At 44.2% G+C, this 65988-nt stretch overlaps 1 protein-coding gene across 1 annotated transcript; it reads left to right on the top strand.

Annotated features, from left to right (window-relative positions):
- Window positions 1-29002: 29002 nt before the first annotated feature.
- On the top strand, window positions 29003-49958 carry Lrrc52 (leucine rich repeat containing 52). Its single transcript, XM_028757494.1, has 2 exons — window positions 29003-29967; window positions 49503-49958. Exons 1-2 carry the CDS (start codon window positions 29346-29348, stop codon window positions 49820-49822), a joined length of 942 nt encoding a protein of 313 aa, XP_028613327.1. The 5' UTR covers window positions 29003-29345; the 3' UTR covers window positions 49823-49958.
- Window positions 49959-65988: the final 16030 nt, after the last annotated feature.

Below are 65988 nucleotides of genomic sequence, written 5' to 3'. Positions count from 1 at the left end.
AGAGAGAGAGAGAGAGAGAGAGAGAGAGAGAGAGAGAGAGAGAGAGAGATTAGATAATATGTAATTTATCTTTTTATGAATCCAGAGAACTAACTAAGACTGACAGAAAATCAGTGAACTCAGAATTTAAGAAAACACAAATACCTGCAAAAAGAAACAAATGATGAGCACTTGATTACAGAGAACAAATGTCATTTGTCCCAGGTAAGAAAAATTAAGCTCAATCTTTTATCAAATTGACAGGATTGGGTTTAGGTTAGTGAGAGATTGCCAGATCCATGTTAGAACTGACCTAATAGAGGGCTTTTTCTACAGCCCCTCACTGGTACACTGAGAAGAGATAGGAGAGGAATAATTCTTCAGGAATATCCATGTGGAGTAGCCAAGAGGAAGGCAGCAAGAAAGTGCCAGAAGCAGGGCTGGGTCTCCTGAGGAGGAAAAACCTAAAGAAGTGAGTTGGAAGGTAACAGACATTGTCAGTCTTGGTACTAGTGAAAAACCAAAAGAAAACCAACACTGCAGCTTGCAGGAGGGGTGAGATGAGAGAGCAGACTTGTTAGCTTATATGAAGGAAGAGAAATACAGATGGAGCTGGCCGCTGAGAGAGCCCTCAGTCCCATGCCCTGCCTGTGGTTAGGACTCAGTGAAAAACAAGAATATGTAATCCATCCTGACCATGCCCTGTTACCACAAGATGTTTGGCCTTTGTCAAGAAAGGTATAGGGGAAGGAAGGAAGGGAGGGAGGGAGGGAGGGAGGGAAGGGAGGGAGGGAGGGAGGGAGGGAAGGAAGGAAGGAAGGAAGGAAGGAAGGAAGGAAGGAAGGAAGGAAGGAAGGAAGGAAGGAAGGAGGAAAACACTGTCGGGGTAAAGGAAATCAGCAGAACTGGGATTTTTGTTTACACAGGTGTGAGGGGATCACGCTGGAGTCCTTAGCACGCTGGGATTACTACATCAGAGTGCTTCATCGAAAAAGCCTGCAACCTGTATGATGAGATCATAGTGTTTTCCAAAGATAAATAGAAACTACAGACAGAATCAGCTGAAAACACCAGAAACGGACAAGTCAAGCCCAAGAAGGAACAGTGCTCTCAACAGGCACAGTGACGGACTTGAAACCGACAGAGAAAGAAGAGCTGGTTTTGAGGATAGCCCAACAAATACTATCCAATGGAAGTTCTAACAAAAAAAGAGTAGGCAATACTGAAAATAAATAAAGCACAGCAGAGCAGTCAAGAGCTGTAGAGTAATAATAATATAACACGCACGTGCATATTATAAGTGGCCTCTCAAGAGAAGAGATTAGAGGAAAGAAATTGAAGAAATAATGTATTTAGTTTTATCTTCTTTTACTCTGTTTTCAGTGCCCTTCATTTCTTTTGCAGATTAGAGATTCTGCCTGATACCATTTTTTGTCTGCTTGAAGAATATCCTTTAATAATCCTTTCCTTGAAAGTCTGCTGGCAATAAATTCAGTTTTTGTTAGGCTAGTTCACTAGCAGACCCCTGGGATCCAGCCCCTAATGCTGAGGTTGCAGGCATGCACAGCCATACATAGCTTTTATCTGAGTGTAAAGATTCAAACTCAGGTCCTTATGTCTGCACAGAGTGCTCATACCCAGTGAGTCATCTCCTTAGCCCCTGTCCCATCTTTAGAAGATGTTTTTGCTAAGTATAAAGTTCTGAGCTGACAGGGTGTTTTTGGATCATTCATCCTGCAATGAACACAGCATTGAGAAGATAGGGCTACAGGTTTCCTAGGATAATCTCATACTCTAGGCTCTTCTTCCTCTTCCTAATTCTACACCATGTACCACCTAGTACAGACCTCAGCTGTCTGCAAAACTTTCTGCTAGGTCCTGCTAAATGTCTAGCGGCATTCTTCACACAGCTCCACTATCTTTTCCTGGCTCCTGTTCAGTGGGGCCACATGCCTGACTTTGGGCTAATATGAACAAGACACTTTGTCTTCCATCACTAAGGTTAGGCCGCTCAGTCAGAGCAGCTGTCTCACCTGTCAAATATACTAAATGTCCAGGTAAACGTCACACTAGTGAACTCAGACTGATAAGATGTGACTTCGTTAGAGCTTCTAGGACTGCAGGGAGTTTTATGCACAGGGTCAGAGCAAGTACATAAAGGCTTCTCTATTTCCTAGTTCATAGGACTTTGAGTGCATCTCTCTACTATTCTCAGAATCCCCGGGCAAGCTTCTTGAGACTTGTGCTCTTAATTAAGAGCCATATGGCACAATGGAAAGTCCCTTGCATTTGTAACAGAGAGGTCAGCAGTCAGTCTTCTTTCTGACCTTCTGAAGGGCTACCGACACATTAGGAAGGCTTCCCATGCATTGATGTGTTTTAAGATCCTACTATGAGGATTGAATGAGCAGCGAGTGTGGTAGAATCCTGTGGTTGTGCCAGTTATTTCTTCTTCCCCTCTTCTCCATCCCCAGCTGCAATTCCTTTAGCAAAAGGCATGGGGTGCATTTCCCCACACCTCAATGCTGACTTTGGTTGTGGGGCTTATTTTTGCTAGAATGGGAGTCTTGGGTATTTCTAGTTGATCTCTCCTGACGCGTCATCACCATGAGGTCCTGTCTGTCTTCAGTTTGTGGAAGACAAAAAGGCACGTGGATGAGCTGTGTCACCCAGGCCATCTCAGCCAATGCTACCCTAGATTAACTGATGGCCAGTCCACCCCCAGATATGTGATCAGCCCTCACCAAGATCAGCAAAGCTACCTAAGCAGATCTCTGAACATATGAGCAATAAACACACACGACTGTGTGCCACTGAGATTCTGTGGTTGCTGTGTAGCACTAGTTTTACAGCAGATAACTCTAGACTTTGAGGCTGTGCTCTCACAAACTGAGCAGTGCTGTACTAGTAACACTTGGGAAGGTCCAGCTACATAATTCTGATTATGTGCTATCCCTTAGCCTGTGATACATGATACTCTGTGAAATGTTTCGGAGGGTTAGAGAATCAAAGTTTAATTCAGGCAGGACCTTGGATATAATGTATCATTCTTCCCAGGCACGGAGCTTTTTTGGCTCCCATTGTCTTTTGTCTGTACGAGCAGCTTGTTCATTCAAGCACCTCTTCACCCAAACAGTCACATGCCGTCGTCCATAAATCCTGTCCCCTTCCTGGTGCAGACAGCACAGGAGGCTGGGTCCTGTTCCGGCCACCATCCACCACTTCTCTGTGTTAGCATCTGTTAGCAATGCTCTTGTGTTGTGATTAGCAATTTTTTCGCAGATGCATCCAGCATGCAGCCACTTTGACAAGCTAAAAGCTGTTAATGCAGGATCGTTTATTATGTTTTCCTGCACACTGCATTAATCTTAAAGACCTGGCTTAATGCACACAATGACATCGTCTCTGAATACAGAAGGGCTGGTCTACAAAGGCTTATGAAGTAAGCATCTTCCGAAATTTCCCAAGGATTGGAAAGGCAAAGGAATAAATTGGAAGAGAAACCAGGCAAGCTGTTTTCTATTTTCTAAAGGAAGGAAGGAATTATTTAGCCAGACATGGGGCTCCTTTGGGCACCTCACACATTGTTACTGCTGAACAAATGGTTATTATTATTCTTAGCAACAAAGTGACTCAGGGTGGACCTTTTCTTCCCTAAAAGGACTAGAAGTGTTTTCCAGGTCCCATGTCTGCATTCTGAACGGTATGTTCACCTTAACAGCTGAAGGATCTTCCCCCCTCCTCTAACCTAGAAGGAAGCAGGAGGCAGAATGCCTGTCTAGAAAAATGACAAATCAGACATGACACACATACAGACCCATTACCTCTGTCATATTCCTCCTCTTAACTTTTCTCAGCAATGAAGGTTTCCATGAGCCTCCCACTCCTTTGAGCATCCCGCTCATACGGGAGTTGTAATTAAATCTTGATTTCCCAATGCTTCTGCCACGTAAAATAACGTTTTCTAAGAAAAGTTCCCTTCTGTATTTCTCCCCACACTTTCCTGACTCCGGCTGGGTGGTCATCGGAATCCATCCCTCCTGATCTAAACTGTAATCAGGACAAGCACCACCTCCTCCAGGAAGTCCTCTCTGCGTACTTAAGCCCACTCTCCTCTTGGTGCCCTCTCCCTCCTCCTCCTTCCGGGCTCCAACCTTTCCTCTTCTCTCTTTTACTGTAAACCACTCCATCAAGGTCCCTACCATCTCCCACGCCTAGGCTCTGAGGAGGAGATAGGACCATCCTTGGCTGACTCTGCACGCACCGGAGCCATTGGTACCCTGCGCTGTACCAGTGGAGGGGTACAGCAGACGCTCCCCACTCTCACTCAGCATTGTGTTCCCCCAGAGTGCTGTCAAGAAGCCGAGCCTTAATGAGCGTCGCCTTTGTTCTTAGCTTGTTAGCATCACAATGAGAGTAAGTTGCTTGATTTACCTGGAGACAGGACCTGGATTCTTCTTAAAAAAAAAAAAAAAAAATCCTTGAACAATCTTTGCGAGAATCCTGGGGCCCCTGATTTCGGTCCAGATTTGTCCTAAGAACCTCAGAGTCGGGTCATAAGGAAATACAAAGTCAAGTCTCAGGCTATAAGAGAATATGTTATTTTGGTGAATACTTAAATACAGCGTACGTGTATAAAATGTGACCTAACTCCTTATCACATGTAAATGTTAAACAAATTAGAAAGACAATGCTAGGTGGCGAAAGGGCTTGGGTTGGGAGAGGAGTGGAGAGGGGTGGAGCTGGAAGGTCTGGGGGGCAGCTCTACCTGAGAAGACAGTCAGGTTGGAGTCTCCAAAGGATGCAGAGCTGGGGAGGGAGAACGGAATGGCAGAAGCTGTGCTTTCCTCCTAAACAAAGAGCTGAGCAGGCAGCTTACAGGCGACTTACAGGATGGGAAGTAGGCTTGCCTGGCCGAGGCAAAACTCTGTGATGAACAAAACGGAAATCAGGTTCCAATGCCAAGACAAGTAATCTTCATTTTTTTTTCCCCAATAAAAAGAACCGGCCTAGGTTACCAGTTTTTAAGAGGCTCCATTAAATCTGTGTCCTGAACAGGAAATGTGCACTTATGTTGAAAATGTGCAGTGTCACAATAACTTGGCCACCACTGATTATTCTTTAAGAGCCCCGTGTTAACTCCTAATGTGGTCTGTCCCTCCAGTCTGTGGGTTGCCCACTTCCCCCATCAGATGGAGTGTGCACTCACTGTGTCATCTCTGTGCTAATCTCCCTGCTTCCCTCAAAGGTGAAGTAGAAGTAGTTTCCAACTTCAAAGAAAGTATTCTTAGTTCATCTCTCATCCACAACTGCCTACTCGACTCTGCTTCCATTGCTCAGCGGCTGTACTTCTTGCCTGGGGCTTCCAGCAAGCTCTAGACCTCTGTGGTCCTTATTAAATATGTTTCCTGTGTGAATGAGAGAGGGGGGGGAGGGAGGGAGGGAGGGAGGGAGGGAGGGAGGGAGGGAGAGGGAGAGGGAGAGGGAGAGAGACAGAGAGAGAGACAGAGAGAGAGACAGAGAGAGATATGGTGGTGCACACATGTGTGCAGTACATGTGTGTGTATACACATGTATGTGCATGAACATGTTGAGGCCAGAGAAGGACATCAGATATCTCCCCCCCACACCTCCCTTTCCTCCTACCCCATCTCTCTGTCACTCCATTATTCCCTTGAGGCAAGGTCTTTCTCTGAACATGGAGCTTGTAGTTTTTATGCTAACCTGGTGATCAGCAAGCCCAAGCAATCCTCATGTTCCTTTCATGCTCCAGTGTTGGGGTTACTGCAGGACGGTGAAGATCTGAACCCGGGTCCTCATGCTTGCACTGAAAGTGCTCTTTACCCACAAAGCTATCCTCCCCGCTTGCTTGCTCCTGTGGGATAAACAAGGGGGAGTGCCAAGCTAATAACTAATTTGCCTTTGGAGGGAAAATGGCTAAGGCTTATTACAAGGTTAGCTGTTCTCCCCCAGTGACTAAGAGTTGGCTCTATCTGCCACAAAGTTCTTTTGCACCTCCCTCCAGCATGTCACTTATTGTCTGAGAGAAGAATTAAAATGACAGCCACAGCAAGATGGAGCAGTCCAACTCACCCCTCCAAGCCTCTCTTGGTCCAGCTCCTGAACAGTCTCCAAAGAGCCCAGCATGCCTGGAAAGCCCTCCCACTCCCCATGCCAAGCCATGTGTCTCCTATCATTTAAATAATCCCCAAATCCCACCCTCTCTGTGATCCCTCAAGACTTCAGAGACGAACAAACCCTTCCTCTCATCAGATCCTGTCTCCTCTTGAAAGGCATCTGGCCCCCTTCTCTGATACCACCCAAACCCCATCTCAGGCTCTGCATTCCCTCCTCACCCCTAAATATGTGTGTCCTTGAACTGTACTGACTATAAATAGGCTTCACTTTAACTAATCTGTGGTGCTGTAAACACTTCTTGTCAGCCCAAACAATCTTAGGCTTGTTAGGATCAAGGAAGTAACCTTGGTTGAGGCTGTTTTCTTCAGTGTATTGAGACAGTTGTTCATAGACTACTCCCCAGCACACTCCAAACACACGAAACCACTCAAGCCCTTTGTATGACCTGGCATGGCTTTTGCACACAGGCTGTGCACACCTCTGAACTACTTAGACCCAAACAATAGAAATCCTATGTAAATACTGTGCTGTGGCGGCTGGAGAGTTATGGTAAGAAAAACCCTGCATGCGTTAGGTGCAGATGCAGGGTTTTTCTTGGTAGAGAAAACACAGTTATCTAGTTCCCATGGTTTGCACTGCAGACTGTTTAATCTGTGGAGTAGAACCTTAAGAAGCCTACTGTGTTTCGTTGCTTAGGTGACGTGAATGGCGGTGTGGAAACACTACCTGTAAGAACCAGCGTTTCCACAGCATCCATGCAATGCTTTTGTGTTCATGACCTTATTTTTTTTCCCTTAACATGACCTTGTGTCATCATATTTATTGACATCTCTTGAGAAGGAAATGCAAGTTGAACAGCATCGAATAACTTGCTTTTGGTTAAGCAATTATTGGTGTCTGAGATTAGTTTATATATTAAAAAAAAAACTCCATTTAGGTTTCTTACCTGATACGATGAAACAAAATAAAAATAAATCTCAGATGAATTAAAAGGGTAAACATAAAATATTAAAAAGAAAGGAGAGAGAAAAAGAGAGAGAGGAGAGAATGTATAGCCGAGGCTTGGCTCAGCTTCCTCTCTGGATGCCGAAAGACATTTTAGCCACAAAAGTACTGAGGAACATCGCAAAAAATCCCAGAAGAAAAAATTTAGATCCATCAACATAGAGATGTAAAATGTGCTATACATCACCGAGCACAGGGAAGCCGTCAGCAGCTGTAGAGGAAACTGCCTGAGAAATGATTGCCTTCCTTGCTACAGACTTCACGAAAGGCCGTTCCTCAATATCCACAGAATGAGTAGACTCGAAGAAAATGAAATGAATAGAGAACTTGCAGTAGAGTAAATATATTTATCTGGTTAATGGGTTTATGTAAAAGTGATACATATGCCGAATAAAACAAGAGGCTGCTTGTTGATTTCAACTCAACTGTGATGGACATTCACAGTGCAGGTGACAGGACAGCGGACACCCAGCACAGTGACAGATCAGGGAGCTGTGAGAATCTTCTAGATTAGCTGAGAACTACCTACCAAGAACTTAAAAATACTCACACCAGTGGAGTAACCCTGCTCTGGATCCGTCCTGTGGGAACAATCAGATAGTCTCGAGATGCCGGTGTTCTTCTGTAGGATTTAATAGTAATAGTTTGCATAGTTTGACATTCTAAGACACCCATACCAAATAAAAATGCTTAGAAACGTTACTCGTTTTTGGGTTTGGGGTGGTGTGTGTGTGTGTGTGTGTGTGATTGTGTATGTGTGATTGTGTATGTGTGTGTACATGTGTGTAGATGTGCATGCACATGTAAATACGTGTATGTGGAAGCCTTGAAGTTGATCAGGTGTATTCTTTAGTTGTTCTCCATCATATGCATTGAGGTGGAAATTCTCTCTGAACTGGGAACTTGTCCTTTTGGCTCGTCTGGCGAGCCAGCTTGTTATAAGACTCCCCTGTCTGTGCCTCCCATATGCTAGGATCACGCACAGGCCACCATGTCCACCCAGCCGTTTATGTAGGCTCTGGAGACATGAACTCTGGTCCTCATACGTGGCGTCCCTTGGTTCACTGTGAGGCCATTGCTTCTTTGGCCTCGACAAGGAAGTTCCTAGCTTCTCTCCCATTCTGAGAGAACACAGGAAGGTAGGGGACTGGGTCAGGTAGAGAGGGAGTTAACAACACACTTTGCTCGTGCTGGGCAAGAGGAGGGGCTATGCAGGATCAACTCCTCTGTGATTTTTGATGTGACCAATCAGCAGTCTATGAAACACAAAGCTGAGAGTCAAATATACTGTCACACATCTAGTGAGAACTGGGCAGAACCCACACATCTGCTCTCTGCCTTCAGTCAAAAGATAGCCAAATTCTGCAGCAGAATCCCTCTTTATAAAATGTAGAGTGTGCCAAAAGTGTGCTGTGTTACAACAGTGTCAGTCAAAGTATATTTATTATTATTAATTACCCATAAAGCCAGTAGTCAGGACTAGTGGTTTTAAAGGGGCTTCTCTGCCCTTTCAGACTCCGTTTACGTACGTGTAAACTCTTCTCGTTCGTTCTCTTTCTCTGCAAGACTATTGTCACATGGTATCTAAATAACTCACTAACTCATGTGCTCGTTCTGATTCCTCGTAAAACAGAGGTCTTTGAAGAATCCCCCCCCACCCACACACACAAACAAACCTAATCCACTTTCTCAGAACTACTGATGAGGAGAGAGGCGTTCACCCACAGCATTGATCACCAGCACAGGACTAGTGACAACCCAAACACTGATATACAGAGGCTTAATAAAATCAGTGTGGCAGTATGCAACAGCAAGCAAACACAAAGAGAATTCTGGGACTTGTTCCACATACTGTGGTGAGCTCCCAGAATCAATTCCTCCTCCCTCATGGGTTGTTCTATCTCAGTTCCCTCTGATGGCTCTTCCTCCATGCCCAACCTCTAAATGTTGAAAGGAACCAGGAATCAGTCCCTGGCTAGAGCTCTTTACATTCCTGCACTTCATTCATACCCTGGTGGTCCTCCAGGACCACAGTTAAGCCACCATCTGCTGATACCCAAGCCTTTACCTCCAGTCCAGACTCAAGCCATGTGCTCCAACCTAGACACTGTTGTGCTTCTGAAAGTAAGCGCTGAGATCTGACACAGGTGACCCAGATCAGAAAGAGCACTCACTGTCATATTGCCTACTCCTTGCTAATTACTGCCCTGTTTTAGAAAAAGCAAATCATCTGCCCAGTCTCTTGGGCTAAAATTCATGGCATCATCTAAACTCCTGTCTTACAATTCTTACTTTTTATGGGTTGTACTCCCCAAACTGAAGCCTACATTACCACCCTGGATGAAGCCTGTAACCTGCTTGATTCCAGCAATTCCACTCTTGATCCTTCACCTGTTTCCCACACAGTGGCCAGGAGGAGCTTTTAAAAACACGCATTAGCTATTATCTCTTCTCCCAAACTTTCAGTGGCTTCGTATCTCACTAATACAAACCAAACTTCTTACCATGGCTACTAGGCCTCATGAGTTCCCCATCTGCCTGTCTAAATCCTGTTCCCTGTTTCACTCTGCTCCAGCTATACTGTCTGCTTTCCTGCCGCATGAACATCCAACCCCCAGAAGCCCATCCTAGGGAACTTTAAGTGGCAACCTAACAAAGCCTATAGTCACCAGAGACAGAGATCTCAGTTATGAACTACCTAGGTTAGATTAGCATGTGGGCCTGTTTCTGGGAGACAGTCTTGATGGTTCATTGAGATGTAGGTGGTCCTCAGCTGCATAAGAAAGCTATCTGATCGTGAAGCTGTGAGCAAGCTAGCAAGGAGCGTGACTCTTGTGATTTCTGTTTCAAATTCCAGCTCTGACTTCCCTCCATCTACTGTAACGAGGTAGTGTCAACCAAATAAGTCCTTTTATCCCCTAGGTTGCTTTTGCCTAGTGTTTCATCATAGCAACAGAAAAAAAAAACAACCAAAAAAAAAAACAGAGCCCTTGTCCATGGATGGCTTCCACCTGCAAAGTTTATCTGCCCTGCCTTCTGTTTTGGGACACCTCCTCAGCAGTCTTCCCTTGCAGCCTTGTCTACACACAATCCTCCCGGCCACACCCTCTCTGCCCTGGAGCTGCTGCTTGCCCTCAGCAGCTCTTATCATCACCAGTCATTACATTATGTAAGGATCATTTACTTGTTTGTTTTCTGCTTCTGTAGCTAGAATGTTCAGGGGAGGGAGGGTTGAATCTTATTCCCAGTGCCTGGGACACTCAGTGCTGGGCTCTCAAGAGGCACTCAGATATTTTCAGAAATGATTAATGGATATACACGTTGCTTTAGAACAATTTCTAAGATGGAATGCCACATCTTGAGAAGTCAGGGTCCAGAGAAGGGCTAGAATGCTCCGGGACGCATACGTGGGAACTATCAAAAGGTGGCGCGTCTTCTGGGCGTGGGGGACCAGTGGGCACATGGGAAATTTAATTTTCCATGATAATTTTTATAATGTTTGAATCATTTCCATGAGCACGGATGGATTGCCTTTTCAATTTAATAAAAAAAGAAAAAGAAAAAAAGAAAAGCAAAGAAAACCCTTCTGTCTGGTCCTTGTGTTCTAATTGGTCCAGCTGGTTAGCCTCCTTTGTGTTGGTAATATAACTCTTCCATCTTCCCACTGCCTCCCCAGCATCCTTAAGCTATCCCAGTTCTCCGAATGGGACCACCACATGTTGACGGATTTGGGGTTTGTTTCATTTGATTCTTCTCTCTTGTTCCCAAGGCCATGGCACTACACTATTCTAATGGGCTCTTATGACAGTGGCTCTAATGAAGGGCACCTTTCTGCTCCCTTCCCAGTGAAGCTGAAAGCATGACGGTCCCTGGCTAGTGTTCCCTGATTTCTTAGTGACCTCCTTGAAGGCCAGTTGCAGATTGTGCCAGCCTCATCCGCATGGATCATTAGCTGGAACAAAGTCCTTTGTAAAGGACAGCTGGAATGCACCTTTCAACAGGAGGTGGAGGTGTTGTGCCCTGCCCCACTGCTTGCCCTGCCTGGCTCCACACAACTGAAATCTATAGATGTCTTGTTCCAAGACAGGAAGCAGAAAGCAAAGCACGTTCCTAAGACTGCTCAGTGAGGTTTCGACTAAAACTCAGCTCTTAGTTTCATGTCTCCATGCTCTTTCTCTCAACATCTCCCATGCACACTTTCAGTCCAACCCAATTATCTTTCACCTTGTGCTGTCTGGTTAGCTTTTTGTCAGTGAGACACAAGCTAGGGTCATCTGGGAAGAAGAAATCTTAATTGAAAAAAATGCTGCCACCAAACTGCTCTATAGGCAAATCTGTGGGGTGTTTTCTTACTAATGTAAGAGGGCCCAGCCCACTGTGGGTGGTATTGGATTGTATAAGAAAAAAACAAACAAGCAAGCAAGCCATGTGAGAGCAGGCAGCATTCCTCAATGGTCTCTGAACTGGGTCCTGTCTTGAGCTCCTGACCTGGCTTCTCTCAATGAGTCACCATGGACATGGAAGTGCAAACTGAAGTAAACTCTTGCCTTTCCTACGTTGCTTTTGGTCACAGTGTTTATCACAGCAAAAAAAAAAAAAAAAGCAAACTAAGGCACTCCTTAGCTTCAGGTTTCTGAGGGAGGTAGAAGAAAGCCAGAGAAGAGGCAGCAAGTGATAGACCAGAGTACACCATGTGCTTCTCTGGTCTCTAAATGTGAACATGGGAGGGCAACACACACACATATATAATTACCCATATAAACCACATATATATTCATACATATACACACATAAACAATAAGTCCTTTTGACATAATGTGTATTGTCATATGTTAATATAATTTCCTACAACAAGAGTGATATAAGAACTGTATGTGTTAGCATTTTGTCTAGGCTCCGCCCCACAGTTACCTAGCAACAGCCAGGTGTGCCCGACTTGCCCCCTCCACTCTCTCTTGCCTTTTTGCTCTTGCTCTGTCCTCTTGTCTCCTTCCCCTCTCCCCTCACTCCCCTCCCCCCCTCCATGTGCTCATGCCCAGTCTCTACTCCTCCTCCCTCTCCCTCTCCCTGTCTCTCTCTGTCTCTCTCTCTCTCTGTCTCTCTGTCTCTCTGTCTCTCTCTCTCTCTCTCTCTGCCTTTCTCTATCTCTACTACACTCTCAACTCCTCTCCACATGCCCTGAATAAACTCTATTCTATACTATACTATACTGTAGTGTTGTAGTGTGGCTGGTCCCTCAGGGAGAAGGGATGCCTCAGCATGGGCCCACAGAGGCACCCCCTTCCCCCACACCTTACAGCACATCCACCAAACATATTCTCTCTCTATTTTTATAAAGCACAACAGTATGAGTGCAGACTGAGAGATGGTTTTATGGCTAAGAGCACAGACTCCTCTTCCAGAGGACCAAGGTTTGATCCCCAGGACCCACATGGTGACCAACAGCTGTCTGTAACTCCGGTTCCAGGGGATTCAGCGTCCCTGTCAGGCACGCATGTACACAGACATAAATACAGGCAAAACACTCACATACTTAAAGTAAATAAATCTCAAAAGAATTTAAAGAGAGTAATATTAGCCCAACTTAGTGCGTGAATATTTAAGTTTTAAAAGGTACCTGAACCTCAAGAAGATCATGCTCTAATGGGAGAGATTTGTGACAACAACACACTGTGGTGAGAATGTTTGTGAAAATAAAAGGTTTGAGAGAGCTTAAGGTAAGTCTGTCTAGAAGATTCCAAGAAGACCCAGAATTTGAGCTAGATACGGAGTCTGAAGTGGGCCTTTTAATTAGGAACATGTGGAGCCAACAGCGTGCACAGAAAGAGAACTGAGAAGGATAATTAACAAGGTCAGAGCAGCAATCCTTTCTAGCTAACCAATGAGACTGAGAAGGAAGGCCCAAATCCAAAAGGGCCTGAAGTAGTGCCGCGTAGGTGGGCTAGCATCAGCAACCGTGATCCTCTGATGCCTGAGCAGAGGTGTGGCGCACCCAGAAGGTTGCCTGAGGAAGCCTTTCCTCTCCTTGCAGCCGACAGATGAATAGGTATCTGGGTCTAGGTAGATCTGGTGGCTCTGAATATTTAATTAAATGAATTTCCTAAACACAGAGAGTATGATACATTTTAACGTGTTGCTCTCCCTTGCTATGGCAACTAAACCTTTGTATTTCAGAATGCTGAGCTCAAGCACATAGCTCACCTGTTTATCTTCAGAGAGAACAAAGATTTTCTGAGCATTAAACATACATTTTACAGGTAAAGCTTAGTAAAATGGCATTGAAATCCATATGCAGGGTATTCAGAGTGTAAGTACATACAGTGACAGGCAAGAAAAAAAGCACTTGGAAAGTTGTTATCTTGGAGCACTGTTATTAAAAGAACAGAATAGGCAGCTAAAGACTATCCTCCATTCCCTGGGTTCTTGACTATCAGTTGATGTCTGTGCTCTCCACTCACAAAGAAGAGGTAATACTGGCTGCTTCCTGACCCCTTATGGCTTCACCTTTCACCCCCAATATTCCTACCACCTACCACCAACATCCTAACCCAGATCTACTCCCAAGGCATCCATAACTGCCAAAGTATTTTTAAAAGCTATCCCTAAGTGGGACACAATAATAGCACACACTGATAGTCCCAGCACTTAGAAGCTTGAGGCAGGAGTATCACAGGTTTGGGATTAGTCTAGACTGTATAGAGAGGCCCTTTCTTAAAAAAAAAAAAAAAAGGAACATAAAATGTTTCCTTAAAGTGTGTGTGTGTGTGAGCACGTGGACACGCTCGCATGCACACACACACATACACACACACACACTGCCAAGAAAACTCTAGAATCAAGAGAAGGCTGCCAAATTTACAACAGCATGTACAGTCAGTCATCTACTCAGCCAACATCACAGTGTAGCCAACTTAAGCTGTGCCCCAGACCAACACTTGTAGGTGCTAAGAGAAGTGGCAAATGGCCTTACCCTCAGTGAACTCCACTTCTTGCTGCTTACAGTTCTGTAACTGCATAAATTGTTCAGAGAAAAGAATAACTGAGATTTGCAGAAGTTTATTCATTTCCAGACTAAAAAGTCTTATCCAGGGGAAATGTGAGGTAAGGCAAGAAAACAAAGGGAGGGGGGAGCCCAGGTGGAGGGGACATGTGTCACAAAAGTCCCTTTGTCTGATGGGTTATTGACAAAAGGAGAGGACATGTATTGGAGGGGAGAGGAGGGGAGAGGAGGGGAGAGGAGGGGAGGGGAGGGGAGGGGAGGGGAGAGAGGAGTACCTGGGGGGAGTGGGAAGGAGGAGTCAGAGATGCATAGGATCCAGTTGTATTATTTACATGTATGAAATTACCAAAGGATAAATAAAAGATACTTGTTTAAGATACCAAAGGGGTCCCCACCTTCACAGAGCAGGCAGCAGAAGCTACTGCAATGAACACATATGTGATGGAGACATAGGAAAAAAAAATTAAAACTGAGTTGTATGTGCTGTGGAGAGAGGCTGAACTGAGACACAACAGGTCACAAAGGAGGTGAGGTCCCGGCTGATGTAAGTGGCCTGTACTGCCACCTAAGGCCACAGTAATGTCTGAGGTCCAGGCTACCCCACCTGGAGGCCTGGGCCCTTGTCTGGGTCTGTTGGCCAACTGAGGCCTGGAGCCATGTTCATGGGTTCATGATCTGTGCTGTTGCCAGAAACCATGTGGAAGCCCATGGTCTTTGTCCCTAATAACTGTAAAAAAAAACAAACAAAGAAACAAACAAACAAAAACAAAAAACAAAAACAAGGAAGTTACTTTTGCAGTGAGAGCAATAATTACAGACACAAAATTGACTAAAAGGGGCATTGAAGGCTGTTGGTATCAGGCTCTGAACCCAGTGACATCACATCTAGGCAACCTTCACATCGCTGCCAAGGCAACCGCCATACATTCCCAGAACCCATCTGGCTACCTCACCTTTACCTGGGAAAGGCTACATCACCGCCCATATAAAACAGGCAGAACCTCCTGACCTCTCTCTCTCTTCTTCCTTCTCTTCTTCCTCTCTCTTCTTCCTTCTTTCTTCTTCCTATCTCTTCTTCCTTCTCTTCTTCCATCTTCTTCTTCTCCCCTCCCCATCTTTGCCCTGTCTCCTGAATAAACCCCACTTGGAACCGTTTGGTCTGGTGTGGTCTGTTCTAAGCTGTGCGTGGATGTCTATCAAAGGCTTCTGTGACAACCTCTACTCCCCCCATCATCCCTCAAGCACTGCCCCTCAAAGAGTAGCAGCTTTAACAGGAAGCCACTGAAGGGAACTCTTAGAAAGTATGATAAGAGTGTGGAAGTTAGCTCTCCACAGTTGATGGCTTCTCAGCAGGTAGGGAGGGTAGAGGAGAAAGACTCAGTCCTTGAGTGGCAGGCCACTGAGAGTTTGACCGTGTTCTAGTGGATATACAGATAAAGTAAATTGGACTTTTGGGGTTGTTCATTATTATTCGGTTTGGTTTGGGGGTTTTTTAATTTTTACCTTTTATTGGTTTTTGGGGGTCAGGAGGTAGGAGGTTATGAGGGTGGGGAGCAAACACGTGGAAGGACTAGGAAGTGGGGTGACTGGGGTGCATGATGCAAAATTCCCAAAGAGCCAATAAAATATGATGTTGAAAGAAGAAGAATCTATACGGAGGAAGCCACGTGTACAGTGGGAAAGTGTGCTACCACTCAGGACTCCCAGCGCTGAGACTCAGTAACTGAAGGCGAGTTACTCAACCTTAACAGGGGTTAATAACCTTACCTGCGAGAAGCTAGCGGAGAGTTATGTAAGGGTAACATATGTAAAGTGCTTCACGCTGTACGTGGCACTCAGTGAGTCGGTGACAGTCAGCTATGACGTGTCAAATGCAGCAAGCCCCCAAACGGAGCCACTGTCTGCTCTTAAGGCCATTTCTTCTGCACCTGTGTTCTCCATCCACGCAGTTTCCTCAGTCTCGGTGCCGTTCCCTCTCCTCCTCCCTCCTCTGTATCCACTATCACCATCACAGCTAGCATCCCTTGCTCAAAGATGCTAAGACGAGATTTATGCGAGCACTGATTTACCTTTCCTTGTGAGGCCTATGGTACTGGTGTCTGTGTTCACGTGGGTGTGTGCATGTATAGGTGGGTGCTTATACTGTGTGTGTGCTTGTGGGGCCAGAGGTTCACGTCAGGTACCTTCCTCAATTCTGCTCCAGCTGACTTTTAATGTAGTATTTATATTTGAGAATCTCACACATATATACATTTAATTATTGATCCACACCTCACCCCCCACCCCGTCCAACACACCCCTTCCAACCTCATGTTCCCTCCCATGTTGTTAATAACCCACAGAGTCGAGTTAGTACTGCCCATGTCTATGCAGGTCTGGGGCCATCCACTGGCAACATACCAGTGGCTACAACCCCAAGGAAAAATGGTTCTCCCTCCTGTAGCAGTCATCAACTGTCAAATAGCTCCTCAGATAAGAAGGGGGATTTCTGAGAGCCCTACACACACATGAGAGCTCATACACATCCGTGCTGGAATACTGACTCGTGTGATTTGTGTGCAGTTCTTGAGCAGATATTCACAACTGTTCTGATTTCCTGAGTGCTTCATTAAATCCATCTTCTGTAGCTATCTCCCTTACAGACTCAAAAGTCACTTATTCTCAGCAATCATGAGTCTTTGTATTAACTGCTGCACAAAGCAAGAAGAAATTCCTCTGGCCAAGGTTGAGCATGGGACAAATATATAGTGGAAGCATAAATATTTAGAGGGCAGTTTGGCACACGACCAAAGGTAGACTTTGACCAGATTTGTACTACTACACATGAATTCCTTACTGTGCACCAGGCCTCAAAGCGGGTAGTTACCTGTAACAGTAGTATGACTATTGCACTAATGGACACTGGCAGAGCAGTGGCATTCAGCATCCAGCAAGGGTGAGGCCATTGATGTCTCTCCTTCTGTCAGAGTACTGAGTAGCACCTCTGACACTATGAACGCTCAACGGGAGAGTCTGAGACAGTTTGAGACAAACTTCCCTTTGTCCTTCAACCAAATTATGTGGTGTATTCAGCAATACGACCTTATCATCCAGTCGTGATGCACGACCAAGAGCAGCGGCAACTGCCTGTGTTGTGTTGGAGGCCTTTGGCGCCTCCTTGACGATAACTTGTAGGGAGGTATCTCATCCAGAACTGAGGCTTTTGTTTAATACCTGTGTCTTCTGGGAGCAGCATTGTCAACTCATGCTGGGTACCCCCATCAGCCTTTTTAAAAAATAACTTTCGTTTTTACTTAGCTTACACCACAGTGGTTTTCCATAAGGCTTTCCCCCATCTCCTTAGTTAACTCTCCCCATCCGCTTCTCTCCCCCACCCCCGCCTTCACACTCCTTAAAACTTTTAGCCCCTATCTCATATCCCCCCTTATGTCATATCACAAGCATTATACTATCCCCTCTCTGCATTAAGTCCATTTCCTCTTCCTCCTTTTATGGGCTCTTTCTGGCTTCCTGATTTTTTATAGACACGCCAAGTTAAACACAAAGATCTAAAAATTCATAGCTGCAAGCGCCATATGAGAGAACACATAGCCTTTGTCTCTGTTACCTCACTTAGTATTTTCCAGCTCTACTCATTTTCCTGTGAACTCTATAATTTTATTTTCTTTACAACTGAATAAAATTCCATTGTGCGTATATGCCATATTTTCATTATCCACTCATCAGTTGAAAGATACCCAGACTGGTTTTATGTTTACCTCCTGCAAATAGAACAGCAACAAACATGGGTGTACACGTATCTCTGTAGTAGGATATGAAACTCTTAGTTAGGGTTTTACTCCTGTGGACAGACACCATGACCAAAACAATTAAATTTATAAAGGACAACATTTAACTGTGGTTGGCTTACTGGTTCTGAGTTTCAGTCCATTATCATCATGGCAGCTTCCAGGTAGCCATGGTGCTGGAAGAGCTGATAGTTCTGAAGACAAACAGGAGAAGACTGTTTCCCACATGGCTAGGAGAAGGTCTCAAAGCCCACTCCCACAGTGACACACTTCCACCAACAAGGCCACACCTCCCAACAGTGCCACTCCCAATGGGACAAGCATATTCAAACCACCACAGGAATCCTGTGAGTGCGTGCCCAGCAGTGATAGAGCTGAGTCATACAGGAGCTTTAAAGCTAGCTCTTTGAGGAACCTCCACACTGATTTCCACAGAGGCTACACCAATTTACACTCCTACTAGTAACTAATAAGGGTTCCCACTTCTCCACCTCTTCACCTATGCTGTAGTCTGGGCTCACACTCAGAGATCTGCCTGGCTCTGCCTCCAAGTGCTGTTATTAAAGGTGTGAAGTATTACTCGTAACCAGTCATTGATTCTCAGTTTATTAATATCTGCCCTGGTTTTAAACTTTTCTCTGACTATTAGTCTGGGATTGTCTTTCTCTTCTCCAAGAATTTAAATCAATAAATTACTTGAGATCTCTCTCTGTCTCTCTGTCTCTGTCTCTGTCACACACACACACACAAACCAGGCTAGCCTCAAACTCAAGATACCCACCTGCTTCCACCACTGCAATCCTGGGATTAAAGGTGTGCTACCTCTCTCCGTGATCTCCGCTTTCTTCATGTAAGGTCTTATAACAGCCCCCTTTGAACTGCTTCCATTGTATCTCATAAGTTGGGTATGCTTTGGTTTCATTTTCCTTTGATGCTAGGACAATGTTTTTATTCCCTTCTCAAGTTCTTTAGGAATTCATTCACCATTCATCTCTATATTGTTTAAGGTACACGACTGTGTATGCTCTGGATTTCACTTGCCATTGATTTGTAGTCTTATCCCATGATGGTCAGATAGAATACAAGAACTTACTTCTATTTTCCTGTATCTGGTAAGTCTTGCTTTATGTCTTAATATTTGATCTATTTTAGAGAAAGTTCATGTGCTGCTAGGGAGAAAAACTGTATTCTACAGTGTTTATATAGCACATTCTGTAGATGTCTGCTAAGCCTGTTTGATCTATAATTTAATTCAGACATTTCCATTTAATTTTTGTTGGGATGATCTGTCCAATGGTAGGAGTACTGAGGCCATCACTGTTATTTTTCTGGGATTATTCTGTAACTTTAGATCTAGTAGTATTTGAGTTTGGGGCATATATGCCTAATAATGTCCTCTTGGTGGATTTTTTTCCCTTAGTCAACATGAAGTGACCTTCTCTCATTAGTTTTGAAGTCTGTCTGTCAGATGTTAGAACAGTGACACCTGCTTGTTGCTTAGGTCCATTGTTTGTCACTGTCCGTTCTATCACTCTAAGATGGTGTCTGTCTTTAGTGGTGAGTCACATTGCTTGGGGGCAGCAAGTAAATGGTTCCTGATTTCTTCACACAGTCTTCTAACCTGAGCCTTTTAATGGGAGAACTGAGACTATTAAGAGTTATTACTGAAAGTTTTGTACTGACTCCTGACATTTTGCTCATTTTATTGTGTGTGGGTCCTGCCTGCTTCTTCTGTCATTCTAGCATGACTTATTCTTTCCTGTGCCTTCATGGATGAGTTTGTTTTTCTCTTCGGTCTGCAGGATTCCTTCGAGTATCTTCTGTAGAACTGGCTTAGTACTCATAAATTTCTTTAGTCTATTTTTACCATGGGAAGTTTCCTTCCATTAAGACATACAGTTTTACTGAGTACAGTATTCTAGACTGGCAGTTATTATCTTTCAGAACTTGGACTACATCAGTCCAAGTCCTTACAGCATTTAATGTTCCAGTTAAATAATCCAGTGTTATACTGATGATACCACTTTTACATATGGCCTCATGTTTCCCCATTGTCAGCTTCAATATACTTCATTCTGTATATTTAGTGTCTAGCTAGAATATGATATAAAATTCTTTTATGGTTTTTCTGTATAGTGTCCTAAATGTCTTCTATATGGACTGGCACCTCTTTTCCTAACTCTTGAGAAATCTTTTGTTATGATACCTTTAAAATGTTCGCTGTGCCTCTCTACTACATCTTTTCAGGGTGTGTTGAATTTATCTCAAGGTTCCCACTGACTTAATTATCTGATCTGTGTCCTTATGAGGCTGTCCAGTTCCTCCTCTTCATCGTCAAGCCCAGATGTGCTCTCCTCTCCTTAACTCTGTAGCTGAGACTTGCCATGGGTTTTTATCTGGTGTACTGTGCTTTTTATTTCCAGCATTTCAGAGTGGTTTTTCTCCAGTGTTTCTCTTTTTGTCGGTCTTCTTTCCTATAACCCATCAACTTCTTTATTTTGTTCAGCTGTCTGTGTCTTTGCACATACTTAAAATCTCTATTGTGAGTTTTCTGAGATTTCATCTAGCTGACTCTCAGTAGATGCCATTCTTTTAAGGTTAATAATTTTTGGAAGAGTTGTGCTGTCTTGTTTTTTCATGTTTCTTATGTTACTGTGTTGGTATTTATGCATCTGGTGTTATTTTGTTGGTTGGTTTATTTTTTTTTAATCAGCTATATTCCTTCAGTTGAAGTATTTGCAATGTCCACATGGGACTTGGATGAGTGTATAACTGGGAGATAATTCCTCAGTCTCGGAGCTCAGCGTGCCTGGAATAAGCTCTGTATTATTCTCCAAGTGGCCTATTACCTGAGAGAGCAACCACAGCTGCTTGCTATCCCCTCTCTGCAAATGTTAGAGTAGTTGATAGATTGCTGCCTATGTTAACTTCAGTAACCGCTGGAAGACAGACAGCCAAATGTGGAATACCCCCATCTCAGTGAACAAGATTAGAGAGGAGGGAAGCGGGGCGGGTTAGGATAAGGATTAAGTATTAGATGGGTTCTGAAAAGAAATATGGTGGGTAAGACAGCTGGGAGGGGAGAGCTGGGATTCTGTTAGGGTCCACAGATTTTTAGAGTGTGTTATATTCATGGAAGATTACAATCAAAAGAAAAGGAGGCATGGTGAGGATGAAAGAAGGAAAGACATAAGAATAAGAGAGGGAGTATAGAAGATGTGGCTGAGGAGGAGAGTGAAGACTGAGCTACAGGGAACTAGGTGGAGAAACAACAACCTGAAACCTAAGTGAGCAATATACGAACAAAACAAATGGAAAAGCAAATCCACCATGAAGCGTGTGTGCACGCATGAAAATTAAACAATAGGAAATAAAAAACCAACAAAAGGTGCTCGTGGAGCGGGTGCTGGCCTGGCTATACTGAGTTGAAAGGTGACATTCTCAGATCTCCCTGACTACAAGGTTCCGTATACTGCTGTGTGAGGAGGAGAGAGGAGAAACCACTGGTCTTCCTAGCTTGTGTTCCTGGGGTTCTGGGTATATGGGGGATTGGAGGGTCTAAATCCCTCCTGATAGGACCCCTGAACCTCCCTGTTTCCACTTGACTTTTTGAGGCAAGATCTCTCACTAAATCTGGAACTCACTATCTCACCTACACTGGATAGCCAGAAAGACTCCAGGATCTGCCTGTTCTGGCCCAATCCACTTTCTCTCAGGCTGAGGTCACAGATGTGTGCCACTGCACCCAGCTTTTCCCATGGATCCTAAGGATCTGAACTCAGATCGTCATGCTTGAGCATCAGGCACTTTACTGTGAGTCATCTCTACGACCCTAAGCCAACACTAGAAGATGAACTGCTTTAGCTGAGGGGGAATACCTCAGGTGATGTCACTAACATTAGCTCACTTTTGTATTTGAGGAAAGTGAATTTTAAGTTAAGAAACTTTAAGGCTATCCAGCTAAAGGAATGCTGAACATTGAGAAACACTATGTGGATAAAATTTATATGCTTCAACTTAATACTGTATTACCTCATTAGGCCTGAGGATTCTCCTTTACCATTTTGATCGACCCTATACCCTAACCATCCCCTTCAGCAATGACTTGCTCTGCTTAAAACAGTGCTGCACAATGGGTTACAGTTTAGGGCAATTTTGAGGAGCTTTGGAAGTCAGTTTGATGGGGAAGAATTCCTAAGCCTGAGAAAGCTCCCTCAAAGAGGGTGGGCACTTAGGCCAGGGATGGGACAGGACAGCAGGCTGAGTGTGAGGGACAGACGGACTGAAGTGAGGGAGTGGGAGTGAGAAGGGAAGAAAGGCTGGATGCGACAGACATTACCTCACCAGGAACACATACTCCAGGGCTGGAACTCGTCTTAATAATCCTGTTACTAGGGCAACAGTAAAAGAACCTATCTTAGAGAGAACCCAGCATAGCCTGTTTGTGCACGGAAGTAAAGAGGCTTCGAGTTCGGAAAATAGGTGGAAGCAAGCGACTAAATAATGTAACAGAAGAGGCTGGGCCTTTGGAGGGCAGGAGGAGGGGCTGGGCCTTCAGAGGGCATCTCCTTGGCCTTTGCCCTCTATAACAGATAGTAAAAACACATGGAGCTGGCTTGGTGGGAAGGCAGCCAGTAAGATTCCTGGCATGGAAACTGTTAACCTCACGACAGATCACCAGTTATATCCCTACTCCCTAGGCCAATCAAAGGACACCCACAAGTGGAGGTACCTTCCCCATCTGCCATCATGAGAACTCTATAGGAAAGTTCCTTTATTAAGGTAATGTCTGGCAGCAAAAGCACAACGCTTCAAAGCTGACTCATCACTCAGTTTGCCTCCAATATGGTATCACTGGGTAATGTGATAAAGGTCTGAATGTCTCAAAGGTCATTTCAGCCACTCCGAAGAGGGAAATATAGGAAAATCTATCCACGCAAGAGAAGCCTGAGGCCACTTAAGCTGAAGATCATGCTCTGCTCTGTGTAAGGCCCCTGGTGGAGTAAGCCTTCATTTTATGGCCAGGCTAACCAGAGTGTTCTCTTCCTTCATCAAGGCTATCAGGACGAGACAGTCTTGTTATTTGACTTATCTCTTTCATAGCTAGCCCAGTGGGGAAAAAATAGCCCTTAACTTTGAGACATTATGACTCTCAACAGACTTGGGCAAAGCTGATGTTGTCCTTTCTAGTCTTCTGAGATGCACACCTTGTGTCTGCACACAGGACCAGGTAGAGGAAGCCCCATCTAACATCTGCCAGTCACACCTACTCCAAGTTCTCTTCTTTTCAAACATCTTTCTTGAGGGCCAATGGAAATATGCAGGACTGGATTTTTTTTCTCAGTCCTCTCTTGAGCTATGGCTTCGCAAGCATACATGGGTTCTAGATCTCAGTCAAGGACCACACAGAGGTTTCTATTACCTTAGGGTTCCAGTTTCAAGTATTACTCTGAAGAAGGGTTGTTGAGGGCAGCACCCCTGGTTACAGAGAGAGTCCTACCAGGGCAGTCATGCACAGTACAGACACCAATTTTCCCAATGCACACAGCATGTTCTAGATGATCCTGGAAGGGATTCTGCCCTATGGGGAGGGTGAGTGCGCTATGAGGAAAGTGAGTCACCCCAGACAGCCACTGACAAGCTTATCACCATCTCTGCTCACTCTCTGTCTCTCTCTCCTCTCTCCTTCCTCCCTCCCTCCCTCCCTCCCTCCCTCTTTCCCTCCCTTCCTTCTTTCCTCCCTCCCTCCCTCCCTCCCTCCCTTCCTTCCCCTCTCTCTCTCCCTCTCTCTCTCCCTCTTTTCCTCCCTCCCTCCTTCCCTTCTTCCCTCCCTCCCTCCCTTCCTTCCATACATTTTTTGGGGAATAAAAGGTTAAGATAGTCTCTCACACTGCAGCCGGGCTGGTTTTAAACTAGCCATGATCCTCCTACCCCAGCCTCCTGAGTGATGGGCTGCACACATGAGTTACCATGTCTAGCTTACCACTCCTCCTCTGAGTAAACAAACTGCTTTTTCCTTTTAGATTCTTCCCCTGCACATGGAAGATCATTTACTGAATAGTCTCCAAGCTTACTACAAGAATGTAACTGGAGCTGGGTGGAGCTGAGGACATGGCACAGTTGGTAGGATGCTCACATAATATTCATGAAGCCCTAGGTTCTATCCCCAGCACCACATTAAACCCAACACTTAGGAAATGGAGGATCAGAAGTTCAAGGTTATCTTCTGCTAGTTCAGGCCAGCCTGACCTACAGAGACCTTGTCTCCTAAAATAAACAGAAAATAACAACAACAACAACAGAAGGCTAGGAATGTACCTCAGTGGGAGAGTACTTGCCAAGCACAAGGCTCTAGGTTTAAACCCCAGCACCACAACAAAATCAAATGAATGGCAACCAAAAAGAATACCAAGGCTAAACAATACCATAGGCCTTCTGAAAGACGAAGAGCCTCGGTGTATAAATTAGTTACAATTACAACCAGTGGCCCGAGCTGCTAGGTCAATTTATTCCACAGAATTAATGAAAACCATAGTGAGTGTTCAAGGCACTTGTGGGTGATGAGATTCGTAGTTAAGGCTTGTGCCTGGACCTCTCTGGCTCTTGTAACTTGTCTGTTCTGTAACCCTGGGCACTGGCACTCCTTAGAGTCTATCCCTTCATGTGTAAGGTGGGATCTCACTACAGGACTCATTGGGTGGCTAGGAGATCACATACCTGACAGTGGTAGATGGTGAAAAGCCATTATTGTCCCTTTAACAACTCTAGAAAGTCGATGCCCATCACTTCCACCAGAGGGGAACCTTATGCCCACAGAAGGAAGCAATCCTGCACATCCAAGCACTAAATAAAATCTACTGTCTGTCTGTTTTATTTTTTCAAGACAGGGTTTTTCTGTGTAGCCCTGGATGATCTGAAACTTGTTCTGTGGACCAGGCTGGCCACAGTTAGAGATGTGCCTGCCTCTGGCTCCCAGGTTCTGGGGTTAAAGGTGTGCCACCATCACCATACAGATCAATAAAATCTTACCCCCAAGTTACACTACACAGGCATCTCCCACACTAAATCTACAAGGCATCTGGAAAACCAAGCCATGATCTCTCCTTGACAGCTGCAGGTCACAGCCTTACTTCTCATCCTGAGGACATGGAATAGTCCTAGCCATGGTACATAGACCCATCTGTTCTGAGCTAGAAGTGGGATCCAATTCCTCTGCTAAACCTTGTGTACAGTTCTGAGGCTTCCCCCTGGACACTCCTGGATAATGAGTGCTGCACAAATGCACAATATGGAGGAGTCCTAAAAACAAAGGCATTCCTGGGGAGTGTAAGGAATTGGAGAGAGTTCCTCCAGCCTTTGTTCTGACAGGTGAGGCATCTTTGAGGGAAAAGATAATGGTAGTATATACCAGCTGATACTAAAGATAGACCCAAGGTATATATAGACGACTGTATTCATTCATATTTAGCCCGTGGGCCCCAATCCTCCCAGCATGCTTCAGAACTTCTTTATCTTTTCCACACTAACCTTATTTGTTTTTACCCCTTCCCTTAGCCCTTGGCCCACAACCACACTCATGGAGAAGACTCTGTTTAAGAAGAGCTGGACTAGATTAAAATCTGGGGCGAACTGGATACCCTACATGGCTCTTATACCAAAGACATCAAAATGTTACCTTATTTAATTATGAACTCATGTTTAAATGCTAGGAAAGTAAAAAAAGTATTGGCCTGTGTACCACAGATTGCTAACTCCACTTAAGGACTCGGTTGACCCCATTCGCACTTTTAAAACACTGGCATATGGATTTCTCATTGCTTTCTTCTTAGGCAAATAAAAGTTGCCCAAATCCACTTCCCTCAGCACCTGAAGCAAGACAGCTATGCAGCATTCTCAGCAGCAAGCGCACAGGAGCGGCTAACCCTCCGTAAGTGCTTGACTTGGCCTTAAGCGTCAAGCATCTGTCCTCCACTTTGACAACTGCTTCTCGTTGCAGTTTTCAAGCTTCGAGAGCCCTCCATGGCCTGTTCTATCTATAGGACAGAGGGCGGGGCACAGGGAAGTCACATCAGATCACCCTGGGAGAACTTCAGTGTCTCAGATACAGCACTTTGCCATGTATTACTTTCTCTGTCTTCGTGTTAGAAGCCGTCGTATAGTCCACCAGAGAGCCATCTGGAGGTATTCTAGAGGCAAGAAGGGACCTACGGTAAGGTGGGACTGTTCCATCAGATATAGGTAAAAGCAGGACGCTGCCTATGACCACTCAGCTGCCAAGACTGTACTGATAGGAGGGCCTAGGAGCTCACCTGACCGTCACTGGCCTCCTGGAAGAATGACCCATGGCTGCCTAATGGGCAGAGGTAGGCTGGTAAAAGAGCTTCATATCCTGAGAGGGCAGCCCAGCTGTAACTGGAGGGGTCTCTCTCTCTCTCTCTCTCTCTCTCTCTCTCTCTCTCTCTGTGTGTGTGTGTGTGTGTGTGTGTGTGTGTGTGTGTGTAAGGTCAGCCTTGGGTGTCTTTCCTCAGGTGTAACCTACCCTGTTCTTTGATACAGAGTCTCTTAATGGCCTGAGACTTTCTGAATAAGTATGCCAGGCTGGCCAGCCAGCAAGCCAAAATCCACTTCTGTCCCTTCCCAGTGCTGTGACTACAGGCTCTTTAACATGGGTTCTGAAGACTCAACTCAGGTCTATGTGGCAAGCACTTTACTGACTGAGGCATCATCTCTCCAGCCCTCTAACATTTACTCAGCTATCAAAATCAACACAATTTTAGAAAGCAGGTCTAACCTCTCCAAGAGCAATGCACCCATGAGTCTTGAGGCTTCAGGATTAGAAACTGTATGGCTACCTCAAACAAAAGGAATGACTGAGGTGGATCATTCCAGGGAGTTAGATGTGGCTGGTTAGTACCACTCCGTAACCTTTAGCATGGTTTATCTGAGGCTTTTAAAAGAGAGAGTGCTCGCCAGACAGTGGTGGTGCACACCTTTAATCCCAGCACTTGGGAGGCAGAGGGAGGTGGATCTCTGAGTTCAAGGCCAGCCTGGTCTACAGAGTGAGTTTCAGGACAGCCAGGGCTACACAGAGAAACCCTGTCTGGGGAAAAAAAAAAAAGGAGGGTGGGGTGGGGGAGAGTGCTCATCATAGTCAGTCAAACAAGTAAGGCCAGGTCTGATGCTACTGTCCTGGGGTCAAGAGTGCTGGAAAATGAAACAAGGGAACCTAGAGTCATGGTCCTCAGAGGAAAAGACTCTAGGAGAGAGAATGGTGTAAAAGGAAGGTGGAAGAGCTGGTGGTGTGGCTTACTGAGTAAAGCCACTCATTACCAAGCCTGATGACCTGAGTTCAGTTCCTGGGACCCACATGATGGAAGAGAGCTCCTGCAAGCTACCCTCTGACTTCCATGTGTACTTATGCCCACGCACACACTCCCCATAAATTCACACACAAACCACAAACACACACACATACACACACACACACACACTCACACACAAACAAACACTGTGAGTAAAACGTTCACCAAACAAAGAAAGAGTAGAGAGTCACAAGCAGGAGCTTTCTGTAAGCTTTGGAGGTCAGTCCGTGACCATCACTCCTGGGAACATCTCATGAAGCGTCCCTAGGACGCCTGACCTGAGCAGCATAGTCTGCAGCACTCCCAGAGAATACGGCCACTGTGAAGATTAATCTCATTCTATTATAGGTTCTAAATTTATCTCATATGCAATGTTCTAAGATTGAAGGAGGGGCTTGTTTATGTTATGTTTTTTAGACCAATTTTTTTTAATTATCAAGAAAGGCTGGCTTCCCTATCAATTAAACCTTGCTTCAATTAGGACAACTATCATTTAAGTCATTACATTAAGTGTTTGAAATTTCTGCTTGAAGAAGGTCACTTTCAATTTAGTAAACATCCCTAAGTCATCATGTTAATTCCCAGCCAGTCACCCTAGAAATGCTGAGTCAGGAAACATAACCAAGCATTAGCTAACTAGCCATGAATCCACTTGACTTTATTAATTTCTCTCTTGGCAGAGAAGCAAGAAAAGGAAGCAAACCCATCAGAGACATTCACGCATCATTCATTCAATAAATATTTATTAAATGTCTAGTGTCAGGCACTATGCTAAGCTAAATGTAGGTTTCATTGAGTTATTAATATTCCCACCTATATTATTTGTGAAGTTTTCTAAAGAATAAGGTACCACGTCCCATAAATAAACCATTTTAACTCCCAAGATGCTCTACCTTCATCCCTTATCTCGTGCCTTCCCCCACAGAGAGAGCTACACACCCCAGAGGGAGCTTCCAGACCCCATGCCCCTAGAGACTCTCTCATCTGTCAAGCACTTAATGAGCAGAAACTCACATAGAAACACTAGACCCGTACTCACCATGTTTAAAGTCCTAGGAAAATACAAGTAATAAGAAATTATTCATATAATCACACTCACAGGGGTTTTTTTTTGCTGTGCATTTGGGCTTTGTTTTAAGGGGAGTAGCTTATAATTGTTCAAAAAAGTTTTTTTAAATACTAATGTGTACAGGCATGTGTACATACGTGTGCACGCATGTGTGTGCGCGCGCACACAGACACACACTTACTTCCAATATAGACAAGGATGTATACAACCTAGAAATAAAACCTTAGAGTCTCACCTTATCAGAGGATTTATTACAAAAGAGGCAAACCCCTTTCCTATCTTCTAAAAACAACTGGTGTCCCTCAAAATTTAGAACCCAAGAAAAGATCTGTTCTGAGAGTTGATCATCAGAAAGAGTGATAGGACTGGAGACACCTCAGGTTCCCACTATGAATGAATTAAGGGCTCGGATCTAGCCAAATCTTCTCTGACACCTCCATGTAGAGCTGATATGAACACTCCAAGCATGCACTGACACATACACGCACACAGTGCCCTCATGTGTGTCCCCCTACAGCCACATGCCCCATCCTCTAGAGAGCAAGCTTACCTATACACACAAAACACCCCTGCCCCCCCACACACACAAAAGGAGAGGTGAGAATCCTCTCTCCCTCTGCCTCAGAGTCTCCCGAGGCTGCTGACATCACAAAAGTGTCAACTGGCAACCTCATTGTCAGGCGGTTCTCCCCTGGCTCCCCTTCACTTACAAAGGCAGGGAAAGGGTGAGACCTTTCAGAGCTGCCAAGTGGGCAAGCTTCCAACGGCACTCCGGACTGAGCGAGCAGCAGAGCCACCAAGCCGGCAGCAGGGCACTGGGCCTCGTGTTTCAACTTCTGTTCAGTTCTCCTGTAATGGAAAATTGCTTTGCACAAAGCTAGAGTGTTAGTTTTTTCCAGCACCCATCCCTTGCCCTGCCCCACCCCTCGGCAGCCTTCAGATCAGAAGGACAGCTTGTACCCGCCCTCAGGAAGGTAGAAGGAGGGGAACCGTGGCTTCTTACTATGTCCCTTGCTTCAGGCCCTAGCTCCAAGTTGTTACTCTTTTCTCTTGGAATGGGGCTGGTATCAGGGTCCAAGTGTCCAAACAACTGTGCGTGTCAAGACCAAGAAGTAACCTGCGCAGATATGCAGCTAACAGAATACCCAACTGACATTCCTCTGAACACCCGGAGGCTATACCTGAACAATAACAAAATCTCTAGTTTACCAGCTTTGCAGCTAGGATTCCTCAGTGACCTCGTTTACTTGGACTGTCAGAACAACCGGATTCGAGAGGTGATGGATTATACCTTCATCGGGGTCTTCAAACTCATCTACCTTGACCTCAGCTCCAACAACCTAACTTCCATCTCCCCGTTTAGCTTCTCAGTGCTTACCAACCTGGTGAGGCTGAACATTTCACACAACCCTCACCTGTTGTATCTTGACAAATACGTCTTTGCCAACACCACCTCTTTGAGGTACCTGGACCTCAGAAACACCGGATTGCAGATCATCGACCATAATGGCTTCCACCACCTGGTGGTGCTCCAGACCCTGTACCTAAGTGGGAACCCCTGGGTATGCAACTGCTCCTTCCTGGACTTCACCATCCACTTATTAGTGTCCCGTATGGACCACCCAGGTAAGGGGTTGATTGGCTGTGGGTGTGATGCCATGGGAGGGATTGGTTTCTGAGACGGGTATTCAAAAAATGGTGGGGATGGGAGGGAAAGCTGGGTGAGATGATTAAAAAGTACTGTTACTGTTTGGCCCGGCCCCTCCTTGGGTTGACTGGTGAGGCAATAATGCTTAATAGCAAAAGTTCTAGAATGAGAATTCAGAGTTCAAACATGTCACCTACCGCTCGTGTGCCTTTAGAAAAATCTCATTTCTCTGCACCTGTTTCCCATTCCATAAAACTGGTACATATTACATAATTTGCAGAATTGTAGCCAACAAAATGTGTAGGTAAATGACACAAAGTGTGTGCTGTAATTGTAAAGTAACAAAGTAATTCAAAGGTGCTGGGCTCCGTGGATAAACTGTGTTAATCTGATTAACGCTGTGACTGAATTTTTCCAGAATCTAAAAATAAATTCGGCCCTCCATAGGTGAGGAAGAATCCAACAGGACCCAAGGAAAGTTCTACAGGGGGAGAGAGGCATAGGAGCTCCAGGGACAGCAAAAGACAGAGGAGAGAAGGAAAGCCTTTGATAGATTTGTTTGAAAATCGGGACCTCACAGAGAAGTGTCAAGCTAGGAGAGTCCAGTGTTATTGCCTTACCTGGGAGAGTTCCAAGCTAGGTGCTGCCATTGAGCCAACCCTCTCTGCCATGGCTCTTTTAGTACCCCAGTGTCTCACATCCTTATCCCAGGGACTCTGCTGTATCCTTCAACCCCAGGTAAGTCAGAACTTCAGAAAAATGAGGCCCCTTTCAGAAAGCCTGGGGCCACTGGTACTGTCCCTCTGACATGGCAATTCCTAGCCAAGAATGGCACTGCAGAACTGGTGGAGACAGAGTCATCAGCCCTCCAGAGCTCCCGGTGGCCATGTCATAAAAAGACCTTCCAAGCAGGAAGTACACTAGAGTGAAGCAAGCCAGGATTTCCAGACCAGATTTAAGGAGGCACTGAGAATAAGCACTCGGAGTAAGTGCCTCCTTAACTTTTGTGCCCTGGGCATCTGCCAAAAATCTCATCCTAAGTTATTAGAATAACAAAAAAGGAACTGTAACTTTGTCAGAAATCTTCTCAGTAGCACTAAGACTGAAGATGGGGCGGTGGTCTAAGTAGCTTCCCTGCCATCTTCTCTAAGAGCCAGAGAATGTGGTTTCTGCAGTGCTCTCTACCAGAGGGTCAACTGCCCTGCATTAAATGTAGTTCCTAAATGTGATTATTCCTGTCAGCTCACATCATATCGGGTGCAAAGACATCACCTTTTCCTACTCATCCCCACATACATACACACACATTGTCAGTGCTCAGATGTATTTTAACTAGCATTTGTCACTTATCTATAATATGTTATATTCACTCCCCCGTTATGTCTCCTATCACACTCCCACTCTTTCCCACTAGTTTCTCTTCTTTCATGTAGTGTGTGTGTGTGTGTGTGTGTGTGTGAGAGAGAGAGAGAGAGAGAGAGAGAGAGAGAGAGAGAGAAGAGAGAGAAAGAGAGAGAGAGAGAGAGCGCAATGAGTTTAATTGAACATAGGCAAGGTGTTATTTATAGAAACATGAACAGCTTAGCATTGGCTCCATCTTTGAAGAAAATGTCTTCTCTTCCTCAGTAACCACTAACTGCCAAAAGCTTCTCAGGAAGGGGTGGGACCTTATGAGTCCCTCCCCCACAGAATGTGGACAGGCCCAACTTTGTGCTGGTCTTGTATGCTCCAGCAATACACACACATCTTCCTTGAGCAGTGGCCACCAGGTTGCCAGGGCAACCTCCTAGCCTACCTGACTACGCCATGGCGATTTACCTTCTGTTCTGGCTCCTAAGCCTACCATGCAGTTCACCACGCTTTCATGCAATTTTCCTCAATCAAATTTCTGCTTTTACAGTTGTGTCTTCTCAGAATTTTCAGGCTGACGACTCCTTTGGACTCCTTGACTCTTTCAATTCAACCGTAATTGAACAAGATTATAAAGCAGGTCTTTTTCACTGCATGTTTCCAAAGACAGCAGAAGGCATAACTATCCTGTCAAGTTCAGAAACCCCTCATAGATAAAAGGAGACATAGTTTCCCTCCACTGTGGGACCCACAACTGCTGTCCCGAGGCCCAGAGGAGCCTTTATAGGCCACTTCTGGGGGAAGTATGACCCCACTGCTCCTGTTCACAGCTGGTATCCCAGAAAACATGAATAGGCCATGGCCAGAAAAAAATCTCTACAAATTTATTCTTGTATGTCTTGGCCAAAACCACACCAACTAATAAATGTAAAGAAAAATCAATTTCAAATCGAGGTCTGAGCTACCCAGTTTAGGGCCAGTTGGCAAAATCCCTGAGAAAATCCAGCCATTTGGGCTCGGAGTTTTGAAGGTTCCATGATCTGCTTTTAGACCTGAAGCAAAGCAAGAGAACCTATGGCAGAGGACGCTGCTGAAGGGACTGTGGTCCCAACATCCCCTTCAAGGGCATGTAGCCAGCTGCACAAGTTCCTAGGCTCTTCCTCTTAAAGGTTCATGGAATCGGGACCAGACCTTTAACGTGTTCCACAGACCTTTGGGAAACATTTTAGATCCAAATTATAGCAAGGTCTTTATAAGACTGTATTATCTTTTAAATCTGAATATCATATAACTATCATTTTGTATCAGGTTAGTTAAATATAACTAAAGTAGTTTTATTTCTTATCTACCTACTACTTAGAACTCACAAAAGATCATTTACTTTGGTTAACAGGCACTATCAAAACGTAACTGCAATACTGTTACCTGCCCAGATGTCTCATAATCTACCCAAACCCTCAAAGGAGAATCTATTCTAGTGCTGGTCCTCTTTGGGTTTCATTCAATCTCATATTCATTCTCTCCCTTCTCCTTACCTTCCTCCTCTTCTTCTTCCTCCTCTTCCTTCCTTTCACACATAGACACACACACACAAACTCATGAGCATGCATGCATGCAAACACATTAAAAAAACACATGAACAAACACAAAGGTAGGTATAGCCATATACATATACCTGCCTATAAATTACATCTACATAACATATATACATGTATAAATGCACATGTATCCACTCATGCACACAAACATACACCAAATTGAACACACGGTAAAATTCATTATATGCCTCTTACCCTTTAGCTAGACTTGAATGCAAAGGAAGCACTATTTCAGTTGACTCTCCTGTAGTTATTCTACAGGGTAGACATACCTTGGCTCACACACAAACATTCTTGCTGAACTTTCCATTACAAGCTCTCCTACTTATATCACATTTGCTGTCAGAATGGTGAACTTGACATACTCTAGAATGGAACTCATGCTTCTCTCCCCAGATGGCCACAGTTTGGGATGTAGGAAGAGATCAATGACATAAGCAGCATAGGCTCATTTTAAAGGGGAATTCAGTTTGCACGTAGGTTCCTTTGAGGTAAGGAAGTACTACCCTTCAGCGTTAGTGTGGTCCCTGTGGTGCAGTACTAAGGGCAGGATAGTGGTGTAATGTTGATCTCTATGATCCTTATGAAATGGGAAGTGAGGGGCTGGAAAGATGGCTCGGTAGGTAAGAAGATAAGAGCATTTGCTCTTGCCGAGGACCTGGGTTCAGTTTGCTAGTTCCCTGCACTCACATAGAAGCTAACCACTGTCTGTAACTCCAATTCCATAGGATGGGACACTAGGAGATCAGCACCTTCGTTATGTGCCCCCAAAATCTGAGGCACAGCAGAGTTCAATAAAACTGGAGCCAATACCTGTCTAGACACCAAACTTGGCTCTAAGTGATGGGACAGCCACCGTGCAGACAGCAGAGCCCAGAGCTGAGATCTCTGGTTCTCAAGAGAAATAGACATGTTATGATGCTAGCCTGCCACTTACTATATATATGATATCAGATAAGTCATGTACCTCTCTGAACTTTGATTTTTTTCATCTTTAAGACATGGATAATAATAGACCCAACCTACGTAGGGCTGTCACAATGATGAAACAAGAGCATTTATGAAGTGCTATTAGCATTAAGCTTGACATTTCATGAGCATTCTGTAAACAAACGGTTGGTAGATGTAAGAGAAATGTACAGAACTGTAGAGAAGATGTCAGGCAAGCAGTTCCCTGAAGAAGAGGTGGGCTTCAGGAAGGCTCACACACAGAGGACTACTGTCTAGGAAACAGGAGGACTACAGAGGTGCAGAAAGGCATGCATAGAATTTGGAAAGGTGATCATTACAACTTTCTACTTTAATCCATGAGGAAAGAGATGAGGGGACTCCTGGAAGGAATTGGATATTAGGTAACTTGAGAGCACAGAGTTCCAGACCCTAAAAAGTAAAACTGAAGGCCAAAATCAAGACCTGGTTACTTATCAGTGAGTTATGATAAAACAAGAGCTGGATCAGCAACACCAAGGTAGCTGTGCCTGCATCACTGAGTCCGGGTCTTAAAGTTCAACCCAAAGAAAAGTCCACTTCCAGGGGCAGGTGTGCATGTACACTTTTCTAGGCGAAGAGGCAAGAAAGTCACCCCAACAGAGGGGTGGTGGCATAGCCTTGTGATTTACAAGCGCTGAGCAAAGCTTTACTCCATTTCTCCCCAGCTACTGCCTACTACTGAGCTGAAATTAGACATAGGATATTCATGTCCCCAATGCTGTGACCTTGGAAAGGTTCCTGCCAGAATACTAACTTCCTGAGGAGAATAAGTATACCTAAGCCATTGTCGTATCAGAGGAAGGGGTGAATTATTGGGCTCTCTAATTAGCTAAGATGAATTTTGCAACAGAGGAAAACCTTGAAGGAAGACAAGGTCCTGAGAGGAAATGGAGGAGACTCAAGAAAACGCATGAGAGTATATTCTTCTCCTATATCTCATCCTGAGCTCAAGGGATGCTCCTCTCCCCTCCACTCCCCCCCAGAAAGGGAGGCTTACAGGAAACTGAAATGTTTTGTTCACTTCAATTTATCATAACATTATATGAAACAGGAATATTGAAACTCTCCCAAATGAACAAGACACTTGGCACTATTATCAAAAATACTAAACAAAATCCTACAATGACACTCTAACTAGATGTATGAAAGTATTCAGTTGTACACAGTTCACTTTCCAAATGCAGAGGGTAGCAGAAATGGAAATACGCTATGATATTTGATATGAGTATATGATATGTACTCACCAGGGCTCTCAGCTGGGTGCCCTGCTGAGAGCCCTGGTGAGTACAGGGTTAAAACAGATGCATGCACTCTGTTTCCTTTTTAGCCCAGGTCAGCAAGTAGGTGAACTAATTCCAGGCTGAAGCTGTAATTTTCCACTCATTAGTGATATCTGAAGGTGAGAGTGGCTACTGAATTCTTCCCAGGATATTTATTTTCCTTAGTGAGACAGTGTTAAATATTTTGAGGATGGTTTCTGAAAAGTCACTGAGCCTGAAGCTCCTGGTAGCTATACTGGCTCCCCCTTTACCCCCAAAGTCTAGCCCAAGGCAGCCAGCAGGTGTTTCTTCAGCACTTTGAGCACCTTAGATATGATATCCAACATAGAAGCCATTAGTTGTATGTGGCTACTGAACTCTTGAAATTTGGAGTACCACTGAACTGCATTCCTAACTGTTATTTATTTTAGCCCATTTAGATAGCCACACGGGCTAGTGGCTCTCATGACACTGGGCAAGCCATTTAACTGAGTGCTGAACACATTTTGTTTTGCTTTGCTTTGTTTTTGCTTTGATAAGATACTTGAGACAATAACATAAAGGAGAAAAAGGTTGCTTGGGCTCATGTTTCAAAGCTTTAAGTCCACAGTTGGCTGTCCTCATGGTTTCTGGGCTTAGAGCAGAGAAATAAAGGAGGAAGTGACCTACTTCCTAGGATGATATCCCACTTTTCAAGAATGGTCTCAAATTATGAATTCATCAGTGGATTAACCTATGTGATTAGGTCAGAGCGCCCACAATTCAATCAGCTCCCAAAGGACCCACATCAGAGCATTACATTAGCGATCAAGCCTTCAAAATGAGTTTCAGGGGACATTTCATACCCAGACTATAGCAAGTGTCCTCACAGGTGACTGCTGGGACCAGCCCACCATGGATATATCCTATAGTCCAAATTTCCTCTCCATTTTATTCTATTTTCTTGTTATTGGGGACATCAACCTATTTGACTCTAAAACACTTATTATATTCTTCTGTGTGCAAAATATGTGAAGACAGTTGTAACACAGAGAAGTTCTAATTCCTGTCTACCTGGGATAGAAGAGACATAAAATAGACTGGAAAGCCAGAAAGCCTTGCCCTGGTTGTAGCAACCCCACTGAGTGACTTTGAGAGAGCTTCTTCCTCACTTTGAGTCTCACTTTTCTTGCTTTTTTTTTTTTTAAGATATATTTATTTATTAAGCATACAGCATTCTGTCTGCATATATGCCTGTAGGCCAGAAGAGGGCACCAGATCTCATTAGAGATGGTTTTGACCCACCATGAGGTTGCTAGGAATTGAACTCAGGATCTCTGGAAGAACAGTGCTCTTAACCTCTGAGCTATCTCTCCAGCCCCACATTTTTTGTTTTTAAAGTAGGGGAACAGAACTTGAAATTCTCAAAGACCCTTTTATCTTGAAGGCTTCAGATCTAAATAGAAAGATAAGACACCTGTGGTGATTTGTATATGTCCTGCCAAGAGAGTGTCACTATTAGAAAGTGTGGCCCTGTTGGAGTAGGTGTGTCACTGTGGGTGTGGACTTTAAGACCCTCATCCTAGCTGCCTAGAAGTCAGTATTCTGCTTGCAGCCTTCAAACTAAGATGTAGAACTCTCAGCTTCTCCTACACCATGCCTGCCTGGATGCTCCCATGTCCCTGCCTTGATGATAATAGATTGAACCTCTGAACCTGTAAGCCAGCCCCAATTAAATGTTGTCCTTATAAGAGTTGTCTTGGTCATGGTGTCTGTTCACAACAGTAAAACCCTAACTAAGACAACACCCATGATAGAAGAGGAGATCGATGTTCAACAGATAGGATCTCAAGTAAACAAGTGCATGGTGGGTAAAAGGGAGATGGAGGTATTCCTGGTATGGATGGCTACTACCATAGGAGGAAGGGAAAGGAAGAAGCAGACCGCCTCTGATTCTGGCACCCTTCGACTTTTCTGCCACAAGGTAGTCAGTGCCCCAGTCTTTCCTCCCAGGCCTGACACTCCAAGCAGAGGCCCTTAAACTCTTGGACACTAAAATCCTACCCCCTGAGATTCTGAGTCATTGCTAGGCCACTTCTCAGACAGCCTATGGCAGCATCCTGTGTTCCAGAGCTTCTGTGGCTGTTCTAGCTGGAAAACATGCTAATTCACACTGAGATGCTAATGGGTAATAGTGTTTTGAAATGTCTCCCTCATGGGGCATTTGCAGTTTGACAGAAAACAATCATAAATCAAGAATTCAGAAAGTGACTGGCTACCAGAGATAGGAATGGGGCAGTTTTAGGTCCCCTTGTGTCAACTCTTAAATTGTAGTCCTTAGGCAGTTCTAATTGAGCCCAGTGGGTGGCGCCCAAAAGTCAAGGAGGAATCTGGGCAAGGGTGACACAGAGGTGAGTACATGAGGCAACTGAGGGGCATCTGAAGGAAACAGATGGTTTGGGTCATGTGCTGCTTCAGGTACAAGTCGTTGTAAGGACATTTTGAACAGAGAACATCTTAGTTTCATTCCGTGGTTATTTCACCCTGTATCTAGGCAGCTATAATAGGATAGTGGCCTCATTTCAACCCACCAAGTACAAAGTCATCCTCGGTTGTGCCCAAAGTTAGATTTCCAGAATGAATTCAGGCCTTGCACCATTTCACTATAATGTTAACCCAGCTCCAAGCTCCACCATCAGAGAAATTGAAATAAAGACTAGAGGCAGGCAGAGGTGGTGAGAGGAGCTGAGAGAAAATGAGAATTTCTGTACAACAGATGGTTCAAACATTGTCAACTGTTCTGCCAGCCTGGCTGTCACATCTTATAAAAACATTCCCTGGCCTTGATGCTAGAAGATCATCTTTCTCAGGACAGTGAGGGGGCATAGAGGGAAATGACTAAAGCATTCCCCCCCACAAAAAAAAAAGAGTGACCAGCCAGGTGACTCTGATAGGTTCCCTTACTCAACCCAAAGGGGATCCCAGAGAGTAAGTTGTTCATAGTTCTCCACGTGACTTCTCAAACGACCTAACAAACTCAGGCATCTGGAAGGTGGCAGTAAAAGGCTGGCCAGAACAGCCAACCTGGGTTTCCCCTTCTTGACAGATAAGGGGCATCTCATGTTGACAGAATCCAGGATGATGGATACAACTAGAAATCGAGACAAGGGTCCATCCCTAAAGAATCCTGAATAACTCTCTGAGGACCATGCTGTGTGTGGTGGTTTGAACATGCTTGGCCAAGGGGGTGGCACTATTAGGAGGTGTGGCCTTATTGGAGGAAGTATGTCACTGTGGGAGTGGGCTTTGAGACCCTTCTAGCCACATGGGAGACAGTCTTCTCCTGTTTGCCTTTGGAACAAGATGTAGAACTCTCAGCTCCTCCAGCACCATGCCTGTCGGGACACTGCCATGCTTCCTGCCATGATAACAGACTGAACCTCAGAACCTGTAAGCCAGCCCCAATTAGCTGTTGTCTTTTTATAAGAGTTGCCTTTGTCATGGTGTCTCTTCACAGCAATGGAAATCCTAACTAAGACACCATATCATATGAAGCCCTGGAAAGCAGGCAAGTCTTGTGACAGAGTTAGGAATTAAACTCCCGCAGAAAACCAGGAGGCAGAGAACAGAGGCCAATAGCAGCAGTGGGGATAGAAGTGTGGAGAAGGAGGTCAGGAGAATTTGGAAGATAGAAACAGGACCTAGGACTGAACTGGTTTGCTCATGGATCCTTACACTTCCTGTCTGGCAAAATTGTAGGTGATAAATTTATATTCATTTAACCTCTTTCTTAATATTCTGGGAGCTCTACGGTATTCCGCATCTTTAGAAAGTAGCACAAAGTCTGACAAAGAGAGAGTCACATTAGTGAGTGAGTGAAATTGGAAAAATAAACAGGAAGGGGTCAGTGAAGAGTAACTTCTAATGTTCAGCTTGAACAACTGTGAGAAATTCATTGAGCTAAACACTTGCCGGGTCATCTTCCCATCACTAGAGCAAACTACCTGACATTTCTGACTTATCAAGAGAACATGGCTGTGGCTCGCAGTTGGGAAGATTCAGTCCAGAATCAATTGGCCCCGCTGTTTTAGTCCTGTGATGAGATAGCACATCATGGTGGTGAGGAAGTTATTTTCAGGGCAATGGGAATTTTGAGTCCAGAGAGGTGTGACTTGGGAATTGAAGGTGCTAGCCGCTCGATGGTCACTACAAGCCAACCTGAGACAATGGCTTTCAGTAGTTCATTGTCTCACATTCCCATGGTTAACTATGAACTCACAAGGAAATAAGCAAAGCAAAAGTGGACTGTATTAAGAAGATGTGAGTAACTAAGGAGGAGAAAAGGGAACTCCCAGAGCTAAGATTTATTACAGGAAGAAAGTAGTCAGGAAGCACCTACAATCAATGGGGGCACCTGAGTGGGCAGCCACTGAGCTGCAAGTCAGGGGGTGGGGATTATAGGATGACAGAAATCGGACAAAGACCAGGGTGGTTTCTGTTGAGATCAGTTAATTATCTGAGCATATCAGAGGCCAAGTTAGGGTGACACACTGTGTATTCTTATGGTATAACCAGGGAGATGGACTTATACTCCCCACCCAGTTATAGGTAACTGAAGCTTCCCTCTGTACATCCCTGACTTCATCTCTTAGCTGCTAATCTTGACTGTGTGCAAGCCATTTATTGCCTGCTAGAATTTCTGACCTTGTAGGTGTTGCTAGTCTTAGACCTTGATGGAATCTAGTGGTTGTTAATTAGACTATGTTCTCATGTTTGTTTACATAGCCAGTCAGTATTTTTACCTTAACAGCCTGGGTTAGATGAGATTTTTTCCCCTCAGCCCAGTCAAGAAGATTTTTTAAACTGAAAAATGCAATATTTCAAAACCAGGCAGTACTATCCAGGCACTTACCATCCCAGCACTCAGGAGACAGGTAAGGGGCAAGAGCAATTCTATGAATTCAAGGCTAGTCTGGTCTACATTGCAAGTTCCAGGTCAGTCAAGGTTATACAACGTGACCCTGTCTCAAGAACAAAACAAACATCAGGTATGTCAGGGTGGAGTTTACTACTTGGTGGTAGGATATTTGCTGAGTAGATATAAGACCCTGAGTTTGATTCCCCAATACCATATAAGTGCAGCTGCCCAAAGTCCCCCTTAGTTTTACCTGATTGACCTTCTCACAGCTCCTGGGATGTAGTTGTGGTCTTCCTAGGCTGTCTCACATCTAGGTCTTTGAATATGGCACAGTCTGTCATGTTAACCTTCTCACAGCTCCTGGGATGTAGTTGTGGTCTTCCTAGGCTGTCTCACACCCAGGTCTTTGAATATGACACAGTCTGTCATAGGTAGAGGCTGTTTAGAAGCCATTTCTACTTACAATTTGCTGCACTATGATTAGCTGCTGTAGACAGGAGACTAGGAGAGAGGCCAGCAATGCCTTGTATGTGTTTTTCAGGGAAGAGGCTTGGTGGGAGCGAGTCAGAGCTGACTGGAGCCCACTGACTCTGACTTCATCTTCCCAGAGCCCTCCATGTCCACCCTCTTTTCTGGTCAGCTTAGGTATCTCCCACCTGGAGGCGAGTCCTGTTATTTCCCATTCCTGGTGTTCCCAGTGCTCTTGAAGAAGGGGTACCAAGAAGGCTAGATCCTAGTCTCTCAGCAGTCGATCCTCTGAGACAATGAGAGTTAGTCAGCTCGGACTAGAGAGCAGGCCGTCAAATACACATGTGGAGAATCACTGGCTCTGGTGACCACTGAACTCAAATAAAATGAGATCTAGCAAAGCAAAGGTTTAGAACAAAGTACTCTAAGGGCCAAGCACAGAAGCTCTTGGGAATGTCTTGTTATTGAAAGGGGAACATAACTCAAGAAGCATGCTGAGCATGAACATGGGGAAGGGGGCAGAGAAGAAGGGACATTCGAGGAAAAAAAGGTCTCCAAACAGTAGTACCCTAGAAGACCCAAAACTGGCTATCATATTTAACCACCAGGTCCCTGGGATGAGACTGAACCCAAATCAGGGGTGAGCTATGGAAGGTGCAGAGAGAAGAGTGCGTAACACGTCTACCTTCCAGGAAGTCTCCCTTCCAGTTGGTGGTGGGAGGAAGGATACAGGGTGATAATCTGAGCAGAGACAAGAGTGTCTTTCTAAGGAAAAAAATAGATCCAATTATTAGTTAATCTGCTCATCCAGAAAGAAAGAGAAAATATTCAGGAGACAGGGGAGAATAACTAAAGAGGGGAACCCCCATGAGGAGGGAGTGAATAGTCCCTTCTCTGTCTCCTGGGGCTGTGGAGAAGGAAAGGAAGGGAACTTTAAACGTGACAAATGCAACCGAAGCACTGACCCACCCTGAGACCTACACCTCGCTTTCTAGGAGATGAAGGTCAAAGACTGACTTTCTCTCTTTTTTGTTTTATTATTTTATTTATTACTTCTCAAATGCTGTCCCCTGTCCCGGTCCCCTAGTTTCACATGATGTTTCCTATGGCACTGCCAAGCCATCCATGAGAACAAACCTGTTTGTGAAATGCTGTAAAACTGAGATGTGCTCTGGCGGCTGCTGTTGTTAAATGGTGTCGGGGACTGAACTCAGGGCCTCATGCAGAGGAGGAGGCAAATGTCCTGCCACCAAGCTACATACTCAACCCTGAACTGCCTGATTTTTAATACTTAAAAACTACCTGACTGGGATTTTAAAAAAAAATCTTCATGCAGCCCAGTCTTCTTGTCTGGAAAATGATGTAGTCCCCGAGTTGTTGTAGAAGCTGAATAAGATGAATGACATGAGGTCAGCACCACAGTCCTGAGTGCTGAACAATGTTCCTTACCACTGTCATTTTAGTCAGGTGCTGACCCAGGTTTCCTGGGGGTGACTCTGAGTGCTGGTAGTATACACAGCAGGGGATGGCTGTGGGTGTTCACAGACAGAAGCAGGTTAAACAGGCATTGCTCTATACAGTCTTCATGCACAAGGAGTTTGAGGTGCCAGGGCTCTTGAGGAAGGGATGTAAACTCTCAGACTGATCACACTAAGTAAAAGGCACTGAGTGCACTGTCCAGGCCTAATGCCAGAATCTCTCTTTTCATCCTGTCCTGAAAAATCTGGTCTTTCTTTCAACATAAAGGAATAACTAGTATATACCTGATACATCTCATTAAGATACAGCTAAGATTGAAAATAGTTGGATGTGGTGATTTATACTTATAATCCTAGGCCTCAGAAGTCTGAGGCAGGAGGATTGCAGAAAGTCTAAGGCTAGTCTGAACTACACAGTGCATTCCAGGCTATTCTAGGCTACAAAATGATTCAAATCTGTCTCCAACCAACCAGCCAAGACTGGAATGAAAGTCAGGTTAGGCAAACCCTTGCCTGTCTCAATTTATCTTCTTGTACTAGCCAAGAGTCTCTGGTTTCAGCCTTTGGCCAAGGTAAGGTATGGCATTATTACCCCAAGTGACAGTTACTGAAGTGTGAGAAGAGTGCCTGGGCAGGCCCTGGGCAGAACACTATGGAAGAGACACACTGTGTGGAGCCTACATTGTCACGTGAGAGGAAGGATGTAAGAAACAATTGCTCTCAGGAGGAAGAGTGTGCCGGGGCAGACACTTCAGATCAGGTGGTCTCTAGCTGGTGGCTTCTACGCAGAGAACTGAATAAAAAATGTGAAGGCCGAGCCATGGGAATGTGAAGTGAGGTGAGGGAGGGGCTTTCTAGACTGAGGGATGAACAATGGTAAAGACACCAGGATGCACTACGCTTGACAAGCCAGAAGGTGAGAATGGCCACAGCAAGGGGAAAGGGAAGGAATGAATGGAAACAAAACAGCCTGGTTGGAAGCCAGACCACACAGCAAATAAGCAACACAAGGGTCTGCTTTTATTCCACTGTGACAAGGAGTCCTGCAAGGGGTTTTTGGCAGAAAAGTAAGATGCTTTGTGACTAACAGTTGGCTCCCACTGCTGTATGTAGGAAAGATTGTCAGGAAAGAGGATTAAAGGGGGGATGGTGGCTTAGACTAGGGTAACACTGCACATAGTAAGACCACTAAGAATCAGGACATATAATAGTGAAGGGGGACCCACAGTGTTCGCCTATGCCTTGAAAATGAGTAGGATGTGAGTAAGGAGACTCCCTTGTTTCTTCCTGCTCTATGGGTGAGTGTTGGTACCCTTCGCTCCTGAAATTTTATAAATTGCTTGCTATCCATAAGGGTGTACCACAGGTTTTCCCACAGACCACTCTAGTGAGGTCATTTTCTCAAATGATGTTCTGTCTTCCAAAATGACTCTAGCTTGTGTCTATGTTGATATAAAACTAGCCAGCACAGAGTGATTTTATGCCAAAAAAAAAGTTTATAAAGGCAAACAGGTTATAGTTTGGTGGGCCCTGACTTGGAACGTCACAGAAAGATAGCTAGGTGATGAAGAAATGGAGTCCCCACAGGCAAAGGTAGAGCCCCGTGTCAGGAGTAGAAAGGTTCCTGAGAACATGGTGAAGGGCTTGCTCTCCAGTCAGCTTTGGTGTTGGAATGCTATGCTGCCCCGTGTAGATTCCTTCCCAGGGAGTCATCTCTGGAGTTTCATCCATTGCACAGAAAGATACAACAGTGATTTGTTTTCGTCAAATTCCACCTAGAAAACCTGTTCTAAACTATAGGCCAAAGACATGGCAGCTAAGCAGACTAAGAAGTACTTCGCAAAACATGTAAGCCAACGAACATTGGAGTCTGAGCTAGACCTGGTAGGGCTCGCCTATAATCCCAGTTACTTGGAAAGCTGTGGTGGGAGGATCCCAAATCCAAAGCTTCCTGGACTACAGACAGAGCGAGCTTATAGCCTGGGAAACCCAATGAGGCTCTGTTTCAGACAACAACGTTATGGAGGTTAGGGATCTGGCTCGGTGATAAATGTTACCTGGTATTCACTATGCCCTAAACTGAATCCTAAATACTGCAGAGAGGACAGATTCTACGGGGAAAGGAAGAGGAAGAACTGCTGGAGAACTGGAACGTCTCAAGTTCCATCTCTCCTTGTACTCTGCCCCCTCTTTGAGGCTCCCCAGCTACCAGAGCCCAGCTAGTTCATTCCCTGGGCACACAGAGGGTCTGGGTCTTCATAGAAGCCTGCGTACAGCCTGCTTCCTTCTCAACAAATGCCAGGGCATCTAGAGTACGGCCCTGCCCAGGACTATGATCCTCTCCACAGACCAAGGAAAGGTTCTCCTTAGAAGGAACCCTGAGTTCAAAGGGAGGCCTCAAAGCTTATTACAGCTAACAAGAGGTTCTGAAGCACAGACTGAACAGACTCCCTGGCTCCTGCATATACCTGGTTCTGCATGTTTACTGCCTATGAGTAAGATGCTGTGTGAGGAAATAAACAAGGTGATAGTTTACGTTTCCTCAGGAACCATTTACAAGTAGTTAAACATTAGTGACATCTGTAATTGTGCCTAGGAGTTTTAACTGGGGCAGATGTTCTAGGCCCAGTGGAGTAGTGCTGAAAGAAAGGATATCCAGGGGTCTAGACACACTGTCTATATAATGTGAATGACACCCCTTGGAGTTCGTCAGAACATACCACGTGGTTGCCCTATGTAAGAGAGAAGAATAGATATACAGTTTATTCATTCCCTAGCCTGACAATATTTAAAACTACCATTCAAGCTGGTTCGGAGTAGGTTTTACAGCTAAATTTTATTAACACCTCATGTTATACCTAGCACACATTAAATATTTCACCATCAGTATACAGGTATATAATCTCTGAAGACACCAAATCAGACTAAAAAAAATAATAATATATCACTAACAAGCTAAGAAAATAGATTTAAATAATAAAGAAGAAGGCAAAAAAAGGTGAAGAAATAGGACATAAAATACATGAAACAAATATAAAGCCAAGTAACAAGTTACTGGATATAAAATGACAATGAACTGACAACAGAAAGCTTTACTAACTTGGGTGGGGGAAAAATCCCAACTCTAAGTTGCTCACAAAAGTATACATTATATATAGAAAAATGGTAGCACTGAAGAAATGAGAAAAGACAAGCAATGCACACACTAGCCAACAGGAATTCAGTCCAGCCACACTAGGAGAAGGCAGTCTTTACAACAAGCGTTACTGGCAGTAAGACCTATTAGTCAATAACTGAAAGGCAAGGGTGGTAACTTTCTATGCATCTTTTTAACATAGATTAAAATATGACAGAACTATATGGAATGCTGACTTTGATATGACACTTTTGGGTTAGCCTATGTCTAGAAAAGATAAAATTCCTTCCCACAGGAACTAATAAACAACAGACTAACAAGAACTGAGAAACCATCCCTATTTATAGATTAGGAAGTCAGCAAGGGAGACTGGGAAGATGACTTGGTAGGCAAAGTGACCACTACTCAGGTATGAGGACCTGAGATTAGTCCCAGCAGCCATGTTAAAAGCCAGACATAGGCCATACATAGGACAGGTGGATCCCTGGGGCTTGTTGGCAGCCCAAGCTAGCCAAAACAGGGACAGTGAAAGACCTTGCCTCAAAATATACAAGGTGGAGATTAAGAGAAGACATCAACCTCTGGTCTTCATATACAACACACACATACACACACACTAACACATACACACACACTCACTAACATACATACATACATACACAAACAGTAACACTCCCACACACACACAGTCTATCATATATGCACACTAACACACATACACACACAAATACTCAAATATACACACATACACACACACTAACACTCTCTCTCACACACACACACAAAGATAAAGATAAATTTTAAAGTCAGCAAGGGCACAAATCTCTATCATACCACAATCTAAGGGACTTTAAGCAGAGCAATACACTAAACAAAAGTAAAATAGTTTTCAGAATGAAAATTTAGTAAAATTTGACTAATGCTAGGCCATAATACAAATTATCAAAAATTTTCTAAAGATTTTCAAAATGGCAGAACACGTTTCTAACCACAGTAGAATTGAACTAGAATCTAGTTGTCTAAAAACAAACCAAACAAACAAACTCCAAATACTTGCACATAGCAGTGAGTAACAGCTCTTATTAATAGAGCAATGACCAGATATACTTTACACATTCGAGGGCTAAGCCTCCCTCTGGTAGCCATGTAAATACACGCCACACACTGGGGTGAACTGTGGCAGGTGCCATAGAAGGCTGTGGTGAATAGGAATGAAGGGAAGCAAAGGCACGTCCTCTGACCTGTGAGGACCAACAGTTGAGGGACGTGTTGAGGAGTAAAGAGGTTAATTCTGGATCCGCCAAAGACTGGAGAGAGAGGCTGTGGATACCCAGACCATGAGTTGTGTGATATGGCCAGCTACAGGTGAGGACCAGAGCAAGAAGCAGATCAAGGTGTAAGACCGTTGGACCGCAGAAGAGAGCCGCCAGGAGCACAGCAGGGAAGCAAAACTGAAGGTGGTGGATGGCAGGAGAGGTGCTGTGGGTGTTATTCTGAGGTCCACAGTAGCGATCACAGGAACCTTTTTGATAATATGTATCTAGGAAAAGTTAAACCTTGTGGGGGCGGTCTGGGGTTTGTGTAGGAATCCGACCCTCGCTGGTGAACCTTGAAGTGTAGAGCTGGGAGACTGCGAGGGAAGCTCAGCCTTGACAGTGATGTGATGGGGGAAGGGGAGAGAAGGAAGCTGTAGAAGAGCCCAGGCCTCCCTCCTGACAGCCACCCACATCCCTCACCCGCACAGCAGCCTAACAATGCATTAAAATCGCTGCCTAATTGCTCCTTTCAAAGTTAATGCTCTCAACCGGGAAGTGTGTGTTTAATGTTTAGTCTCATCTCTGCCGCCCAAGCCCCAATTTGAAAGCCAAATCTTTTTAAAAATAGAATGAGATAAACCCCTAGACACAGCTCCGACCCTCAGAATCCCACGTTTTCCTTTTTCAAATCTGTCTTGCTTTGGATATGTCGCTGGCAGTTTGAGCAGGTGACCTGGGAAACCTGTCTGGATCAGATCCTGGAGAAGCTTTCAGCAGCTTCTTCCTGGCTCCATTCGTGAACTCTCAGGCAGAGCGGAGGAAGCCTTCAGTTAGGCCACAGCATGGCTGGATGTCTGTCCCTTCACGGCCACAGCCCTTCTCTACAGGAACCCTGTCCATTGGAGCAGGGTGGCCCACAGGGATACCTGATCACATTCAGTCTAGAGGGAAACGGCTCCCTCTCTTGTTCTCAGCAATCTCTGCAAACAATGCACAGGGCACCATCTCTGCACTGGCTTCTCCTCCTCCACTTACAGGCTCCAGCAACGGCCCATCGGCAGTAGTTACCGAGGACATCAGAGGTGGAACTTTCTGCCTGAAACACTGAAGTAAGGGACAGGAACCATGCCCCTCCCACTGTCCTTTACAGGCACCCAAATCTACCTGCTCTTCTCTATAATTCTCCTACCGCTAGCTTCTGTTAGGATGTCCTAGCCAGCCCTCCTTCTCTAACGCCCTTGTCACCAAGGACATTGATGCCACCGCACCGTTGCACAGTTCCTATCCTGGAGCTAAAAGGAGCTTCTGTGTTATGTCCTTTGGTTGTAGTTCTCATGTCTTCACTTCCTAGAACAACTCAATCCTGGTCCTCTGTCTTCAGTCTCCTGGCTATATCCTTTGAGGTATCTAGAATCTTCAAATCATGAAACTCCCTAAGTCTCCATTTCCTTGTTTATAAAATAGAGATGCAAATATTATAAAGATCGAGATGGTTGTAAGCATTACATGAGATCAAATGTATACACTAAAAGCGTAGAAAACAATAGTTATAACTTTGGTTATGATCACTGCAAAGCCTGGCCTTGACTCTGAGCTGCAGCTTGTTTAGTCATCGTGTGCTGGGTGTGTTCACCTGGGTACCTCTGCATACACAGCAACATGGCCCAGTGCACGGAGCTAGTGAAACATGGCTGTGGACAGTGCTCTAAGTGCCAGGCATAGCTGGCACGTGGCCTGCCTTCTCACCTTGGTAACTACCCCAAGAACACATACAGTTTGCGCCTATATGTGGGAAAGGAAAGGAGATGAGCTGTCCTGCCAAAGTTTGCATGACTAGCAGCTGACGATTTGGATTGGATTGGATAGCTCAAGAACCCTTTTCTTTCTGCTATATACTGAAGTACATTGTGCTAGATCTGGGGCAGCGCTCAGAGAAGCAGCCAGGGAGCTGCATTAGCTGATAACAGGGACTGACCATTCAAGTCATTCATGGGACCCACTGGTGAGTGCCAATGCTATTGCTGAGAAGTGGAACTGCTTCACCTACTGGCAAAGTCTTAGTGCTGAGCTCTGCAGACATCCATACAAAGACTTTTTCTGGGAATCTTGTCCCTTCCTGAAGGTGAATGGTTTATGATTCTTTTGGGTGATATTAGTGGTCTCTCTTAATTGGCTTTTCATCAATGTGACAAAATACAGGAGAGATACAACTTTAAAGGAACAAAGGTTTACTCTGACTCTTGACTTCAGAGGCTTCTGCTTGCAATTGCTCAATCTCTTTGCTGTGGGTTTATAGTAAAACAGAACATCAGGGCAAAGAACAGAGTGTGGAGCAAAGCTGCTCACCCATGGTAGCCAGGGAACAGAGCATGAGCAAGGATACCAGGAGAAAGAGAGAACCTTTTCAGTCACACCTCAGTGACCTCCTTCCTCAAGCTAGGCACCACCTCTAAAAGCCCCTGGCTGTGAAGTCACTGGTGACCCATGAGTCCTTCCAGAAGGTTGTCCCCTTGCGATCCAGTCACTCTCAATAGCACCACCAGCTAGGAACCAAAGTATCAAACTATGCACCTTTTAGGACAATTAACACTGAACCCACAAAGTGGTCCCTGAGTCGGCTCAGGCACTAGTACAGAGAAGGACTAGGACTGGGAAAAGATAGGTTTAAGAAAGAGAGAAATGGGAAGCTGGTAAACCACAGTGCAGAGGCTCCAACATCCCATGCTTTCGTTTCCAACCTTCTGCCCACTGTCAGGGTGTCTCCTTCCCTTAGAGAGGGTCTTAAGCCAAGGCCATTATCATGGTCTGAATGCAGCCAAGCCTGGGTGTAAGATGTAGTTCTAGACACAGCACTTTTCAAACTGTAGTATGCCACTAGATGCCCTGGGATACTTGTTACAAAGCAGATGGCCCCGACAGCCTGGTGTGGGCTGAGATGCTGCATTTCTAACAAGATCTACTAGTACTGTTGGCCCATAGGCCACACTTTGAGCAGTGAGCTCCAGATACCCTTTCCTTTTGGCTTAGGACATCAGGAATCCTGATGTTTCAGCACCCTGCCTGCTGTGATTCTCTTCACAGATGCCCAGAATGCCACGTGTACCGAGCCCACTGAGCTGAACGGGTGGCCCATCACACAGGTGGGGAATCCACTCCAGTACATGTGCATCACACACCTGGATCACCAGGACTACATCTTCTTACTGCTCATCGGCTTCTGCATCTTCGCTGCAGGCACTGTGGCCGCCTGGCTCACGGGTGTGTGTGCTGTGCTGTACCAGAATGCCCTCCGAACATCAAGTGGGGATGATGAAGATGAATCTGGAAACAGGATCACCAACCAGATTTTTCGAAGCAACACACAGTTCAGCCCGGCTCGCCGGTTCCCTGAACTGATCTAGCTGTCAGAGAGCACCACCGATTGTGCCTTCCTTCCCTGGTCTGGCTCCCTGCTTTCTCTCTTGCCCTCTCATCTTACCATCATTGTCTTTGAGACTGAAGCCTTCTAGTAAAATAAAATATTTGGTGGTTATTTCAGAGGCTGGTCCCTTCCTGCTCCACCAAGCCCACGAGTGCTTCTTTGAGCTCAGTAGGATGGAAAAAAAAGTCCAAAAAAAAAAACTTGATGGATTCATTGGAATAGCAAGGAAGCCCACCCTAAAAGCAAGTGGACTTGTATTCAATTACTATGTCTCAAAAGCAAATGCTGGAGGAGAGAGATGAAAAACATCCAAGGGTTGGGAGTGTTCTCAAAGAGTAAGCAATCTACATCGAAGTGAAAGTACTATGTGGCCATGTTATCGTCACATGCTGTCTTATAATTATCCCAGTGATCAGGTGATAACAGTAGAACCTACCAGTGAGAACCTGAGGCCTGGGCATATCTAACTGTTGTCTGCAGGAAGCCACATTCTCTTTTCCATGAAACCACCTTCCTAACAAACACTTAGCAACATAACCAAAGCTCATCATCTAATATAGAAATAAGTACTATGTCACAATGCCTTGGCCCAACAGAAATGTGAGGTACACAGCCATGTCACTGTTAACAGAGTCCTTGACTGCCTAGCATTATAACCAGTCCTGTGCACATTTTACCCACCAGGTTACTTCTCAAACAGCAGGTCACCTATTCAGTGTGACCCTTGTGTTTCTGAGGTACTCAGCCACACAGTAGCAAACTCCAGTCTGCACAGATGTGGTAAGAAGAGGAGCAATTATTAATTCCTGACACCAAAATGATGTTCTATGGGCTGTGAGCCATTGTCCTGACTGAAGAGCTCAGCAGAGGAGCACAGTATACACAACTGTGGTCCCACTGTCAGGCCTGCACACACAAAGGGAAGGGGAGGAGAAGAGAAGTGTGGCTCAATGCAGGCCCAAGGACACATTCCAGGTTGTCCTTTGCTTGCTACCCAGATCAAATTGCACTCCTGGTGAAGGTTCAGATGGTAATCCCGGTAGTCATCACTAAAGCCCCAGCTAGACCCAGTCTTGTCTCTAGGTCTCAAGTCAGCACTTGCCCTCCATTTGTTTAGGCAATAATTTAGAGCATGGGTCTTGAGTGAAAAGCTGACATCTGTGCCCAGTTTTATATTTAATTACTATGTAAATCCAGGCTTCCTACTCATAATGATGATCTGAAGTGCAGAGACCATCTTCTCTCACTGTCCGCTCTCTGCTCTCCACTTACGCAGTGCATATGATGGTGCCTCACACAAAGCAGGGGCTTGGCCGATGTTAGTTATTGCATTCCCCTCAAGCCCAGACCAGCAACCACTCCTACGCTGAGATCCTGAAGTGAAGAGTGCCCATGGGTGAGTCATTTCACTCCTGTGTGGTGTCTCTGTTTCTTCCTTTGTATATGACAAAAGTATAGTATATGTCATCTTGGGAAGCTGAGAATAAAATGAGTATCAATCATGAGAATCTATTTTAATAAATATTTGTGTTGGGGAATAACTTTGGACTTGTAGGAACTTTCAGTGAAAATTTCTGTATGTACCTAACCCACTTCCATTAATGCTACCTCATATTACGGTGGAATATTTGTTAAAACTTACAAGTGTATTGGAATATCTTTTGTTTTGTTTTTGAGACAGTTTCTCAGTGTGGCCCTGGCTGTCCTATAACTTGCTCTGTAGACCAGACTGGACTCAGACTCCAAGATTCGCCTGCCTCTGACTCCCCAGTGCTTAGATTACAGACGTGTGCCACCACCATCCAGCTGAAATGGAAGTCTTAATTAAACTCCACTCTTACCAGTTTTCCCCTCATACTGTTTTCTGTTCTATGATCCAATGCAGAACACCACACTGGCATTTAGAACATTTTTTATAATAATAGTAATTACATCTAGCATATATTAGATAGTTCTAGAAGTCAGACATTGAGTATGTGTATATACACATGTGTGTATATGTATCATTAAATCATTAGAATCTTATGAGATCACTATTATTCAATTACAATATACAATTGAAGCTTACGAGGTAAGACTGCTTGCTACATGTTACATAGCTAACAAGGCCAGAAGTCAAACCAACTCTATCTGATTATATGTAGTATTCTCTAAAATATTTTTCAGTATTTTTTATTAATCTTTAGAGAATTTCATAATATGTAATTTGATCATATTTACCCTATCACCAAACTTTTAATCAATACTAAATCTGAAATTTAAACTACTATGACAGTCTTGACAGAAAAGATGGAACTCAGTTTTTCACAATAGCTTCTCTATGAAAATGATAGCAGAGAGTGGACATAGCATCCTACCTAATGGGTCCTGAGAAGGCCACCGTGCATTGGGGTTCCAAGTACTTCCTGGTGGAGATAAAAAGTCAACAAAATGCTAAGTGAGAGATAGGCACACAGTTAGAAGGAACACACACACACACACACACATACACACACACACACACACACACACACACACACAATGTAGTAGAGAGTGTTAGAAGCTTTCCAGAAAGGAGAGCCATCTAGGCTGTGGCTTACAGGTCAAGAAAGGATTATCCAAAATGGCAAAGCAGAGAGGTGGGTGACAAGAAGGCTTCCTAAACGAGAACTGAGCACACAAGGCTGTGAGTGCCTAGCACATCACTGTGGTTAGAATATACAGTTTGAAGGAAAGGAGACAGCCAATGCTAGAGAAAGAAGCAACAATCCCCAAGGCCTTACAGAGACCTTAGACTAGTCAGGAACACATCCATCAGGGTCTATCCTGCAGTTACAGGTAACCCCAACGTAAGCCTTGTGTAAAATCATATGGGTGGGGCAGCCTCTCCTGGGTCTTCTAGCTACAGAACCTAGAACATGAGTTTCAGAGAAAGAAAACAAATGTAACAGGTACGTTTCAGGCTAAGCAGTTAATGGTACATGTAACTTCCACTCACTTTTTTACATAGCCACCCTAACACTACTGTAAAAAATAAAAAAGTTTGTGGGGGGGGGAAACAAAATGCTATAGTAATAAAATTTTAAAAAAAAGACCTCTCTCTGCCTCACTAAGATAAGGAATTTTAATTTCCTCCTGAAACACACTCCACAATTTTATTCACAAAATGATACCTGATTTTCCCTTTAGAGTGCTCATTCTGGGACTGGAGCATTCGCCTGGTATACTTGCCCTGGGTTTAATCTTCCTCACCTAAAAAGCAAGGAAGAGGAAGAAGAGGAAGAGGAGGAGAACTCACTCAAGCTTACCCTGGCTAGAAGGCATAAAAGAGATGTGTGAGGCAGGTGAAGGGGTGAGACCAGCAGTATTGCATCTCCCACAGGAAAGAGAGGGGAAAGTGACCAGAAGCAGTAGCCATGGAGACAGAGAGAATTGGATACATTTTAAAAGTAAGGTGAGAAATAGTTACATAATTTGGTGAGTGGCTAAACATGATGTTGGAGAGGAATTACTGGAGGAAAGATTAGGGGAAAGACCGGTACCCAAAGCTCAGATTTGGACTGCAAGGTGGCTGGTAGCACAAGTCACTGAGTCAGTATCACAGTACTCGGGGGCAAAAATCAAAACACCTGGGAAATCCATAAAATGTGAGAAGAGGAAGGGACGTGTGGAAGAGTCAGGAGCAAGGCAGAGCTAACTGCTTCCTCTCCATGGAGTCAATGGTATCTGACACTGTAGAGTCGTGTAAGTGTATCTTGTGGAGATATCAGGAGTCATTCCAGTGGGTTTCACGTGTCTGTCTCTCAGGAGGGAGGCTGCTGTCTCCATAACCACTACTGTACAGATCCTACTTCCTAAAGATGTACGTGTGCATTTGATGCAAGTGGATGTTTAAAAATAAAAAGAACAGATGACCTGGTCTAGAAAGTTACTGTCTTCTTCTGAGAGGAATCTTTACCCACCTTCCTCAGGGGCAGCCATCACAGTTCCAATAGTGTGCCTGGGCTCACACCACCCACTTGTATTTCACTGGCATTTGGCCCTTGAACTTGAGTCCGAGAAAAATTAATGGAGTATTTTGAACAGGAGGCAATGTCTGACATAGATCTTGGGACTATCAGAGGATTTTGCACAGGAGGAGGCATTTTAGTGGTTATTAAGGGTTAAAGCCTGGAGGTACGGTAAAGGGAGACGTGTGGGGAACACCTGTAGTTCTGTTTGGCAGCTGGAAGGTGAATGAAAGTCACTAAGAGGGTGGGGGGCAGAAGACTGATCAGGCAGCTTATCAAACAGTTTTTCATCGGTGTTTCTCCAAGTAAAGCCCGCAGCCCATTGCATGCACCAGGGTTCCTCAGGTCTTGGTCCCTAAATCCTCAGGAGGGGGAGACATCAGTGCACACTGTATGATGTTCTTCAATTTTTAAGAAAGACTTGTGTGTGGGGATAATGAGACTTCAGGCCTCGTAGACTGCAAGAGCTTCTTTGGTTCAGAGTAGTTCTCAACCAACTGGTCAAGCCAAATGTTCCTTCTGCCTGGAAGAATGAGGGGAGGGGCAGCAATGCTCAACCAGTAATGCTTACTGCAATTCCTGTCTTGCTGAAAGGCCTCCTCTTCACACGATGAGGTGAAGTGCTCCGGGTTCAAGCTTCAGCGTTTGGGCTCAGTCTTCTCAAATGAGGTAAGTGGGAGATTAGGCATCTTCAAGGCCATCTTTAATTCTAACCTATGGATAACATCGAGAACGTTGAAGAGACAGCTGAAAACAGGAAGGAAAATAGAGAACTCTTAACAGAAACAAGGATAGAAACAGACAATTTGCAGCAAGCACACAACGATGTATTTACTCTCACAAGAAACCAAACAAATGCGCATTAAAAGAAGAGGTACTGGGCGTGAGGAGATGCCTCAGTGGGTAAGAATGCCTGCTACACAAGCAGGAGCACGTGAGTCCGGATGCCCTCACCCACATCAAAAAGATAGGTGTGGTTGCTCATGCCTGTAACCTCAGCACGGGGATGACGGGACTGCAAGTAGCCAGGCTAGCAAAAACTCGGTGAGCTCCAGGTTCACTAACAGATTCTATCTCTAGAGAAAAAGGAAGGAAGTGACAAAGGAAAACACAGTGTTTCTATCTCTGTTATCCGGTCTCCACACACATGGGCATGAATATACACTTGCACACATACACATGCGCACACATCCATAACACATGCACAGACATAAAGAGGTGACAAAGTTAGTCTGATTAGGTTAGGACTTTGCTATATGGATTGATGGGGTGTTGGCTACACGAAAGCTAACAGCTGTGAATTATGGCATCTTGGAGTGAAGCAGAACAAGTGTTAACTTAGTGACTTATAGTTGGAAAGACATTAGTGCCTTTCCAACCCACTCTATGGATAAGACAGGTGAGACAGATTCACCGACGTCCTATTTCAACTGATGAGTACTTAGCAGAACTGAGGTGTACATCATCCAAGCCTGATACCATGTTTGAATGTTTGATAGTTCCTCTACCAGCACATGTAACATATATATTCATATATTCATATTCTCTCTCTCTCTCTCTCTCTCTCTCTCTCTCTCTCTCTCTCTCTCTCTCTCTCTCTCTGATTTCCTTGTCAGATCTGTTTTCCAAATTTGATTTTGTAAGGTCCTATCTCACCCCTTTTAATTAAAATGTTAGCTGCTGTCCACTAACATTCTAGTGAAAAGCACACAGATTTGTTACCCAGGACCTAAACAATTGTTATTAAGGCCTTAAAGGCTTACGGGTTCTTTGCAATGAGCCAGATGGTGGAGACTGTGCCCTGGTCATCAGCACTGGCAGTAATAGCTCAGATAGCACTGAAGAACCACTGAGGATATGGGGAAATTGTAGGGCAGAGCTAAGCGTTTGATAAGAGTCCCATGATGAAAGGATGCAGGCAGGCTGGCTTCTTAAGAAGACCGATTATTTAGGCCAAGGGGTTAACTTACAAGAACAACACACACTCAGGTATACAACCTGGTGGCTAATTGCACATCACTCTCTGAACTCATTTAAGTGACTCTGGGCTCATTCCCAATTAGCATTCACTAAACCAGGCTTGTTGTCCCTTTGATCTGGCCTCTCTCAGCAATTGCTGATGGCTTGTAATTCTTCTATATTTGCCTCTTCTGAAGTTGGTAAAGGCCAGGGCACATGCCAGCAGCTGCCTACCGCTCTCCCTAGATTGTGGCACACAAAGCCAGTCTGTAGCAACGGACTGAACCCTGACAGCCTCACACTAAGAAGCTTCTCTGGGATTACTAGTTCCCAATGAAAATCTCCTTAGGCTAATCTAGTCTTAACCCCTTATCCCCACCCAAGGCGAGCAGGAAGATGTTTACCACAGCGAGCAGTGGTGCTATGACGTGGGCACTTCTTCTGGAGCTCTGTGAGCCTGAGCACATTACTAATCTCTGTCACATTCATTTTCCCTCAAGTGGAAATATGAGTTGAACTCAGACTGTCATGTTACAGCTGAGAGATTCTTTGTGTGAAAGACAAATCTAGTCCATGCCAAAAAAGTAGATCTTCGAAAAAATGGTGGCTTTGAGGAGATAGTGACCGTCCTCAGCTCCCCAGCCCCAAGGTCCCTCTTGCGTATGCAGCACTGGAGCATCAGGCTTGCTCAGCCCCAATGCCAGATCATCTGGCAAGAGCATCAGTTCACTCCTTCAAATAAAGATTTGGTGAAAAACTCTCTGACATCACTTCTGCCTCCCGTCTTCCATGGCTCTGAATATAAAATTCAGTCTAAAAGAACTTTTCCAGTTAAGAACTTTGGTTTCTCTAAGTCTTAACTGGGTTTTCATACCATTTAAAACTAAAGAATTTCTTTAAAATACAAATAGAAAAGTGGGGGACTGAGGAGATTGCTCAGTGGGTAAAGTGCTTGTCATGTAAGATCCCCGGCATCCTTGTAAACACCGCACACACTTGTGCATGGGTGCCCCACATACTTACTTGTACATGGGTGCCCAGCATTAACAGGGTGAAGACAGGTCGATCAGGGAGCTTGCTGGCCATCCAATCTAGCTGAAATGGTGAGCCCCAGTTCAGATACAATGAGCAGCCTTGTCTCTGCATAATTAGGACAGAAAGCAATAGAGGAAAATGCAAGAGTCAGTCTCTGGCTTCCACAGGCAAGCACATAAGCACACTCAAACACATACATACATACACCCAAACACACTCCCAAACACAAACACACCCAAACACACACACTCAACATTTTTACTGGGAGCTTGAAATGATGAGTATACTAGTTATCCTAATCTGATCAATATGCATTTTATGTATTTATTGATATATTATACTATGCCCCATAATTTATACAATTATTTCATTCTAACTTAAAACTTTTTAACAATGTTCTTTAAAAAATGGAGAATGAGGCAGAACCTATGATCTTACAACCCAGGTGAAAAGTCACATAAGAAAATGCTAGCATATTATGCATTAGATATATACGGATATATATATATATTAGTAGTATAGTTGCATGTGTGTGTATGTTTGTTATACACATAAGCTTTTTAGACCACAAAAAGAAAAAAGCAATTCTAAGGGATAAGGGAGAGAGGACTTCACCAGGCAAGAGACATCTGAGCTAACGCTTTAAGGGTGGAGGTCAGGGTAAGACCTTTCTGAACAGGGAATCATGTGCAAAGCCCCAAGGTATAGCAGCAAAGAGGAGCATGACACACTTAACAGTTTGAAAGAAGAGAACGCTGTAGCTATACTACAGGCAGTGAGACAATGGTACAAATGAGAGACAGAAAAACACAGGATCATGTCATGGAAAAGATTCCATCTCTATCCTAAAAACTGTGGAAAGTCATTAAAGTGTACAACTGAGTGGTATGGTCCTAGAAGGAACTTAGGGTGGCCAGAATTGTTGCTTTAGTATACTTAGACATCACAGTGCAGCTATCCTGAGCAGAGCCATCCTGAGTCGAGCCATCAGGCAGACAACTGGCAGCACATGTGGGACTCTGAGCCGAAAATGCTGAAATCAGAATCACCCAAGAGTGGCTAAGAGCAGCTACAGTTCTGTGTGGGATCACTTGAAGAAAAGAGCAGAGAGGAGCGAGAGAAGGGCCCAGAGAAGCCTGGCAAGTGCCAACATTCAAGCAAGAAGAGGACCCATTACAAGTGACGAGAAGAGGTGAGAAGAAAATTCTCACACGTTAACAAGTTATCTTTCATCAGCTCTGTTTTAAAAAGAAGAGCTGAAATCAGGACAGCTTCAGCAGACAAAGAAAAGGATAAAAGATTAAAATAGCTCATGTATACGATTAACCCTTGGTCACCAAGAAATAAATTCCTTTATTAAAATCCTTTCTTGATAAGATAGATTATCTTATCCATTTACAAAGTTCCTACTGCATCACAAAGGATATTTGTTTGACAATTGCTTACAGGTTGGCCATGCGGCCAAACAAGAAGTTCATATAAACTCACATGCATGGCTCTGCCTTCCTCCCACAGACTCCACCATATAAAAAAGCTAGAGGCCTTAGAACCTCAAATCCAGTGCTCAGTCAAGTTCTGGCAAAACCCAGAAACAAAGGCTGCACTTTGTCTCTTTCTAGCCGTGTGCCGAGGTGACTTCCTGCTGTCTGCTCAGATGTCGTAGCTCACCATGATCCTCCTTGGGTTCTACCTAAGCCCTGAACATACCACAGAAAGGTGCATGCTTTAGAATTAGGCAAGTCTGGGTTTAAAGTCTGCTCTGCCTCTCCCAGGACCTGGGACCTTTACCTCTCTAAACACCAGCTTTCTCAGTATGAAGTGTGGATAATGGCTACACCAGTGAGTTGTCTGGAAACCAGAGTGATGGAGACTATCCATTTCTCCACTGTGGGTTGGAAACCACTTGCGTTGAGCTGCAGAGGGAGTCCAAGGCCAGGATGAAGACCCTGAAGCCAGCATCCCTCCTCACCACCACCTCTCCTTGCAGTGTCTCTACTAATGATGGATAGTCACCACAGGCATCACACTGTGAACACTCGACTTCTGTTCTTTCCATATATTGCTTATAATATGAAAGCTATCCAAAGCATGGCCATGTGAGAACCACAGCACAGCCTTGGACACACACACACATTCTCCATCCATGTGTGGCCATGTGACAGCCACAGCACAGCCATGGACACACACATATCCCCCCAAGTGTGGCCATGTGAGAGCCACAGCACAGCCTTGGGCACACACATATCCCCCCCATGTGTGGCCATGTGAGAGCCACAGCACACCCTTGGGCACTCTTACTCAGATGCTCTCCATCTTGAGTTTTTCATTTGTTCTTAAGACTTGGGAGACATCATATCCTGAGCCATCCTAGAGGAACCACTTCACCCAGAGCAGAAGGATTTCCAGATCCAAGAGGTGGCCTGAGTCCCAGGAGTTCTTCCACCCAGGAGATTAGGATCATAAGACCACAGAGACATCTGGACTCTGAGGAGCTCTGCCACAAGCAAGATAACTGGAAATACAGACTTCAGTCTTACACAGTGAGGGCAGGTAACACTAGAGTTAACCAGATGGCGAAAGGCAAGTGCAAGAACATAAGCAACAGAAACCAAAGTTTTTTGGCATCATCAGTACCCAGTTCTCCCAATATAGCAAGCCCTGGACACCCCATCACGCCGGAAAAGCAGGATTCAGAATTAAAATAACTTCTCATGATGATGATAGAGGATTATAAGAAGGACATAAGTAACTCCCTTAAAGAAATACAGGAGAGTACAAGTAAACAGGTAGAAGCCCTTAAAGAGGAATCATAGAAATCCCTTAAAGAACTGCAAGAAAACACAAAGAAGGAATTAAACAAAAACATTCAGGATCTGAAAATGGAAATAGAAACAATAAAGAAAGTTCAAAGGGAGACAACCATGGAGATAGAAAACCTAAGAAAGAGATCAGGAGTCATAGACACAAGCATCACCAACCGAATACAAGAGATAGAAGAGAGAATCTCAAATGCAGAAGATACTATGGAAAATATTGACACAGTTGTCAAAGAAAATGCAAAATGCAAAAACTCCTAACTCAAAACATCCAGGAAATCCAGGACACAATGAGAAGACCAAACCTAAGGATAATAGGTATAGATGAGAATGAAGATTCCCAACTTAAAGGGCCAGTAAATATCTTCAACAAAATTATTGAGGAAAACTTCCCTAACCTAAAGAACAAGATGCCCATAAACATACAAGAAGCCTACAGAACACCAAATAGACTAGACCAGAAAAGAAATACCTCCCATCACATAATAATCAAAACATCAGATGCACAAAACAAAGAAAAAATACTAAGAGCAGTAAGGGAAAAGGGTCAAGTAACATATAAAGGCAGACCTATAAGAATTACACCAGACTTCTCACCAGAGACTATAAAAGTCAGAAGAACCTGGACTGACATCATACAGACCCTAAGAGAACACAATTGCCAGGCTAGACTACTATACCCAGCAAAACTCTCAATCACTATAGATGGTGAAACCAAGATATTCCATGACAAAACCAAATTTGCACAATATCTTCCCACAAACCCAGCACTTCAAAGGTTAATTGATGGAAAAACGCCAACACAAGGAAGGAAACTACAACCTAGAAAAAGCAAGGAAGTAATCTTCCAACAACCCCAAAAGAAGATAACTATACAAACATAATTCTACCTCTAATAACAAAAATAACAAGAAGCCACAATCATTTTTCCTTAATATCTCTTAACATCAATGGTCTCAATTCCCCAATAAAAAGACGCAGACTAGCAGACTGGATACACGAACAGGACCCAGAATTTTGCTGCATACAAGAAATGCACCTCAGTGACAAAGACAGACACTACCTCAAAATAAAAGGGTGGAAAACAATTTTCCAAGCCAATGGTCCCAAGAAACAAGCTGGAGTAGACATTCTAATATCAAATAAAATTGACTTTCTACCAACTGTAATCAAAAAAGATAAGGAAGGACACTTCATACTCATCAAAGGAAAAATCTACCAAGGAGAACTCTCAATTCTGTACATCTATGCTTCAAATGCAAGGGCACCTACATACATAAAAGAAACTTTACTAAAGCTCAAAAGACACATTACACTTCACACAATAATATTGGGAGATTTCAACACCCCACTCTCAGCAATGGACAGATCATGGAAACAGAAACTAAACCGAGACACTTTGAAATTAACATAAGTTATGAACCAAATGGACTTAACAGACATCTATAGAACATTTCATCCTAAAACAAAAGAATATACCTTTTTCTCAGCACCTCATCGTACCTTCTCCAAAATAGACCATATAATTGGTCACAAAACAGACCTCTACAGATACAAAAAGATTGAAATAATCCCTTGCATCTTATCAGATAACCACGGACTAAGACTGGTCTTTAATAATGACAAAACCAATGGAAAACCCACGTGCACATGGAAACTGAACAACTCTCTACTCAATGATGACTTGGTCAAGGAAGAAATAAAGAAAGAAATTAAAGACTTTTTAGAATTCAATGAAAATGAGGACACATCATACCAAAACTTGTGGGACTCCATGAAGGCAGTGCTAAGAGGAAAACTCATAGCTCTAAGTGCCTACAAAAAGAAACTGGAGAGAGCACACACTAACAACTTGACTGCACAACTAAAAGCTCTAGAACAAAAAGAAGCAAATACACCCAGGAGGAGTAGAAGGCAGGAAATAATCACACTCAGGGTTGAAATCGACCAAATAGAAACAGAAAGAACAATACAAAATAGCAATAAAACCAGGAGTTGGTTCTTTGAGAAAATCAACAAGATAGATAAACCGTTAGCCAGATTAACCAGAGGGCACAGAGACAGTATCCAAATTAATAAAATCAGAACTGAAAAGGGAGACATAACAACAGAAACTGAAGAAATTTAAAAAGTCATCAGATCCTACTACAAAGGCCTATACTCAACAAAACTGGAAAACCTGGATGAAATGGACAACTTCTAAACAGATACCAGGTACCAAAGTTAAATCAGGAGCAGATAAACCATCTAAACAGTCCCATAACCCCTAAGGAAATAGCAGCAGTCATTAAAAGTCTCCCCACTAAAAAAAGCCCAGGACCAGATGGCTTTAGTGCTGAATTCTATCAGACCTTCAAGGAAGACCTAATACCAATTCTCTTCAAACTATTCCACAAAATAGAAACAGAAGGAACACTACCCAATTTGTTCTATGAAGCTACAATTACACTCATACCCAAACCCCACAAAGACCCGACAAAGAAAGAGAACTCCAGACCAATCTCCCTTATGAACATCGATGCAAAAATACTCAATAAAATTCTAGCAAACCGAATCCAAGAACAAATCAAAACAATCATCCATCATGATCAAGTAGGTTTTATCCCAGGAATGCAGGGATGGTTCAATATTCGGAAATCCATCAATGTAATCCACTATATAAACAAACTCAAAGAAAAAAACCACATGATCATCTCACTAGATGCTGAGAAAGCATTTGACAAAATTCAACATCCCTTCATAATAAAAGTCTTGGAAAGATCAGGAATTCAAGGCCCATACCTAAACATAGTAAAAGCAATTTACAGCAAACCAGTAGCCAACATCAAACTAAATGGAGAGAAACTTGAAGCAATCCCACTAAGATCAGGGACTAGACAAGGCTGCCCACTCTCCCCCTACCTATTCAATATAGTACTGGAAGTCCTAGTCAGAGCAATTAGACCACAAAAAGAAGTCAAAGGGATACAAATAGGAAAGGAAGAAGTCAAAATCTCACTATTTGCAGATGATATGATAGTATACTTAAGTGACCCCAAAACTTCCACCAGAGAACTCCTAAACCTGATAAACAACTTTAGCAAAGTGGCTGGTTATAAAATCAACTCAAACAAATCAGTAGCCTTCCTCTACATGAAAGATAAACAGATTGAAAAAGAAATTAGGGAAATGACACCCTTTACAATAGTCGCAAATAATATAAAATACCTTGGTGTGAATCTAACCAAGCAAGTGAAAGACCTGTATGACAAGAACTTCAAGTCCCTGAAGAAAGAAATAGAAGAAGATCTCAGAAGATGGAAAGATCTCCCATGCTCATGGATTGGCAGGACTAATATAATAAAAATGACCATCTTGCCAAAAGCAATCTACAGATTCAATGGAATTCCTATTAAAATCCCAACTCAATTCTTCACAGAGTTAGAAAAGGAAATTCTCAAATTCATATGGAATAACAAAAAACCCAGGATAGCAAAAACTATTCTCAACAATAAAAGAACTTCGGGAGGAATCACCATCCCTGACCTCAAGCTGTACTACAGAGCAATAGTGATAAAAACTACTTGGTATTGGTACAGAGACAGGCAGGAAGATCAGTGGAATAGAATTGAAGACCCAGAAATGAACCCACACACCTATGGTCACTTGATCTTTGACAAAGGAGCTAAAACGGTCCAGTGGAAAAAGGACAGCATTTTCAACAAATGGTACTGGTTCAACTGGAGGACAACATGTAGAAGAATGCAAATTGATCCATTCTTATCTCCTTGTACAAAGCTCAAGTCCAAGTGGATAAAGGACCTCCACATAAAACCAGATACACTGAAACTAATAGAAGAGAAGGTGGGGAAGAGCCTCGAATACTTGGGCACAGGGGATAAGTTCCTGAACAGAACACCAATGGCATATGCTCTAAGATCAAGAATTGACAAATGGGACTTCATAAAATTGCAAAGTTTCTGTAAGGCAAAGGACACTGTCAATAGGACAAAACGACAACCAACAAATTGGGAAAAGATCTTTACCAATCCTACATCTGATAGAGGGCTAATATCCAATATATACAAAGAACTCAAGAAATTAGACTCCAGACAACCAAATAACCCTATTAAAAAATGGGGTATAGAGCTTAACAAAGAATTTTCAATGGAGAAAACTCGAATGGCCGAGAAGCACCTAAAGAAATGTTCAGTATCCTTAGTTGTCAGGGAAATGCAAATCAAAACAACCCTGAGATTCCATCTCACACCAGTCAGAATGGCTAAGATTAAAAACTCAGGTGATAGTAGATGCTGGCGAGGGTGTGGAGAAAGAGGAACACTCCTCCATTGTTGGTGGGACTGCAAGATGGTGCAACCACTTTGGAAATCAGTCTGGTGGTTCCTCAGAAAATTGGACATAGCATTACCTGAGGATCCAGCTATACCACTCCTAGGCATATACCCAGAAGATGCTCGAACATATAACAAGGACATACGCTCAACTATGTTCATAGCAGCCTTATTCATAATGGCCAGGAGCTGGAAAGAACCCAGATGTCCTTCAACTGAGGAATGGATTCAAAAAATGTGGTATATATACACAATGGAGTATTACTCAGCTATTAAAAACAATGAATTTGAGAGTTTCCTAGGTAAATGGATGCAACTAGAAATTATCATCCTGAGTGAGGTAAGCCAATCACAAAAGAACACACATGGTATTCACTCACTGATTATTGGATATTAGCCCAGAACCTTGAAATGCCCAAGATTCAACTCACAAGCCACATGAAGCTCATGAAGAAGGAAGACCAAGTGGGGGTGATTCGGTCCTTCTTAGAAGGAGCAACAAAATACTCAAGGGAGCAAATATGGAGACAAAGTGAGGGACAGAAACTGAAGGAGGGGCCGTCTGAAGACCATTCCACCTGAGTATCCATCCCATGTGCAGTCACCAAAGGTAGATGTTGATGTGGAAGTCAGGAAGTGCATGCTGATAAGAGCCTGATATAGATGTCTCCTCAGAAGTCTGCAAGAGTCTGACATATTCAGAGGCAGATGCTCACAACTAGCCATTGAACTGATCATGGGGTTCCCAATGGAGGAGTTAGAGTGAAGACCATTGGAGCTGAAAGGATTTGTGGCCCCATGAGGAGAGCAACAATACCAACCAACCACAGCTCCCAGGGTCTAAACCACCAGCCTGGGAGCACTTAGGGAGGGATCCATGGCTTCAGCTGTATATGTAAGAGCGGAGGGCCCTGCTGGGCATAGGTGGAAGAAGAGATCCTTGACCTCATGAAGACTGGATGCCCCAGGGGGTGGGAATTTGAGGGTAGGGAGGTGGGAGTTGGGGGGGGGCAGGTAGGGGTTACATCCACAGAGAAGAAGGAGGAGGGGTGAGGGGGTAGGGGGTTCCTAGGTGGGTAGGGGATGGGGTAAGGGTACAACATATGAAATGTAAATGAAACATCCAATAAAATAAAATAAAATAAAATAAAGATGTGTCACTAAGCCAAAAAAAAAAAAAAAAAAAGACAGGATCTCTCACTGGCTTGGAGCTCACTAAGTAAGCCTGGCTGGCTGTCCAGTGGTCCAGCAACCTACCTGTCTGGCTCCCCAATACTAGGATGACACATGTGCAGCCACAATTGGCCTTTTTTTTTTAAAAAAGGCGGTGGTGGCGTATGCCTTTAATCCCAGCACTTGGGAGGCAGAGGCAGGCAGATTTCTGAGTTCGAGGCCAGCCTGGTCTACAGAGTGAGTTCCAGGACAGCCCAGGCTATACAGAGAAACCCTGTCTCGAAAAACAAAACAAACAAACAAACAAAGGAACCACAGATATAAGCATGGTGAGATGCCATCTCATATGCCAGCGTAAGAATGCCATGCAAGAAGAGCAGGTGTTGGTGAGGCTGTGGAGAAACAGAGAGAGGGAGAGGCAGCCACTCTGTGACTTCTTTAAAAGTTAAACATCAATTTACCAGACATGAAAGGAGGAGGAGGGCTGGTATGGGAGGAGGAGGGGGAGGAGGGAGAGGAGGAGAAGGAAGAAGAGGAGGAGGAGGAGGAGGAGGAAGAGGAGGAGGAGGACTGGTTTGGAAAGAGGAAGACTAGTTTAGAAAGGAGAGGGAGGAGGGGGATGGTACAGAGGAGGAAACAAGATCCCAATACAGAATATACCTGTAAAAATATGTCATGAGACCCGTTATACATCTAGTGGATACATACTAATAAAACCTTTTTAAGGCTATATGCAATGCTCATACCAGCATAACTCATCAAGGGTACAGAGTGAAAACAGAGCAAACGTCCATTGACTGATAGGTGGGTAAGTTACAAGAAGCCTAGTGCCTGCTACTCAGC

The sequence above is a fragment of the Grammomys surdaster genome, unplaced genomic scaffold (genome assembly GCF_004785775.1).
Source record: "Grammomys surdaster isolate TR1022 unplaced genomic scaffold, NIH_TR_1.0 130, whole genome shotgun sequence".
Classification (NCBI taxonomy): domain Eukaryota; kingdom Metazoa; phylum Chordata; class Mammalia; order Rodentia; family Muridae; genus Grammomys; species Grammomys surdaster.
Note: the sequence above shows the minus strand (reverse complement) of the source record. Positions and strands in the feature narration are given on the sequence as shown.

What these genes read in the sequence shown, in the direction of transcription:
- Lrrc52 (XM_028757494.1), top strand. Translation starts at nt 29,346, where the DNA reads ATGTCCCTTGCTTCAGGCCCTAGCTCCAAGTTGTTACTCTTTTCTCTT. An exon ending in GTCCCGTATGGACCACCCAG is followed by an intron (nt 29,968 to 49,502) that starts GTAAGGGGTTGA and finishes TTCTCTTCACAG; the next exon opens with ATGCCCAGAATGCCACGTGT.